This window comes from Mercurialis annua, linkage group LG3, assembly GCF_937616625.2.
Source record: "Mercurialis annua linkage group LG3, ddMerAnnu1.2, whole genome shotgun sequence".
Lineage (NCBI taxonomy): Eukaryota > Viridiplantae > Streptophyta > Magnoliopsida > Malpighiales > Euphorbiaceae > Mercurialis > Mercurialis annua.
Genome location: NC_065572.1, coordinates 75871409 through 75943497, shown reverse-complemented (window position 1 = coordinate 75943497; position 72089 = coordinate 75871409). Strand labels below are relative to the sequence as shown.

General features: G+C 31.9%; 3 protein-coding genes, 3 long non-coding RNA genes and 1 pseudogene across 8 annotated transcripts; 4 read left to right on the top strand and 3 right to left on the bottom strand.

Moving 5' to 3' along the window:
- The first annotated feature begins 886 nt into the window (after positions 1-886).
- LOC126673488 (serine/arginine-rich splicing factor RS40-like) lies at positions 887-4438 on the top strand. 2 transcript variants are annotated; one of them, XM_050367650.2, is made up of 6 exons: positions 887-1015; positions 1436-1546; positions 2915-3027; positions 3116-3357; positions 3535-4164; positions 4241-4438. In XM_050367650.2, exons 2-6 carry the CDS (start codon positions 1441-1443, stop codon positions 4269-4271), a joined length of 1122 nt encoding a protein of 373 aa, XP_050223607.1. In that variant the 5' UTR covers positions 887-1015; positions 1436-1440; the 3' UTR covers positions 4272-4438. The 2 variants fall into 2 exon arrangements, with proteins under 2 accessions (XP_050223607.1, XP_050223608.1); XM_050367651.2 differs by lacking the exon at positions 887-1015 and adding an exon at positions 2378-2712 and having other exon boundaries at positions 1434-1546.
- A 14966-nt stretch (positions 4439-19404) lies between these two features.
- LOC126671114 (protein DETOXIFICATION 49-like) lies at positions 19405-21254 on the top strand. The gene has a single exon (XM_050364824.2). The coding sequence runs from the start codon at positions 19472-19474 to the stop codon at positions 21023-21025; it is 1554 nt and encodes a 517-aa protein (XP_050220781.1). The 5' UTR covers positions 19405-19471; the 3' UTR covers positions 21026-21254.
- A 13695-nt stretch (positions 21255-34949) lies between these two features.
- On the bottom strand, positions 34950-35523 carry LOC126674768 (uncharacterized). Its single transcript, XR_007639620.2, has 2 exons — positions 35292-35523; positions 34950-35195 (listed from the first exon to the last, which is right to left on the bottom strand). It is a non-coding gene; the product is annotated as an uncharacterized LOC126674768 (long non-coding RNA).
- Positions 35524-40766: 5243 nt separating this feature from the next.
- Positions 40767-43795, top strand: LOC126671744 (uncharacterized). Of its 2 annotated transcripts, XR_007639111.2 has the most exons (3): positions 40767-40942; positions 42794-43099; positions 43560-43795. It is a non-coding gene; the product is annotated as an uncharacterized LOC126671744 (long non-coding RNA). The 2 variants fall into 2 exon arrangements; XR_007639110.2 differs by lacking the exon at positions 43560-43795 and having other exon boundaries at positions 42794-43503.
- Positions 43796-56187: 12392 nt separating this feature from the next.
- LOC126671138 (BAG family molecular chaperone regulator 3) lies at positions 56188-58217 on the bottom strand. The gene is made up of 4 exons (XM_050364856.2): positions 57573-58217; positions 57246-57502; positions 57022-57168; positions 56188-56932 (listed from the first exon to the last, which is right to left on the bottom strand). Exons 1-4 carry the CDS (start codon positions 57799-57801, stop codon positions 56534-56536), a joined length of 1032 nt encoding a protein of 343 aa, XP_050220813.1. The 5' UTR covers positions 57802-58217; the 3' UTR covers positions 56188-56533.
- A 4475-nt stretch (positions 58218-62692) lies between these two features.
- Positions 62693-65734, bottom strand: LOC126671140 (uncharacterized). Its single transcript, XR_007638939.2, has 2 exons — positions 65626-65734; positions 62693-65545 (listed from the first exon to the last, which is right to left on the bottom strand). It is a non-coding gene; the product is annotated as an uncharacterized LOC126671140 (long non-coding RNA).
- On the top strand, positions 64481-67531 carry LOC126671139 (dihydrodipicolinate reductase-like protein CRR1, chloroplastic; annotated as a pseudogene).
- The last annotated feature ends 4558 nt before the right edge of the window (positions 67532-72089 follow it).

Sequence of the window (72089 nt, the reverse complement as noted above, 5' to 3'; positions counted from 1 at the left end):
TTGAAATGAAATTTAAAACTTAAAAAAACAGTCTCTCATCATTAATTTTTTGAATATTTTTTATTCATGAACTATCTTTTGGCCTATGGAAATTATAAAATTGATTATAACTCTTTTTATTATATTCATTATAAAAGCGATTAATTCGTGAGGAAACTTGGAAATTTTCTACAATTTTTGTTAATTGAAAATTCTAATTAAATCACTATCTACTCTCTTTTTTGAATACTTTAAGGTGCTGGGACTAATTTGCACCTTTTTTCAAATTTAAATAATTGTTAAATTTAGGATTTTTTTCAATAACTATGCAATATAATTTGCATTTACTATCTCAAAAAATCTACACGGGCAAGTTATTAGGAAATAACATATCCCTTTTGACTTATAATATTTTTCATATTTTTTTTGATTCGTAATATTTATCATTTAAAATAGTAAGAAAATATTTATTGTTATTTTTTCAAATTTATTTTCATAATTTAATGAAATTAAAAACAGTGTCGAACCTATAAATTTTCATAAAGTGTATAAAATTGACAAAATAATTTTTTTTAAAACAAGCAATGCTATGAATTTAAGACAGAAAAATTATCCTATTAAATTTCATATTCATTTTTTTTTCAAAATTACTAAAAATAGTAGTAATTAAAATGAATAATTTTTATTTAGTAAAAATGTATATAAATTAGGACAGATATTTTACTTTTTTTATCTATGTAAAATAAATACGATAAATATTATGAATCGGAGTGAGTAATTTAAATAGTGGTCAAAATATTATTTGACCTCAGTTGTCTGGAGGGCTATAGTTGAAATTAAATAAAGTTAAAGGGCATTTGAGCTAAAACCAAATGTTATTATCCTTATATTTACTGCTTATTAGAGAAGAGAAAGAAGCAGTAGTTGATTTTTATATTTGTTTATTGCAGCCTCAGTAGAAGAGAAAATATCCCAAAAACGTTTATTGTTGAAGACTCAGTTAGGGTTTGGAAGTGTGCGGTCCGCTTCAAGAGAGGTATGCTTATGCTTCAATCTTCTGCTACTTTTTAGGTTTTTGATTGATTTCCCTGTCTTGTTCTTTTTGTTTTTCTTCACATCTGCTTGTTTTTTTGTTTTCTTTGAAATTACTTTTTTTATCTCTTCTCATATTTCTTGACCCAAAATTTACATCTCATCTTCTATTGTATCTATTTTCATGTAATAGATCTGGCTGTGATTTGTCTAGATCTGCTCTTAGGTTGCTGTTTTCATTCTTAATTTTTCCTTGTAATGTTATGCTTTTTCAACAATAATTTGAAAACCATTGTGTTTGTGAAAAATTATATGCAACTCGCCTTGTATCCTGTATAATCTTGAAGATACCGGATTGTGCATCGAATATTATTTGTACTCTCCAGCAGTAATGTGGAATATGATTCAGAGATTATGTTTGTAGGCAGCATGAGGCCCATTTTCTGTGGAAACTTTGAGTATGATGCTAGGCAGTCTGAATTGGAACGCCTTTTCAGACGATATGGAAGAGTTGAAAGAGTAGATATGAAATCTGGTTAGTTTTTTTCTCAAACCTGCTCCTGTTGTTGTTATAGCACTAGATTTGTTTTTTATTCTCTCTACCTGTAGTTGATTGTTGCGTGTTAAAGAGATTCAAGCTTCTTAATATATTTAGGTGAAATGTATTTCTAATTTTATGTAGAGGTCGGTAGTACTATGCTAATAAATTCAAATTAAATTCTACGCATGTCTTGTGAAAGAAATTACTAAGGTTTATGTTGCATTATTTTCTGATATTGGTATAGAAAAATTGATTTTAAATTTTTTTCATTTTATCTACCATTTTATAGACATGTCACTGTATCCCCATGATTCAACATTTGATTTGTTTCTACTGGTAAGAAGAATTGTATCATTAAGCTATTATTCTGTGTTAGATATCATTAAGCTTTACTACATTATTTAATTTGACATGAAAAGGAAGACTGTTTGCGGCCTCCTGGATTTTGAAGGCCTTTTCACTCTAGTATTTTTAGAACCAAGATAGTTGTATTATAAATCATAATTCATAAAATAATCTAATTTGAACATATGATATACTGCTATATGGAAAAAATTATGATAGAATTATGCATATACGTACTTTGGAGTGAGCCCGCACGTCCAGCGACCTAGAAAGTTCCGGTGATCAGACTTGCGCGCTTCAATTTTGGCATCTTCAGCTCGTGGTGATAGTCCATTAGTAGACTACACTCAGATTGTGCGGGTCAGAGACAGCAATCATCACTTGTTGAGTTGTAGCGGGGGTTAAGGATATGTTAAAGAAAAAAGAAAGTGTGTTTTTTGAAGCATAAACCCCCAATACTCAACATTTTCTTTGGCGCAGGATTATCTTGGGAAATCCATTCTCTTCCTGGCTAATGGATGGGTCATCAGTATTCTCTTTTCTGCCTGTGACGAGCTTCCTCTTCTTGATTTTAAGAAGAGTCACTCTGATCCGCAATGACAGAACCTTACAAATTTTCCTGAGACACTATTGCCCTTCATTCCACATGTTTTCCCAGTCCCAGCCTTCAATATCAGACATGTTTTCAGCTAGAAACATTGCGACCTCACAGCAGAGGCAGCAGAATAGATGGCGAAGGCACTCTATTTTCATTGACATACCATGACATCCACTTTTTGATGCTAGTTCCTTGACATCTTAATTCATCATACAAGGTCTGTTGCTACTTTTTCTGGTCACTTGGTTTATAGATTTCACGAAGGTTGCCAAATTTTTTTCAAGGGTTAGGTATATGCCAATGAGTAACGAAATGCTGTTTTGTGTTAAAGAATCCTATCCCAGGAAATTGTTCTTCTTTGCCCCCTTTGCTTATTTGCATGATAATAACACATTTATTCATGTTAATGCTGTATGCAGGATTTGCTTTTATCTACATGGAAGATGAGAGAGATGCTGAAGATGCAATTCGAGGACTCGATAGAATAGAGTTTGGCCGCAAAGGGCGCAGGCTGCGGGTTGAATGGACTAAGGTTGTGTCTTTTATGCAATAGATGGTGCATTTTACATCTCACACTTTTCCAAGTTATTCATCTCACAGTTTTTTTTCTGCTCTTGCAGCAAGAGCGAGGCATTAGAAGGCCTGGTACTGGTAGTTCTAGAAAATCTTCAGGTACTACTAGGCCATCCAAGACCTTGTTTGTTATCAACTTTGATCCGCATCATACAAGGACAAAGGACTTGGAGAGGCACTTTGAACCATATGGAAGGATAGTGAGCGTTAGAATTAGAAGAAATTTTGCATTTGTGCAGTATGAGTCACAGGAGGATGCAACCAAGGCATTAGAAGCTACAAATATGAGGTTAATTTTTCATATCCTGGATTACTTCTCCCTCCTTGTTTATTTCCTGCAATGGTTTTCTTCCTCAGTTGTGGAAGGTGTGAAATATGTTGTGTTCTTTAGTTTTGCTGTTGCAGTTGATCTGATCTTGAAGTTTATAATAATCATACATTTACTGATTTTTTTTTTGGAGTTCAGCAAGTTAGTGGATCGAGTTATTTCAGTGGAGTATGCAGTTCGGGATGATGATGAAAGGAGGAACGGACAGAGTCCTGACAGAGGTCGCGACAGATCACCGGATAGGCGAAGCAATGATAGGAGGAGGTCTCCAAGTCCTTACCGAAGAGAAAGAGGAAGTCCTGATTATGGTCGTGGTGCCAGCCCTGGTCCTTACCGCAGAGAAAGAGCTAGCCCAGACTATGGTCGTCGTCGCAGCCCAAGCCCCTATAGGAGGGATAGGGCTAGCCCTGATTATGGGCGGACCTCGAGTCGCAGTCCATACAGGCGAGAAAGACCTGGCAGTGACCATGGTCGGGGTTCTAGCCGCAGTCCTTATCGTAGGGGAAGAGGTACTCCTGACAACGGGCGTGGAGACAGTGCTAGTCCTTATAAAAAGGATAGAATGAGCCCGGAGAATGGTCATGACCGTAGCCGTAGTCCACATAGAAGAGAAAGGGCTAATCCCGAGAATGGTCGGGGTTCCAGTCGAAGTCCATATGAAAGGGATGGAGCGAGTCCTGAGAATGGTGGTCGGACGTCCCCAAACGAAGAGAAGGAGAGCCCAATTGATGGTGGAGTTGAAAGCCCAATGCAAGAGAGATACCAGAGGTTTTAACTGAACCATTCCTTCAAATTTCTTTTTGACTGTTTTGACATAAACTAATGGTATTTTCTGACAATGCAGTCGTTCACCCCCAGGCCCAGATGATGAATGATGATGATGCGGTGCTTTAGTGATGGCAACTGTTTTTCATTTTGTAATGTAGAATTAAGCATGTAGTGTTTCTGTGCAAAGATATTATGAATTTATTGGTGTTTTTGAATTGAGAATTATTTATATCAAACGTGCGACTGCAGCTCTGTTTGTAGTTGTATTCTGGTATGTTTGTTCTAGTTTTGTTTTGGTTTGACTGGTGCTTCATTTCATGATTTACTGTTGCGTTTCCGACTTCGTAGTCTTCAGAAGTATACGAACCTTTCAATAGCACTTGTAAATTAATGCAATTTGACTATCAACCTTTCACATGTTTGTTCTCTTTTCTCTTCTTATTCTATGTTTCTCTCATCTTTTTGTTTTTCAAAGTTTTGATTGTTTTGAATTATTATTTTGTTTAATCAAAGTAGAATTCCAAGTCCCGACCTTTGGACGGGGACATGAAAAATGAAAATGACCTTTCCCCGGATTTTGTTTGTGTTTTTTTCAATAATAAATTTGATATATTTTCTTTATTGTTGGTGAGTTTTTATCTTATTTGTTGCCTAATGTTAAAGGAAACTTTTAATTTTAATAATTGTAACTGAGTTTTTTTTACTATTGTTAATTGTTTTTATAATTTTTACAATTAATCACTAAAAGTATAATCTTTATAAATTAATTCATTTTACAACACTGGAAGGGAAAAGGACTTGATTTAAAAGTTGAAGTCACTTTAGCTATGCAGCTCTGATTTTTTCAAATATTTTTTTAAAGGGGTTGACTAATTTATTTTGTCATCAGTTAAGATAGATATTTTGATCGAGCTGCAATTAAGAACGGAATTTTAATAGGGACCCCGACCGGGCTAGGGAAACAAAAACGAATAATTGTCCTGAGCATACGAAAGGAGTGCTCTTATCGTATTTAATACACTTTGTGATCTTCAACCAATCATGTTTACTGTTTGGAACTCTGAGCAGGCAGTTAATAAGGCAAAGGAGGGTGCTAGTAATTTATTTATATTAAAAAAAGTCGCATGATGGTTATAGTCATAAAATCTCGCTATTTTTTTATGTTTTTTTGTTATTTAAGCACATTCTACCAACGTGACATCAGAATATCCGATTAGAGGTGGCCATGGGCCGGGTCAGCCCGTGAACCGGCCCGGTCAAACCCGGCCCGGAACCGGTCAAACCCGGGACCGGACTAAAACCGGCCCGGAACCGTACAAAGGGCGGTTCCGTGCCGGTTCCAGATTTGTTGAACCGTGAACCGGCGGTTCCGGGTCGGAACCGGCGGTTTAAGGGTCGAACCCGTTAATAAAAAATATATATTATATATTTAAAACATATATTATATCTTAATTATATAATATATTTAATTTTACAATAAAATATATGTTATATTTGTTTTAGTTAAATTTTTGGTTAATATTTTAATTTTAAAAAAAAAATTCTATATTTTCTTATAATACTATCTCCGTGAGTTATTTTATTGTTAAAATACATTTTTAGTAATTAAATTTTAATTTAATTTTAATTTTTTTTCTAAACCGTCCTAAACCGGAACGGGAACCGGAACCGTCCGGTTCCGAACCGTCATGGAACCGTCTCTTAGGCGGTTCCGGGCCGGTTCCACTTTTTCTTGAACCGTGACCCGGCGGTTCCGAACCGGAACCGTCGGGTTATGAACCGTGGCCACCTCTATATCCGATATTTAAATTTATTTTATTAAAAAGCCTAATTTTTTGGTTTTGTGACGTCAATAGTCTTATTGTATCGGTCATTCAAATCAGTTAAAACGATATTTTTTTATAAAAAATGTCGTATTATGACTTCGAGCTATAGGTTGAAAGCGTTAAAAAATTAGAATGCAAAGTGAAATGTATGCGAAAGGGTGGTTATTTTACGACAATTAATCCATACAAGTATCACTCTAATTTTAATAGACGTAGAATAAAAGAGAAGCGATTTATGGTTGCAAGTGGCAATTCGACAGCGGGGCTTAAGCTGTCGCCACAAAGGGAACACTGAAACAGTGAGTTGGAGTGTTGTGGTTAGGTGAACCGTAGGATGGTACTTACTACTTACATGTCATCATCTCCATCAACACACCTTTTGTTTCCCATTATCCACTATTTTTGCAGGAGTGCTCCTCATTTTCTGGAGATAATATAATACTCCCTCCATTTTAATAATTATATGTATCACTTAATTACTCACAAAATTGGGAATTTCATTTTTGTAGATTTATTATTAAAATTACAAATTATTTCCGGTTCACAGTATATTATATATAGTGATAAAGCTATCGTCATGCACAACTCATCGTCCATCCTGGTGGAAAAATATAGATTTCAGTTTCCAACTTCATCCTCATGTATAAAAGAATCAGCTATTAGAGTTTTTATATTTAAATTCAAAGCTTAATATCTTAAAAAATCCCGACATTCAGTGACGAAGCCAGACGATAAATTCAGATAGGGCACAATTTAATTAAAAACTTAAATTATCAAACCACAAAAAATTTATACCGAAAAATAAAAGTTATAAATTTGTTAGTAAAAAGTACAACCAAAACAGTAAATTATCCTACAAATCATCATTTTTTGAAACTGTTTTAAAATATTTTCTTCATCAATACTTTAAAAAAAAATCCTGTAAAACATACGAGATAATCATCCATAAACGGATTTCCATCTTATTCCGTAAATTATCTTGATGATATTCATACATAAGAAAACTCTTTCAACTGTTGCAGTTGCAACCGGCAATGTTAACGCCAACCGAATAAGTAGATAAATCAAAGGAAATGAACAATTTTTTCCGTTAAAAATGAAATTATATATTATTATGAGCAAATAGAAATCACAAAACAAATTATACCAAAAAATAAAACTGCAATAATTAAATATAATCAGATTTTACTAAAAAAATAAACAAACATCTTTCACAATAAGCAAAAGATGATTAAATAAGAAATTTAAACATAAAAACTAAGATCAAAATAAACTTGGCACAGTAGCACTTTTTGAGAATTTTGTCGATGTGTCGTTTTCTTTTACTATTTCCCTCTCTAATTATATCCCACTTTAACTTCAGTTTTATTCTAATTAATTAAACCTTAACCTATAACAATAAAACTCCAAATCTGGATAAATAAATTGCAAAAGACCCGCTCTAATTTTTCTTTTAATGAAAGTGAGGTAGGGCCCAGGCCCGTGCTGGCCATACCCTACCTCCGTCCCTGCCGATATTATAATCCTTTTTCGATTCTAACATGACTAAAAATTGTCAATTTTACTTGATTTTATATTTTATCGTTTTAATTATATCCTAAAATATTAAATTGACATTTTTTTATTTGAAAAAAATTCAAAAACATGTATGGCATATATTAATTGTATATGTTTAAAATTTGTTTTTATTTAGTTAAATAAATTAAAAATTAAAATTAATTTTAATTTGATTATGTTTTTTAGTTAGATTTAAAAATTAATGGACTTATTTGTACTTTTTAAAGAGAAATGAATTTAATTTTATCTTTAAACATGGTTAATTAAATGCTTTCCTTATTTAAGTAAAAAAATTAAAAAATGAAGTTCAATTGAAACGATAACATATAAAATAAGATAAAATTTATAATTTTTTAACGTTAGGATTGAAAAAGAGTTAAAAGTCTGAAATTTTGAAAATATTAGACCTAAATTCAATGACCGCATATATATCTTTCTATCCACGCCACTTGGACAATATTTATTTTTATTATTCCTAGTGTCGCTTTACTTGTTTAATACGTGGTTCGTAGTGTAACCCGTTAAATTATCAAATAAAATTTAAAATAATAGTTAATTTGAAATTGTTTATCTTATTAAATACTTTAAATGATTGTTTTAATTGTTTAAAAAAATTTAATTGGTACTCAAATTTTATAATTATAGAGTATTTTAAAGGGATTCTTTTATAAAAATACGTAAAAAAATAGAGAAAATAACAAGAAAACCACAAAAAGAGCTTCTATTTTCACACAATACCTTTTCTCTTACATAGTTTACTTCCTTACCATTTTTCTCTAATACTTTTCACCAGCACCATCTTTTTAAATACCCACACCTACAAAACACATATTTCTCTTGTTAATGGATAAGGGCTGCACATGACCACGACAACCTGCCTCCTTCTTATGCGCTAACTGGATAATGTTTATACCATCTTTTTTTTTTCTTGTAATAATGTATATTCCATTTTTTCATTTTCCATACTAAATATGAGGAATCTATCCAATATTTTCATACATAATTACTTCTTTAACCTTATTGTAATTATGCTAATTTCACAATATTATTTTCTTAGTACTGATAATTTATTAAATGTTAAAATTTTCTTATTAAAATTATATTTTAATTTTTTCTTTAATTATTTATTAATTGTAATTTTACTTGAATTATTAGGCTAGTATATATACTTAGCTGACTCATTTTTATATTTTTAATTTTTCACATTAAGTATGAAATATAATAACTTATTTCAAAAAAAAAACATTAATGATGGTTCTTCAAGGTCAAAGTGAGTCGGACCAGTTTGGTACGACTAAACTCTGATGCCTAAGTCAAATGGAAGATAGTTGAAATAGTACACAAAAAATATTAATTTTAGGTTTGAGAAAATATATATTTAAATAAAACATTGTCAAATTACGTTAAAAATTAAAAAATAATCAAATATATATTTGATACAACTCTGATACAAGTTTGATACATATTTGATATACTTCTGATACATGTTTGCTATATTTCTAATACATTTATTATTAGTTTTGTAGTTTATTTTATAAATAGATGATTGTCAAAATTTTATATCATAAATATATTGCGATATACATATTGGATACATCTACGATACATAGTTGATACATCGAATGTATGAATTGATTCAGCTTTATAGATACATAGCTGATACATAAATTATACATGATTGATACATTTCGATACATCTCAGATATATTAGATGATTATTGATTTATTATTTAAAACATAAATAGTTAAAATAACTCGTAGGTATTTTAAAATTTACTTAATAGATACATCGTTAATACATAATTTATACATGATAAATACATTTTTAGATATACTTAACAGATACATATTTGATACATAACTTATATATGGTATATGTATTTTTTCACTATATAATTTTATATACAATAGATATATTTTTTAAATATACTTAAATAGATAAATTGTTGATACATAATTTATAGATGATATACATATTTTAAATAAATTAATAGATATATTTCTAATATATTGTTATATATTATTTATACATATTTGATACATTATCAATACATAATTTATACATAAAAAATATATTATTCATGCATTAACCCGTGTTTGAAATGTATTAAAAATAAATCTGATAATAATTTATAAAACTACATTTTTTAAAATTGTATTATTATGAATTTTTAAAATTTAATATATTTAATTTTTAAATTAATATTTATATAAACTTTTTTCAAATTAAAATAATTTTATTTTAAAAAAAAATAAAAAAAAATAAATGGGGTAGTGTGAGCAGGTGCACTTTTGCACCTGCTCACTTAGAGGAAAGACCTGCTCAAGTGAGCAGGTGCACCAAAGTGCACCTGCTCACGCGTCAGCAGGTCTGACGCGTGTCAGATCTGCTGACGCAAGCAAAAGATGGTATTAATGAAATAATTTAAGAAAAGTGGTAGGGCTGTTGTAAATGATTAAATAATTATATATGATGAAAAGGAAGGATTGTTTTGTGGTATTTTTGTAAATTTCTCAAAAAAATATTCACAAAAATGCCAAGAAAGTTTTTGACAATCCGGTTACTAAATGACACAGTCAAATTTCAAAGAGGCGGGCTCAAGAAGAATTAACAAATAGCAAATCAGAATCAGAAATTATGGCATGAGTTTGAATGACTATAGAACTTTAAAATTATACTTTATTAAATGATTATAATAATCTTATATTAAATTATCAATCAGTTAAAATTACCGCAATTTTGGGGAATAATTAGAAAAGATAGTGAATTATACACAATTTTAGAGAATAATTAGAAAAAATAGTGAATTATACGGACTGCTAATCAATAATAGCAATTCCTTAAAATCAAATTCCTTATACTAAATAGTACCTTATCTTTATTAATTAAGAAAAGACTATAAAACCTCTTGTTAAAATAAATTTGAAAGGGTTTTTCGATAAATTTGCTTGTCCCCCCCTCCCCCCTCCCCCTCCCCCCATCTGTGCTTTTATATATAATATAGATAAATGATTATAATAATTTTATATTAAATTATCAATCAGTTAAAATTACCGCAATTTTGGGAAATAATTAGAAAAGATAGTGAATTATACATAATATTAGGGAATAATTAGAAAAAATAGTGAATTATACGGACTGCTAATCAATAATAGCAATTCCTTATTAAAATCAAATTCCTTATACTAAATAGTACCTTATCTTTATTAATTAAGAAAAGACTATAAAACCTCTTATTAAAATAAATTTGAAAGGGCTTTTCGGTAAATTTGCTTGCCCCCATTCTATCCGTGCTTTTATATATAGTATAAATATAGATTAACATTTCAAAATTTTCTTCAGGCAACAAAGACAAAACCATATGTGAGGTGCAGTATTTTATTAAGAATTAGGCTCAATTCACCAATAAGGGCTGAATAATAATAAATTTTAAATATATGATCTTTTAAACCGTAATCTCACAAATACAAAAAAAAATATTAAAAATACAAGAAAATAGTTAATACAAAAAGACTTTATGAATATGTATCTCACTAAAATAGGTTGTCGTGACTCTTATATATACAGTTCCATTGATGTAAAGAACTTGATTTAATACTTATCCGATTAGACTGTGATACGCTCGTTAAAATCTAGTATTTTATTATCACCATGTTCAATGAGATTTCAAAGAAGTAGATTATATATAATACTACCAAACATCTTGGATCAATAAGAAATTTAAATGTCCGAACAATCATTGAAGATCTTTAAATAATTCAATAAAACCAAAAATAATATAATAACTAATTTATTCAAACATAACATAAACACTGAATTTTTTTATTAAATAAATAATAGAAACCATAAAAATAAGTATTAATACGGACGGAAAAAAGGTGGTTTCCGGTCAACATTGGAAATTGCCTCCTTCCAGCCTCACCGGATCAATGCCGTCACTGATCCAAGCTATCTTCCAAGGCTTGCTGCTACAACAAAAATGGAATCAATCCCTAGCCATTTCCATGACCGTTGCCGCCCTTAGCCTAAATAAATCAGCTGCCACCTCGTCTCCGGACCTCTACCTCTAATTATAACCCAACAAATATTTCGGACAGCTGCATGTAGAGGACATATATAATCCATTATTTGTTTTACATTAAGATCCTTTTTGAAGTTGATTAAACAATGATATTCGTGCTTCTTGTTAATACATAATTATTGGCAGAATAACATACAGCTCCTTATTCCATTCGGCATTCGGACTATGTTTAGTTTATGAAATAGAATAATATAAAATTAAATTATTATTTCATAAACCAAAGAAATATACATGATAATAATTATACTGTGGACCTATTCTATGAATCAAATGTAAGCTCATTAGTAAGATGTTGGTTTTAAGTTATAAACCAAAACTTATGTCATGTCCACAGCGAAAATCTGCTTTGCTAATTTTCTGCTTCTTTACTAGTTTATACTTCATGATATTCACCTTATTATAATCTACTATTTTCTAAAAGTTCCGTGTTACCATTGTTTTTATATTTCAACTGACTATTTTCTAAAACCTACAATTTCCATATATTTTTTTCTTATTAATTAAAAAGCCATTTAATATTAAATTCAAAAGAGAAAATTAGGATAACTACTCTATTTTTGAAAATAATTTGACTTCCTACCTCATTAAGAAAAAGATAGAGAAAATACCTCACCATTTTAATGTTTTTATTTTTTTACTTTAAAACATGTTTATATTATAATTATACCTACTATTTATTAATTTTTTACTCATAAGTATATTTTCATTACCCTAATCATGTTACAGCTGTCATTTTTTTAATATTTCTCTCTCCTTTTCTCTTTCCTCTCTCCTCTCTCCTCCTCCTCTTTTTCTTCTTCTTCTTCTTCATCTTCATCTTCTTATTCTCTAGTTCTTTTTTCTTCTTCTTTATGTTTCTTTCCTTATTTATTTTTTTCTTTATTCCGCCGCCGTTTCTTCATTGCTCCTCCGCCGTTCTTTCATCGCTCCGCCGCCGTTCCTTCGTCGCTCCCCGTGTTTTATATTTAATTTTGGTAATTTTTTAATACGATTTGTTTTAATTTTCAGATCTAATAAATTACTCCTGAATTTTCTCATTTTTAGATCTAAACATTTGCATTAAAAACGATTTTATGCACAAAAATAAATTTTCTGCAAAAAAAAACAGCTTCTGATTATCATATGAGTATCATCACTGCATTATCATGTAAGTATCATAACACTGCAGAGAAAATTAATTTTTTTATTAAAAACAGTCTCTGATTATCATGTTATTATCACTATATTATCATTTCGTTATCATAACAGTGAAGGAAAAAAACAGCCTCTGATTATCATGTTGTTATCGCTATATTATCACATAACAATGCAGTATGATAACTAGATGATAATAAAGTTTGATAAGGTTATGATAATTGGATGATAATGTACGTGAAAATATAATTATAAAAGGATTCATGATACCGGTGATAACCAAATGATAATTAAATAATAAAGTTATGATAATAGTATGATAATATGATATCTATATGGAAGACAATACATAAAAGTTATGATAACAAGATGATAATGTGAAGATAATACTATGGTAAGGTTCTTATTGATAATGAAATGATAATAGTATGATAATATGATACCTGCATGAAAAGAAAATACAGAAAAATTATGATAACGAGATGATAATATTCTGCTACATACGATACTCATAATGGCATGATAATAAAATGACAATGCAATATGGTACATTGATAATTATATGATAAGGTGAAACTATGATAATCATATGATAATGTAATACTGTGATAATCATATGATAATATGATTTTGTCTAATATTATCCGGCATTATCATCACATTATCATATAATAATCTGCTATATACGATACTGATAATGATATGATAATAAGATGTCAATGCAATATCATACACTAATAATTACATGCTAAGTTGAAGCTGTGATAATCATATGATAATGCGATATAGTGATAATCATATGATAAGGTGATAATGTGATTTTGTCTTATATTATCCACCAGTATAATCACATAATAATCTGCTATATATGATAATCAGATGACAATGCAAATGATACACTGATAATTACATGCTAAAATGAAACTGTGATAATTATATGATAAAATGATATAGTGTATCATATGATAATGTGATACTGTGATTTTTTATTTAGTTCATACAATTTTTGAATATACTATTAATATAATAAAATATTTAAATAGTAGTATATATTTTTATAATAGGCATATTTATTAAATGAAAAGAAAATGTTTTATTTATTGGTAATTTATAATAGGCATATTTATTAATTTAAAGTGTGCAGAAATAAAGAGTATCTAATTTATAAATATTTGAAAAAAAATTGGAACAAGTAAATAAAATAAAAGTTTGAAAAAGAAAAAGAAACGTCAGATATGTGAGATATGTGGAGAGAGAGAAAGAGAGAAAGAAAGTGAGAAAGAGATATAGTGTGTCAGAGAAGCCTATTATATAGGTAGAGTAAAATTCTAATAAATTGGACACGGAGAGTAAAAATATTAGAATGGCCAAATCATGGAGTATTTTTGTTGACTTTTCCTTATTGAGGTAGAAATTCAAATTATTTTCTTTTTTTAGGTAAATACATAAATCTCTCAATTTAAAATCTAACGAGAGAAAAGTTTAATGGGCCACAATATTAAAATTGTAGGTCCCTCTCGACAATTAGATATCAATTTTTATCATTGGACTATGTCTGGTATATAAAAGGGTTAATTAGGACACTACTAGAAAACAGCGTTTTAGCGACGGATTTTAGTGACGGATCTAAAATCCGTCGCTATTTTTTTGATTAGCGACGGATTTAGCGACGGATCTAACATCCGTCGCTAAACACCACATTAAATTGGCGGGAATGATCCCGCCAACTTTAGCGACGGATTTTCCGTCGCAAATGTTGGCGGGAGTAGTCCCGCCAATTGTTTTGATAAAATTTAGCGACGGATTTTAAAATCCGTCGCTAATTACTGGCGGGAATACTCCCGCCTTATATTTTCCGCAATTAGCGACGGATTTTAAAATCCGTCGCTAAATTATGCCTTTTGGCGACGGAATTCAGTGACGGATTTTAAATCCGTCGCTAATTTTCAATGTAAAAAAAAATTAAAAGGTATCCAATATTATTTAAGATAGTATTTAATAAAAAATAATTATTAATTTTTTAAATTAAATCTATATTATTTTAATATAACGTTTTTATTTATAAAATAATAATTAAATATTATTTATGAAATAATAATTATATATTATTTATTTATTTAAAGTATATAAATATTTTAATAAAATTATTAATTATAAAAAAATTATCTTAGAATGCGGGTTTAAATTATGGAAACAAATATTTGTTGTTTTTAGTTACATTTAAGTATAATATACATAAATATATAACATGAATATGAGCTGGTTAAGGTGGAGTTGTGCGCGGGAGAACTACAAGGTTAAAGAGTCTTGAGTGGGAGCAATGGAAGGATGGGTGACCTACTGGGAAGTTAGCGAAAATTGACAGGTGGATGCGGGTGGGTGATTTAACTCGGGTGGGTGAGTGACAGAGGGCGCGGATGAGGGATTGATTAAATAAAAAATTTATTTTACGATGTAATTTTTAAATTTTTAATTTTTTTTAAAAATTAGTGACGGATTTAAATCCGTCGCTAAATCCGTCGCTAATTAGCGACGGATTTAAAATTCCGTCGCTAAAACGGAGACCAAAGTCCGTCGCAAATTTTTTTTCCCGTCGTTATCAAACGTTGCGACCAAAAATGTTGCGACGGACTGTTTCCGTCGCAAATCCGTCGCTAAACGTGTTTAGCGACGGATTTTGGTCATTTAGCGACGGAAAAATCCGTCGCTAAATGACTGTTTTCTAGTAGTGGGAGAATACCTATAAAAAAAATATTAGTATTTTTTAACCATAATTTCCCAATTTTCGTTTTGTACTTTAGCGTGTTTCATCTTTATGTTTTTACTCTCCTCTCTTATTTTTATACTCTGCCGCTTTGGATTTATACTTCTTCTTCTTTTTCTTCTTCTTTTCGTTTTCTTCTTATTGTTTCAGTTCATCCAAACAAAACAGCTAATAATTCAATAAATAAATCAAATTTTTCAATTCATATCAATTAAATAGATTGATTTTTTAATTCTAACATCACTTTTTTATGAGTTTCAACTTTAGTTTTCAATCCGTTCGAATTTTTAATTCGTAATGAAATCGCTTCAAATTTCACATTGAATTCAAATCCAACGATCATAATTTATCCAAAAATAAAAAAACTGTAAATTATTAATTTATTTGGTCACATTAAAAATCTATTAAAAACGGTTTCAAAAAAATTCTAAAGCACAGTTTTATTATCATTTAAAAAAAGTTTATACAATGGTTTCAAAACAGTTTACAAGCGTTTCAAACAGTTTCAAAAAACAGCTTCAAACAGTTTACAAAGGTCTCAAACAGTTTACAAGCGTTTCAAACAGTTTCAAACAGTTTACAAAAATTTCAAACAGTTTACAAGTGTTTCAAACAGTTTCATAAAATAAAATTTGCAATTTTGATCTAAATACAGTTTAAAAATATTTAAACAGTTTATAAAGGTTTCAAACAGTTAAAAATATAACATTTTCTAATAGCTTACAAAAATTTCAAAAACAGTTTTAAACAGTTTACAAAGGTTTCAACCAGATTCAAACGGATTTTTAAAACAGTTTCAAACATTGCATAAAAAATTAAATTAGTTATAAAAACAGTTTACAAAGTTTTCAACAGTTTATAAAAATTTCAAACAAACAATTTAAAATAATTTCTTAGAAACAGTTTCAAACAGTTTACAATAGTTTCAAACGTATGAATAAAAAATTAATACATAAAAAAACAGAAAGAGGAAGAAGAAGATCCAGAATAAGAGGATATGACGGTGACGATGGCGTAATATTCCGTTGCTTCAAATTCTCTGAGACGAACACAATTGATTTTTTCATCTTTGATTTCTTATTTGTTTTAGATCTCTGATTGTTTGTATTATAAATCGAATATATTAAATAAATTATAGGAAATTTAAATAGAATTTGCTAAGAAATTTAATGGAAGAAAATGAGAAAAAAAGTTGCAGAAGAAGAGAAGAAGAAAAAGACGAAGATGAAGGAGAAGGAGGAGGAAGAGGAAAGAGAAAAGAAAGAGAGAGAAAAGGAAGAGAGAGAAAAAGAAAAGAAAAATGAGGTGTGCATGTGTGTATAGAAAGAAGTGTAAAAATACAAATAAATTAAATTTAGTTGGGAGTACAACTAAAAACAATAGAAAAATGAGGTAAAAAAATAAACTTTTAAAATTGAAGTATTCATTGCAAATAAATTAGAAAAGGGAGTGTTTTGTACAATTTTCTCTATATAAAATAGGTATGAAATGGATTAATTATTCCATATATAATGACTATTTTTTGTTTTGGTTTTAGTTATTTCATGAAGTTGTTATTCTATTATTTTATGAAACAAATACTCCTCTAAAAAAATAAGAATAATTATTTTATTTTTTATATAGTAACTATTCTATTCCAATCTATTTCATTTCATGAAACTAACATTGCTTTAATGCTTTATGGGTATTTCAACGGAGAAAATAGATGTGTCATACATTTCTAAAAGCTAAAGCATATGATTCAAAATTAATACTTCTTTGTCTATAGCTCGTTTATGGTTCTTCAGGTCTCGTTGGTCGGAGCAGTCGCAAGAAATTTATATCACTACTTTTTTGTTTCGGTAATTGAGGAAAATTACACTTTCTAGCTGGTTTTATTTTTCCAATTTTGTGCATAATATACACAATACCATTCTACTTCTAGCCTCTCATTTTCTTGGTCGTAATTTATGGCTCTTTTTTTCTATATCATCACTCTATGACTCCAGGAGAGATGCCACCGCCAAAAGGCTGTCCCTTCCAGAACAAAAAAGAATGAAACATTATCTAATAGAAACGAAAATGGTTGATTTTAAGCAATTAATTTGGTGAAGTCCACTATAAGTCTACAGTTTTTTTTTTTTTACTATATTCGACACACGAATGTCTACTGAATTTGGAGCACGCTATAAAATTACCACTATTGTATTATAATCTAACAGGGACTGATTTGTGGGGATGTATTTTAGCTAAAATTCCACGTTCAATTGAGTTAATTGCAAGGCAAAGAATTTTCCAAAAACTTTAAATGGGTATTTGGTGAAGTAAATTATACGGTCAAAGAGAAGAACATATTGATTTGAAGTACAATTAGTAGTGGAAGTTTAAGCATGCTTGTAATTCTGCATGAACATTCTATTGGAGAATATCTCACACGTTTTAGGACCAAGAATTTGTCACCGTATGAATAAAAATGATGAGTCAAATGATCTTACATCAGGGGGTTCAAAGGTGGTTAAGTTAAGGGGTTGGAAATAGATGCATTAGAGCGAAAAAGACCAACCCACTCAATAAATCTGCCATCCACTCGGGTTTGTCTACTGTTGGTGGAGTCATATAGGTCCAATTTTTAGTGTAAAATTAAGACTTTGATCAACAAAAGCTGACTTTACTTTCTGTGGGGAGGACCGGTTCACATCCTTTGATTGTGCACCCATTTTATGGACTTAATTATAGACCCTCTCTTCATATTCTTTAGCCCTATACCCTTGCTTCCATTCCTGGCATCAACCATTGCCAAATATTCCCCCAAGTGCCAATGCAAATAATTGGGGGCAATAGGGTCAGATGATGTCTACTATACTACTTCCAACTTAGGCAATATATAGTGCCAAAAAGGACAAAATATTAATATTACGATAATCTAATGATTAAATATCTGTTAGTTTTAGCCAGTTGTTGAATTTATAAAAATATTCGTTGGTACAAATCTATAATTCCATATAAAGCGGATGTAAATTGCGATGACAGACATAAATTTTAAATTATATTCAAAAATATCATAATCTTATAATTAGGTTTTACATTTATGTGCCAATTTACCCAATTTAGTTGTTTTACCTAAATAAAACTTGAAATGGCCCACAACCCAAATCAGAAAATAAAATGAAGGATTGAAGCATGATTAGGAAAGAATGAGTGACATGAAACATTGCATAAACATATAAATAGTCCGATGATTGACCTACAATGTGTGTAGGAGCACATATAATTTGATAAGTGAGTGGATGGATGAAAAGTGGCAACTTAGTCCTAGAGAACCAACACAGCATCTTTGGACGGACTATAATTTTTTTAAAAAGGCCCTAAGTAGCACAATCGGCCAAGCCGTCCAGCCAGAAAAAGGACAACAATTTAGGTCAATAAATTACTGAATCTTCTCCTTCTACTGACTACTAAATGTAAGAAAAATTCCGCTTGATTGATGGGCCCAAGTGGGCTTTTTGGAAGAGACGGGTCCATGTCTAACTGTCTATGAGCACATTTTTTGTCTTTGCTGTTGATGAACATAACAAGAGAGAGATTTTTCCATGAGACCCAACAGAAAACATCCAACACTCCACTTTCATCTTATTCATATGTCTTCGAACGGAGATTCACACCAACTAAAACTTTTTTTAAATTTTTAACATTTTTATACATTTTTGAAGAGGGTGTAAGTAAGAAGTATGAAGTAAAGAGTATAATAATAAAAAAGAAGAAGAGATTCATGTGTGAATATAAAATAGGGTGTGAGTGGAAAATGGTGTTCATATTTGGTAAGTGAGGTGGCATGTAATAGTATTAGCAAACAATGATAAAGATACAAAAAGCAAGAGAGGGAATGCGACTATAAAAGCCCCCTCACCAGCCCCTTTCTAAACCCTCCCTCCCTCTCTCTCTAAAATAAAATATCAAGAAGAAGAATGTGCCACCACCTCAACACTTCTCCTGTCTCCTGCAAATGCAGCTGCCTAATCTCCATCAAAGATGAGCCCAACATCTACACCCCATTCCTCATCCCCAAAAGCCCACCACCCAACCAGCATGAAACCCACCTCTCCCTCGCAATCAGAGAAGCTGTTTCCATTGCCAGAATTGCCCTCCCCATGATACTCACTGGTCTTCTTCTCTACTCCCGCTCCATGATCTCTATGCTCTTTCTTGGCCGTCTCGGCGACCTTGCTTTAGCCGGCGGCTCTCTCGCTATGGGGTTTGCCAATATAACCGGCTATTCTGTTCTCTCTGGTCTGGCCATGGGAATGGAGCCCATCTGCGGCCAAGCTTTTGGGGCCCAAAAACACACCCTTCTCGGCCTCACTCTGCAAAGAACTATCATTCTGCTTCTCTTCATTTCCTTCCCCATCTCTCTCCTTTGGCTCAATATGAAGACGATTCTTCTCTTCTGCGGCCAAGATTTGACAATAGCCACCCAGGCACACTCATTTCTCCTTTATTCTCTTCCTGATCTCTTAGCTCAGTCTTTTCTGCACCCATTAAGAATTTATCTAAGAACGCAATCCATCAACTTACCTCTCACATTCTGTGCTGTTTTCTCTATTCTTATGCATATACCCATCAATTATTTTCTCGTAACACACCTTAATTTAGGAATTAAAGGCGTTGCTTTAAGCGGTGTATGGACTAATTTCAACCTTGTAGCCTCCTTAATAATCTACATACTTATCTCCGGAGTTCACAAGAAAACATGGGGTGGTATTTCAATGGAATGCTTCAAAGAATGGAAATTCCTGTTGAATTTAGCGATTCCAAGCTGTATCTCCGTTTGTCTGGAATGGTGGTGGTACGAAATCATGACTCTGCTCTGTGGGCTGTTACTCAACCCGAGAGCAACGGTGGCGTCAATGGGGATTTTGATACAGACAACTTCACTCATCTACATATTCCCATCTTCTTTAAGCTTCAGTGTGTCGACGAGGGTGGGCAATGAACTGGGTGCTAGCCAGCCCAAGAAAGCAAAACTAGCCGCCATGGTAGGCCTGGGATGCAGCTTCGTAGTGGGCTTTTCAGCTCTAAGTTTTACGGTTTCAGTGAGAAAAATATGGGCTAGCATGTTCACTCAGGACAAAGAAATTATTGCCTTAACATCACTTGTTTTGCCAATAATAGGATTGTGTGAATTAGGAAACTGCCCACAAACAACAGGTTGTGGTGTGTTAAGAGGGACAGCTAGGCCAAAAGTTGGGGCCAATATCAACTTGGGTTGTTTTTACCTTGTTGGTACGCCAGTGGCTATTTGGTTAGCTTTTCTCGCAGGTTTTGATTTTCAAGGCCTCTGGTTAGGACTCATGGCTGCTCAGGGCTCATGTGTTCTCACCATGCTGCTGGTTTTGGGTTCCACAGATTGGGATTTTCAAGCTCGCAGAGCTAAAGAGCTCACTGGAACTCTTGTGGACGATAAGGAACATGCTTTTGATGACGAATATAAGCCGCCACAAGCTGATATTAATAAGGGCTAAAACTTGCTGATTCTGATCATTACCAGTTGGGAGTTTTTCTTTATTTCTTTTTTTTTGTCTCCTCCTTCTAGGCTCTTAATTCTGTTCTAATTGTACAGAAATAGCTGGAAAAAAAGTAGCTGAAATTATAGCCCACAGTTATTAAATTTTGTACTCTTGTTCACTAGTACAATTTTTGTGTAGAAACATAGTTTTTGAATAATGTCTTATTAGCCCACTTTTTTTTTAACTATTAAATCCAATCATAAGCCTCAAACATTGCATTGAAAGGAAGATGATAATTATATTAGAAATTAAAAAATGCGTATAATCTCATATTATATAATCTAATCTGATTAATTAAATAAACAGAGCAATAGACATTTGCCTTACAAGGACAAGAATTTGAATTTTTGAATGGATTAGTTATTTTGCAAATGATACAAAGGGATTGTGTCCAACCACACTGAATGGGAGAAATAAAAAGTGAATCAAACAAGAAATTAAAACTGATGCCTAAATTAATGAATCTGGATGCTGAAAAGAAGGTGTGCATGCATGCACACAGGCTTCTAAGTAACTTTATCAGCACACGCATTAACTTATAAATACAATTGTACGAGCATAAGTTGATTTAACTACGTACAAATTAAATGAATCAATATGCATCCATGGGCATATATATATTATTAATGCGAGAAACGTGAAGTTTGTCTTGAAGCCACAAGCCTCAAGCTAGCTAAATGCCAATTAATAAAAGTTAAAACTAAAAACAATTTAGAGATTTGTTGCATTTGTAACCATATGAGATGTTTTAGGCTTAAAGTCGGTCTAACTTAGTCTTAATTTAACACACATGACGTCTACCATTTACAGGCCGCCGGCTGCTTAGATAATTACTCTGCGTCCAATCAATTTTTACAGAGGAGTACTGTATAAGGAGACAACACTCAGATTTGCATTCTGATACTCTTCTATTTAAAAATGCTATTCTGAAATGGGGAATCTCTTCTTAAACGAGATTAGTACCCCCACTAAATTAAATTAAAATTGCAAGTGAGTCATGCCTAAGACTCATAGCAAGAAACTCTAACTGAAAAATTTATGTGCATTTTTTGAATCAGTATCTTAAAAACCCAAGTAATTAGATAGCCAAAAAGTAGGCATGTATAGGTAGTTGAGGGAATAATTAAGGAGAACCAAAGTGAGGCTTAAGTTATTTGTACAAATTCAGATTTGACTTATATAGTACTGCAAAAATGGACTCTCGGATATTAGTTTTTTGTCACATCAACATCGTGAGAGATGTAAGAAAAGGGGAGCATTAAGAACATGGGGGATTTCATTTTTACCCTATAAATCCAGTAATCAATTCCTTATTGGAGGGTGTCATTTTTTTTTTCTTTTTAGAGGGGAGGGTGTCATTTATTTGACTTCACTTCTCAAAATAGCTCTCTCTGTTTTAGGAGAAATTCTTAAGTATACTCAGTGCATCACGTTATCCGTGGACTAAACCTATCACATAATAACACGTCATTAAAATGATGGCAATCTTGTAATATAACTATTCAAAAGTGTAAATAAGTCATAAACGAATTTACAAGATTGCCATCATTTTAATGACGTGTCATTATATGATAAGCTTAGTACACGGATGACGTGATAGACTGAATCTACCTAAGAATCTCTCCTGTTTTACAGGAAAAAAATTGAAAAAAATAATAAAAGATCTATTTTTTTTTTTTTGAGGAAAAACGCTCAACCTTTATTAAAGATCAAAAAGGATGGCAGAAACAAGAAAAGAGGGAGGACTATCCCACTCCCTACACACAGACATAGAATCGACTGCTTTAGCTAAGCAATGAGCAGCCGCATTCGCTGAGCGTTTTACAAAAGCAACGGATATACTATCCATAGTGCTAATCAAATAAACACAATCACGGACAATGTCAGAGAAGTAAGATAAATCTCCAGAAGGACGATTTAAAGCAAGAACGAGCTCCTGACAGTCAGACTCGACACGAATACAAGTGTAGTTCTTCAATTTGATCCAGCTTAAAGCTTCTCGGAAGCCAATCGCTTCAGCTACCCTTGGTTCCATCTTACCCATCACTCCGGCATGCTTGGCTGCAATACAGTTCCCCTGATAGTCACGGAGTAAAAAGCCATACGCGCTAAAATCCCCTTCGGCTGGAACAGATGCATCCACATTACAGGTGAGAAAGCCAACAGCAGGTTTAAGCCAAGAACTGTTACTCGTTCGGTTGCAAATAGCAGACGGGCTCATCTTGAGAAGTTTTGCCGAAGTCCATTGACTAAAGAAATTATTAGCTTCAACAACAATGTCAGCAGGCGTTTTGACAAGCTTATTCCAAAGTACATCATTTCTGTGCTTCCAAAGGCTCCAGAGAAGAGTAGCCAGACCTGCAACTTTATCAGTAGGCAAGCCAAGCATAAGAAAATTAAACCATTCTCTAAAAGAAGAGGTAGCTGTTATATTCTGGCAATTGAAAAAGAGACCAAGGCAATGTTGGGTGAACGGGCAATCCCTGAAAACGTGCTCCTCTGATTCTCCTACCATTCCACACACCGGACAAGAATTCATGACAGCAGCAAAGCGCTTCAGTAAATTGTTCACCGTAGGCAGGTTACCGGAGAGAGCTCTCCACAAACAGTTTTTCACTTTTGGAGCAGTAGCAATTTTCCAGAAACGCTTCCAATTCACAGTTTCAGTATTAGAGGAAACTAAATGCTGCGATTGAAAGGCTTGGAAGTAAGCGCTTTTAACCGTAAAGACACCTTTCCGATCTCTTTTCCACATCCAAGAATCTGCTGTTGGCCTTTGAGCGAGAGGGATAGACAAGATCAGATTCGTATCCCTCAAGCTGAAAATAGATGAAATAAGGGGAATATTCCAGCTGCGATGAGGAGAAATAAGCTGAGAGACTAAGTGAAGTTGAGTCCCTTCCGGTCTCGCAGTTTTAACAAGAGAGTCATCCTCCGAAGGGAGCCAAGGATCAGTCCAAATATTCGTAGAAGTCCCATTACTAACTTTTCGCATAATGCCTTTCTGAACTATTTCTCTACCAGCTAAAATGCTTCGCCAGACATAAGAGGGGTTGCTACCAAGGCAGGCGTGAAAGAGATTACAATCTGGAAAATAACGAGCTTTTAGAATGGTGGAGGCCAAAGAGTCTGGTTGATGCAATAAACGCCAACTATGTTTAGCCAAAAGGGCTAAGTTGAATTCGTGGAAACTACGAAAGCCAAGGCCCCCCATATTTTTCGGAATGCACATTCTCTCCCACCTCTGCCATATGATGCTAGTGCTAGACGAACCCGAAGAATTCCACCAAAACCTCGAGATAATCTTCTCGATATCTTCACAAAGAGTCTTTGGTAACAAAAACACACTCATAGCATAGGTCGGCAAAGATTGAAGGACCGACTTGATGAGAGTTTCTTTACCTGCCTTGGATAAAAACTTCTCCTTCCAGTCTTGAAGTCTATTTTGAATGCGGTCCTTTATGTAGCCAAAAGTATGAGTTTTACTTCTACCAACAGAGATGGGAAGACCAAGGTAAACACTCATTTCATCAACTTTCTTAACGTGGAGCGAGTTGCAAACAGCCAGACACATATTAGAACTTGTATTTCTGCTGAACGTGATCGACGATTTTTGGAAATTAACTTGTTGCCCGGAAGCGCTCTCATAGCTCACAAGACAGTCTCTGATGCAAATGGCTTCTTCCTCTGTAGCTTTGACGAAGAGATAGCTGTCATCAGCGAAGAATAGATGCGAAACAGTGGGAGCCGAAGGAGCAATCCTGAACCCATGAATCAACCCTTGACTGGCTCTGAACTGAAGTAGTCTTGACAAACCTTCAGCACAAATGATAAAAAGATAAGGGGATAAGGGGTCCCCCTGTCTAAGTCCACGATGAGGAATAATCGGTCCCATCTCTTGACCATCATGCAGAACAGAGTACCTGACAGTCTCAATACACAGCATGATCCAGTTAATCCAAACTACAGAAAAACCAAGAGCCTGAAGCATACTTTTGATAAATCTCCATTCAACCCGCTCGTAGGCCTTGCTCATATCTAGTTTAAGAGCAGCCAACCCTGTTTTTCCTTGCCTTTTACACTTGAGATGATGAAGGAACTCATAAGCCACAATGACATTGTCAGAAATAAGTCTCTCTGACATAAAAGCGCTTTGGGACGATGAAATGATAGAGGGCAGCACCTGTTTAAGCCTGTTCGCAAGCATCTTCGAGACAATTTTAAATAAAACATTGCAAAGGGCAATAGGCCGCATATCAGTTATATACTCAACATTATCTTTCTTAGGGATCATGACAATAAGGGTGTCATTCAACCTATCAGGCATATGGCAACAGTTTAACATATTGAGACAAGATTTAGTGACTTCATGACCTACAATGTGCCAAAATCTTTGGTAGAAGGCCGGATTAAGGCCATCAGGGCCTGGGCTCTTATCCGGATGCATGGAAAAAACTGCAGAGTAAACTTCATCCTTAGTGAAAGCTTTGGTAAGATCATTGTTTTGGCTATCAGTAATCCCAACATCAATCAAAGAGATAATGTCATTCATACTTCCAGGACTAGAAGCATAAATAGAAGTAAAATAATTCTCAATAATCAAGTTCAAACCTGAGTTCCATGAACGCCATGTTCCCATGTCATCTTTCAATTGTTGAACCGAGTTTTTCTTTTTGCGGGCAGAAGCATACGAGTGAAAATATTTTGAGTTGCAGTCTCCTTCTTGGAACCAATACAGCTTTGCTCTCTGGCGCCAGTAATCCTCCTGCTGAGCAAGGATAGAGCCATACTCTTTAGAAGCATAATTAAACTGATCAATGGAGAAGACGTCGTGCTTGCCTCTATATCTGTCAATCATCTCCTTGTGAGCTTTCAATTTCTTTTTGAAGTTCATGCCGATTTTGTGACCCCATTCTTGAAGAGCTGTGCTACAATTCCTTATCCGGTCTGTGATACAGTGGCTCGTAGCTTTGTTCCAAGCGTTGCCTACCACCTCAGAGCAATCATGCTCCCTTAGCCAAGAATTCTCAAAACGAAAACGACGGCAGTGATTAGAATGCTGCCAAAGTTTAAGCTCCAAGAATAACACCGAATGATTAGTTTTGCTTTTAGCTAATAGTTGAAAGATAATGTTTATTTGCTGAAATTTTATTCCTTGTAGTTTTTAATATGTTAAATAATATTGATTTTTTTTATTCTTAAATAATAAATAATACATTTTAATAGAAAAATTATAAAATTATATAACAATGACATTTATTCTTAAATCATTATATAAAAAATTAATGAGTTTATAATTAATTTTAAAATAATTTAATTATAACTACTATAATATAAATAATCGGATCATTTTAAAATAATTTAAACCAAATCAACTATCAGCTATCAACTATTAATAAAAAAATTAAATTGAGCTTTTTTAAAAAATAGATGTTGGAAGTTCAAAAAGTTATACCAACAATTTTTAGAAAAAGATCACCATATATTTAAATGGAATTATTAAAAAGCAAAAAATTAAAACTTCAACAGAAAAGTTAAACCAAATTTGGCTTAATCACACAAAAATAAATTCAAAAACATTAATTTTGCTAATTTTAATAAATATATTTTAATTATTGTACACTAGATATATCTATAAAAATATTTAACTTTTTCATTTTTTGTATTTGTGGTCCAATCTTTTTTGTGGGATTATTTTCTAAATACATGTTTTTAGCAAAGTATTTACACCATTTTGCCCCATCTTTTCCTAATTTCCTACACTACCTATTTCTCTAACTTATTTACCAAAAATACCCACTATATAAATAAGTTTTATCCCATTTTAAGTTAAATTTTTACATAGCCGCTCTTTTTTCTCTCTGTTCTCTCTCAAAGTTCTCTCTTCTTTTCTTCTTCTTTTTCATTTGATTTTCAGTTTGTCTCCTCCGATTATTTTTTCGTTCGTCTTTTCCATTCGTCTTTCCGGTCGCGCTTCCGTTCGTCTACTTCCGATAGATTTCTCGTCGTCTCAAGTCGTTTTTTCGTTCGTCTTTTCCGTTCGCGCTAGTCCGTTCGTCTCTTTCGTTCGCACTATGAATTTCTCGACTCGTTTTTAGATTTTTATAATATTTTAGGTTTTTTGTAATGATTTAAACATTTTGTAAATAAATTATTGTAGATCTATAATTTTTTGTTTATAAAATTATTCTATTATTCATATAATTATTTATTTTGTCTTCTCTTATCCATAGATTTGTTTATTGCTATTGATTTTGTAAAGAACAAATTGATTTATGGTGCATTTGTAGTAATTTTATAATATATTTACGTTTTAGTGTATTTTTGGTGTATTTATAGTGTATTTCTGCCGTTTTTTAGTATATATATGGTGCATTTACAGTGTTTATGATGTACTTGCAGTGTTTATGGTGTATTTGTAGTGTTTCATGGTATAGACCATAAAATACACTACAAAATGCCATAAATACACTATAAATAGACTATATATACACTCTATATACACCAATCTTACACTATAAAAACATCATAAAAACACTAAATATACACTATTAAAAAAAATCCAGGAAAAACATTAATAGAAAAAATAAATTACTAAAAATTAAAAAATAGGGTTGTGCAATCGGTCGGTTTGGTCAACCGAAAATCGAAATTGGAAACTAAAAAAGGTATTTGTGGAATTAAAAGAAAAAAAAAGTATATTTCATAAAATAAAAAAAGTTAGAAAAGAAAAGTTAAAACTTGAAAGATAAAGTTGTAAATAAGTTAGCGAATAATATAATGTTGAAAATTACCACTTTTTTATAGAAATATACTTATCAAAATTAAACTACAATTGATAAAATTAAAAAATTGAATTATACGTCGAGAAGGGAATCAAGTAGTGGATAAGCTGGCTAGGCACAGAGTTGCAATCACTCTAGGTGGGAACCGGCTCCAGGATTTCATGCTTTTATTTTTTATGATTGTAATATGCAAAAATCTTATTATTTTGCTAATTTTTTAGTTTTATTGCTGTAATGAAAATTTTTATGTTATTTTTGGTCTTTAAAAGCATGATGCGAACGCTAAGAGAATGTCATGAAATTAATGAGTTATTACGAAATAAAAAAATAAACCTAATTGAGATTCTCTGGTGCGTTTTTCGATTTCTAATTTCCAACACTTCACTAAAAAAACACTACTATTTAAATATATTTATTAAAATTAGAATTTACTTACATATCAAATTACCACATTTACACCTTTGTTAGATTTAATCACGTATTTTAAAAGTTGTCATATAAAAAACCACATTTAAAAGAATTCAAATCCATTAGCGGTTTAAAATCTAGCAAATAATTTAAACTGACTGGGAAAATAAAGTATAACGAGACAATTTTTTTTAAAGTTTAATTATATATTAAATCACCTCTTTGACACCCTTTTTCAATTTTATCAAGACCTTTCAATTTTTTCATATTTAGCACGATTTCTTCATTTGAGGAATTTGGGGTGTTATGCCATATCACTTTATGGGATTTGTTTCGTAACGTTTGTAAACGTTTGGTTTAAATCGCAAAAAGGTGAAACGCATGGATTTAGTCACATTTTTAAATGGTGATAGATTTGAATTTCTTTGAAAGATAACGGTGTTATATGACAACTTTTAAAAATGTGATTAAATTGAAAAGGAATGTAAATGATGATTTTATAGGTACTTAACTCTCAAAATTAAGTAAAATTGATGTTTTGACAATATTGCGATATAAAAAATAATAATTTTTTTAATCAAAGGTAGAATTATATTAAATTAGGTGTTTGTTGTTAGTGTTAGTATTATTTAAAAATTTATTTTAATTCAATCCATTATCTGTAGAGGAATGGGTCGCACTTACACCCTTCTATCAGATCTATGTACTTGGTGTAAAATTTACACTAGAGTAATTCAAACTATACCAAAAAAAATCATTGTTTATGTGATCTCTTACCAAAAGAAATAAAATTAATACCTTTTTTTTTAATTTAAAAATGTATTTTTCTTTTAATGTATGGCTCTGTTTGTATTGAGGGTAAGGAAGGGAAAGGGAAGAGAAGGGAAAGGAGGTAAACTACTTATCTTTGATTGGGAGATAAAATTTAAAGGAAGGGGAAGGAAAAGGAAAAGGAAGCCTTACACTCCCAGCTCATAAAAACTCTCATTTTTCTTACACTCCAAATTGGGGTGTAAGTGAAGGAAAGGAAATTAACTAATGATATTATTATTATTTTTATCTTAAATGAAAAAAATATTAATTTTATTTTTATTTATTATAATAGTAGAAATTATTCTGTATTACTTTTATTTGATCATTTAGACTTAAAAATATAGTTATATTTTATTTTAAAAATTTATTTTTTATATAAATTAACTACTAATATTATTATTTTAATTTGTTTAATTTTATTTTATAATATATTAAAAAATTAAGATGGTAATGAATATGTAAATCGTTAAAATGATTTTTTTACTACAGCACATATCGTTTAATATTTAATTATTTTTATTAGTAATATTAATTTGTTTAAGTTTAATGATAAAAAATATTATTTTTTTAAAATTTTAATAAAAAAACATATATAACTACATTAAAATTAATTTAAAAATTTTAAAAAATTATGATATCTAATAATTATGTATTTTTTAAATTATAAAACTATTTTAATAATTATAATATTTAATTTTCTTTTATTTTACACTCCTTTAAAATTCTCCTCCCAAACAAAGGGAAGGCAAGAACTTTCCTTTACCTCCCTTTCTAGCTTTACCTTTCCTTACCCTTCCATTACTTACACTTCAACTCACCCCATCCAAACAGAGTGTAAGAGTAAAATATGGATGATTAATTATGAAGGTCACTGGATTTTTTTTATTTTAGTTATGAGACTTTGATTTTATTTTATCTTTTGGTAATTGGACTTTATTTTTTTTTTTTCATTTTAGTTTTGTCTAGTAAAAATGCTTAGATAACAGTCGTAATGTATTTATCATTTTCTGAAAATTTGTCATGTATGCACAATTTGGTTTAAAAACTCCTTTCCAAAATAAAATTATGTATGTATAATAAGTTTTCAAAGTAAAAGTAGCAAAATTCAGATGCCATATGTCAAAATCCGGCTGTGACCTAATCATTTTATGTGGGAAAAACTCATTAAAAAAATTGAAGTTCTATAAACAAAAAATAACTAAAATTTAGTTACTAAAATAAAGAATGAAAGATCAGTAATTTTCAAAATTAATTATCCAGTAGAAGTTTTTCAAAATTAAACTCGTTGATGAATTGATGTAGCCACCAATTGCCGGTTGAATCGATTCATCGTAATTTATAGGATAATAGTTGAATAACTGATCAATTCAACCCCTTAATTTAACACAAAAGACTAAAAATGTTATTTTTAATGAAACAAGGAACATGATATTTTTTTTCCCGATCTAGTTACTCCACCACTGCGAACCCTAATTAAATTATACCTCGTCAAAACCCTTTAAGACTTCAACTCTTGTTTGTTTGTGCATTTGTAGTTTAAATTAGCTACAATGTACAAATTGTGGATTTCGTTTTCATGTTTTTATTTAAATTGATGTTTTTGATCTTGTGTGCCAAATTGAGGGGTGAATTGATCTTTTATCCATTATTGATTAACGGCATGACCTCGAAATTGAACTTGTGTTTGAGGAGACAATTTTAAAAAGAAAATTAAGTTGGGGACAAATAAGAATCGATGAATTTGTTCGGTCAAATAAAACTTTAGCTGCTCACATGCTAATTGCAACTTTCAGCCCCTGCATTTGGTGCGTTGACTTATCTTTGCAAATTCTTTACATTATTTATAGTGAATGTTAGTGCTTGTTTCCATATGACAAATAGCATAATATAATGGAGTATAATATAATATTGTATTCATGAATGGTTTTTTTATTAGGAAAAGAATTATTTTATTATTCATCAAAAAAAAAGAATTATTTTATTTAATGCTTCAGTAAAACGCAAGGCATTGAATCAAATACTAATTTAATTTGATATACTTGTTGTCCAAATAAATTACTTTCATTATTGTTTTATATCATGGCCAGCCAAGAACTATGCTTATTTTAAATAAAGTGTTGACTTACATTAAAGTCCAATTATATTTGTTTTTGCTTTAAAATAAACCAAACGAATAAAATAATCTCATTGTCCTTTCAATACAAAAAAGATTAACACTTTTAAATTTGTACATGAATTAAGAAATAAGAATAATACTACATATATTTTTTATAATATTTTAAACTAATCATAAACTAAGTCTAATTAGTAAATTTTATTGGCCAGAATCAAAAGATATATTGAAACAATTAATATTAGTCCATAATTATAAATATTCATAAAGATAAATTATTTTTAAATTTTTCAGAATAACTCAAAAATTAAAAATAAATATATTCATAGTACGGAAGAAATATATGCTAATTATAAATATTTAATTTGGGATGCCCTTTCATAAAATGAAGTAAACCATATGAGATACTTAATTTGTTAAGGTCTAATAGAACAAAAAGATCAAGAAAATTCTACTTTCTGAAATCTATTCAAACTTTTCAAAAATTATAAATATATTCTACTTAATTTGACCAGTTCGCTGAAAATCTATACAAATTTCTAAAATTAATTTAGTCGTGTATACGTGGTAATACCAAGATGACATAAAATATAAAACTATAAAAACTATGTGGCAATCTGACAGCTTCTTTTTAAAACAAATTAAAAATTACACATTCAATTATTACATAAGTTCCTAAAAAAATCGTCACACAAATACAATTAAATTAACTTTAAAAATTTAAATTAATTTTCAGTAAATTGATCAAATTTAAATAAATCTACAACATTTGAAAATGTTGGATAAATATAAATCCAAAAAGTTTGACTTATTTTCGACATTAATTTAGTCATTTGTTTAAGCTAGTACTAGACTTATCCAGTGAAATCTAACTCAAGTGGTTAGATTCTCCAAATGCATTTCTGAGCTCTCAACTACGAATTTTAGTACAGCCAAATTAAAGCTGATTTAACATAACATATATCTAACAACTAATTAAGACTAAATTTATCTCTAGCGAAAAAGAAGAAGGTGATTTGTTAGTTTTAGTTAGACTTAACATTAAAAGACACTCAAATGTTTCAGTTTTTTTGTTTATGACTCAAATTTTCAAAATCGTAAATTTTAACATTAAAATTAAAAATTAAAAATTTAAATCATAAACCAAAAGAAAAAAGGTGAATAGTTTTAAATGATTAACCCTTTTAATAACCCATACGATATGCATGATTCCCTAGCCATTGTCTTATATATTGAATAATAATCTACTTTTTTTGACATATCAGATAATTTTTTTAGCAATTATAAATGTAAAAATTCAGAAATTACATAATATTATTTTTAATAATATAATATTAAATTTTGTATTCGTATTACAAAATAAAAATAAAAATTTACATATATGCCTTAGTATTATAATAACTCAATTGTTAAATTTTTAATAGTATATTCATAAGTTTTTTTATAAAAAATTCACAAATTTTCTATAAAAATTGGACAGACAAATTTTGCATAAATAAAGGATAAGCAGCAAACTACTAAGCTCAAATCCTCTCATATGCATTCTCCCTTCTCAATTATTAAAAAGAAAAGACAAATGATATTTTCACTAAAAATAAATAGTCAACATAGTAAAATATTTTTAAAAATGAATAAACAGATATAATCTCTAAAGAATTTCACATTTATTCTAACATTTTAAATATTGAAATTAACTACATGATTGCACCTAAACTTTGTATAATCCATCAAATTAATGCCTAAATTTTTATTTTTATTTCAATTACCTTAAGAACTTTCATTCCAGGAAATAATAATTATCAATTTCAATTACTCCCTCCGTTTCAATATAATTGTCTATTTTTTCATTATCACAGTTAAAAAATGATTAAACTACAAAATTTTACAATTTTGTTCTCGCTTTTCTTACTATACGCCTATTTAATATATTTACTAATTTTTATTTATTTATATATTTATTAAATAACAAGAAATACTAGTTCATTAATGGGGTTTTTAATAAGTATGTTATAGGGAAAAGATTTTAAAGTTTGTTATTTATTAGAAATTAACAAAAAAAATTGGAACAAAAAATATAGAAAAAATTGGCAACTCTATTGAGATGGATAGCATATATTATGCTTTGTATGGCAGTTATTTTTAGCATGCTAGATACAACAATTGCCAAATCAAAAATAAAATTATATTTAATTATGTGTAAGTTGACATAGGATATAGTTATATCACATCATCTATTATGCCACTTGCTTCATCGGCAATTTGTGGATTTGGTAGATAATATAATATGGTAAACCAGGCTGCAACATCAAGAAAATATGATGAAAAATTATAATTAAAAACACCATAACATAACATGTAAATAAAAATGAAGTTATTAAAGTAATAAAAATAAAAATCTCAAAATTAATTTATTAAATTAGATAAAATTTAAAAACTAGCCGGTAATGAATCAGTATAAACTGTAATATATTCATCATATTAAAGCTGGCATAACTATAATGTAAATATCAAATTTTGCCTAATAAAAGTAATTTAAAATGGGAAAAGAAGCATCTCTTGAGAAATAAGAATGGGCAAGCCTCGAAATTTAGAATAAAAAGATTCTGAATGGAAAGGGCATGAATCTTCTAGGATCCCCAAAGGTTCATTGCCTTAAGTAATATTCTTTAATTTCGATAAGATTCAGTTGTGATTCAAATAAAGATTTAAGATTCTGTAATGAGCCAAAGTAATTGAGACGTATCAAAGTAAGGACTTAAAAAATAAAACGAAAAATAAGAGAGTGAAGGGCATTGAATGATTAATAAATCAAGAGTTCGTTCCGTCGAACTAAGAAAAGGACAGAAAGATCTGGTAGCTGATAGTGTTTAGTGACGCTGGCTCTACAAGTACTGTAGTATTTCCATAATTAATGCACACTATTTAATATAGTTTGATGTTTTGTAGTGTGTAAAAGGTAAATACAATAATTCAGAAAATGGCTCTATGATGCCTCCAAAGTGAACAACAAACAAATCCCTAGTCTCAGATCTCAAAGGAACCAAGAGTAAGATTCAAATCAAAAATTAAAACTAATAATATTGCCTTATGGACTTAATTAGGAGATGTTATTTTAGAAATAACACTATAAATTCTATTTTTCTTTTACTAACTCCTAATAGATATTGTCAGGTTTTGATATCCCTAGATTAGTATTTTCGTACTGATTTTAATAATCAAATTTAAAATTATAATAGTGCATGTGCTATGGTGCTACAGTGATATGCTAATAGTACTAAAAGGGAATAATACAGGTTTAAGGTGATAACTAAGCTGACAACAAGTACATTTTCCAGCTCATTTTGTGTGCTCTTCATCTCTAATTTTGTTCCTGCACTACTTGTACTTTAATTTGTTACTGCTTAACTGGCGATTTTATGTTGTCTGCCAAATTAATTAACCAAATGCCATATTTTAAACCCGTGATCATACTTTAAGTTGTCTCAATTTAGTTAGAAGAGTGCGATTTTAATGACACTAGAAAAGTGACATTCGACCAAGTTATATTAATATGATAATATAGTTTTGATTATTTATGCCAAATTATTCTTTATATTCTATATATATATATATACACATATCATCGGCCAAGAATCATGTGGATTTTTTTTATAAAGACCAAAGATCATTTTTATTGAAATGAAATTATAGTTTTAGTCATTAAAATTAAATAAGTAAAAATACAGTGACTAAAATGAAAAACAAAAAGAATACAGGGATCTTAAGAATTAATTACCCATTAAATTCTGATACTGCTTAATTAGCATATATATTATGTTGTCTGCAAAATTATTTATTAAATATCGTATTCATTGGTGGCCCACATTATTTTATTCCAATATCTTCAGAGTATATTAAAAGTACTAATGAAGTTTGAAACAAAAAACTTATCTAATGATATTAGACTTCATAAGCAATGAGACGATGATGATTCCAATAGAAGGTGGGAAATTGGCATCAATCGCTGCTGCAACAATACGTCATCAACAATAATTAGTATCAAAATTAATATATCATCAAGTTTGATTAAGTAATATAGTTTATATATTGATTGAATATTTACCTCTAATGTGGAGTATATATTTATAGAAATTAGGAATTTCAATGCAGACAATGTAGAAATTATGAGTAATTAATTGAAGTATTTCTTTTCTGGAGCCAAAATCAGCAGTGAATAGAGAAAAATATTTGGTAGAGAAACAAATGAAGAGAGCTGAGGTTTATATATGTACAGATATTCATCGGAGAAGTGGGCATTTGGACGCCTTACAGCAAACGGAACAGGCAAGGGCTAACCATTTAGGGTACTGACTTTAATTCAAATGAAAAGCCGGAAACAGATGCAAGTTGTTCCACAATTAAACCAATTTAATTAATCAATCAAACATTACTTTAACACCATGCAAGTTGTTGAAATCAAAACTAATACTATCTTAATTAACTAATAAAACAACTTCCTCGGTTCAAATAATCAATACATGAAGTGTGTCTAAGTTTTTAGTTCTCTTTCCACTTAAATTTTGAAATCTCGGACGTGCCACGGGTTATATAAATCTCAATTGTTTTATATTCCCTTCGGTTCATAATATTTGTCACATTTGACTTTAACATAAATAATACTTACATTCATAGTGTACATAAAAGGATAAAATACATACATAATTTAAATTTAAATTTGTTTATTTTGATTGCTTTAGTAATTTATATACATTTGCACTTCATTCAAGTTTCTAACTTAAAGAATCTCACATGTGCATTTGAATGAGAAAAATGTCTAATTTTATCAGAAGATAAGTTGTCTTCAGATAAAATTGTCAAAAAATTAAATCATCAATAAATTTAAGCAGTTAAATGAATTGCTATTATTATAGTATGCTTAATACATTCGCATATGCGAATGTCTATTGAAGTTGGAGATATTCTCACGCGAATATTCATTGCATCTATATTTATTTTTTACATTTAATAAATCGAATGACAGTTATCCAATGATTGGATTTTATTTTATTTTTCATCGTAAAATATGATGCTATATTAAATAATAAATTAATTCACCCAAAAACTAAAGTTATTACTATTATTATGCTTTATGTTTAAAAAACAATATTGTATAATAAAGTTTAAATTTTATTAAAATTTTAAATAAAAACATTGAATTGATTTATAAAACTAATAAAAAATGATTATTTAATCTATATTTATAAATTTAAGGATCCAATTGATCCTTTTTATTTGTTTTTTACTAATTCTATTAAGATGAATAGTTTGTTTTGGAACTTTTTTAGAGGTTAAAATATATTATATAAAAAATTATCATAGAATTTAACTTTTCCATTATATGAAAGACATGAGTTGTTTTAGTAGTTTTTCCTAGTTAATATTCTCTTCTACCATAATTAAGTATATTTCTTCGAAACCCCAAGGCGTAGATGAGCTGGTAAGGCGCTCTTCTAGCTTAAATGAGGTCGCGAGTTCGAACCGTACTCATGTATGCAGCCGTTTAAAATTTGGGGCCAGAGTTTGCCTCCTGCAAGGGATCTACACGGCTCGAGAGGGGATTAGTTTGAATGTAAAAGATTTAAAGGTGCCGTCTTATAGTTGAAAATCCCATGGAAAAAGAAAAATATATTTCTTCGACATCGGTGTATCAAAAAAATTACTATATTAATTAGTTTTAGTAGTTTATTGAATAATTCATTCATTCATCATTTAAATGCACGTTTATTAGACAATGATTCATGATGGATACCGAATCCTATTGTAAGTATAATGGAGCCGAGTTGCAGGAGATCCACTCTCAGACGATACCGGACTCCCCCTGAAGATCGGAAGATATGAAGGAGATGCCGAATCTCTTAAGATTCGGTGACACGTTAATAAAGACCGAATCCCACATGATCCGCTGAAGGCGCGTCAGGTCCGGGATTCGGATAATCGACTAATTATGGAAGTGTTGTCCTATTCGGACACAAACACTACATATGGAAGGATAAGCTCTACTTTAGGAAGATAAGACTATTTAGGAAGACGTTCCTAAATAGGACTCTTATCAGATTAAGGTAGATCTCGACAAATCAGGAGAATCTCTACGATATTGCCGAATCCCTATAAAGTAGGATTCACTTGCCTAATACAACTCTACTAGGTATATTCGACTACTATAAAAGGAGCACGAGGTATGCCTAGAATCACAATTACATTCATATACTCAAAACGCTGCTCAAAGCTCTAGACTGACTTTAGCATCGGAGAGTTAATCGGACAACCACCGTCCGGTTAGCTTCTACCCTATTTTGCAGGTTCACTCACCGGTTCAGAAGGCAGACTCCATCAATTGGCGCCGTCTGTGGGAAAAGCTTAACTAAACTTCAAAAGAAGGAGCTTTTCTGAACTCAAATACAAATCTCATTGAAGAAGATGACTTCTGAAAGAGTAAACCTGAAAGACAAACAGCCAATGGACCCAAAAAACACTCCGGAGATAATCAACGTGACGGAAGACGGGCTTCACAACTCCGGGGAAAAAAGCAACACCGGAGGACCCTCCTTCTCAACACCTCAGTACCAAATTAATCCGATAAGGGGAAGCAACCCAATTGCTTTCAACCTAAGCACTAAAGAACAAGCACCAAATGCAGCGGCACAAGATCCACACAGCGAAATGCTGAAAAAGATACTAGAATCTGTACAGGCAAATCTTGACAGATTGGCTAGCGAAGCCAAAAGAACAAACGACAGGCACGAAGAAACTATGAAAATGCTAAGGGAAAACTTCAGCCCTACAGCTCCCAGAAGAAGGGAAAGAACAGAAAATGCAAACCCAGGCCGACGAGAGACGAGGGCAGAAAACAACAAAAGCAAGGAACCCCGGACCAGAGGGAACGAAGAAAGGAACGAAGCAAGAAACCAGCGAGAAAATAAAACCAGCGACGAGGAAAGTCCGGACAGAGAAAAATCTAACGAGGAATCGCCGGAGGCACCCAGAAATTAGCACAACCAGGAGGACGCCCGAAGCGGTCTGAATACGAAAAGAGACGAACGAAGGGAGAAGGAAAAAGAAGACGCCCCGCCAAGGAGTAAGCGACAAGAAAGAGATGCAGAGAAAGAGCAAAATAAGAAAAAACACCAAGAAGGAGAGGGCGAATCGTCAGAGACACCCCAAAAAAGCAAAGCCACATATGTGGTGGAAGAAGATTTAGAAGAGAAGATCGCCAAAGCGCTCAAAAAACTAAAATCTGAAGAATTGGATATAGACGACCTCAGGTTGAAAGGATCACCCCTCTCGCCCGAGATCATGGAGGAAACCATCCCGCACAGCATGAAGCTGCCGACCTTGCCAATTTTTAATGGGGAAGGAGACCCCCGAGACCATACCTCTAGGTTCACAGCGACCATGGGGCTACTCAGCGTATCAGACGCCATCCTCTGCAGGGTTTTCCCTACCACACTCACGGGCACAGCCCAGAGATGGTATAACAAATTAAAACCAGGCTCGATCAAAAGCTTCGCTTCGCTTTCAACAGAGTTCCTCAACAGATATCTCACAAACATCCCAGCTAAAACCACTACCAGTATCCTAAGAGCCTGTATCCAAGAAGAAGGAGAAACCCTGCGAAGCTACATCGAACGATTCAACAAGCAAGCTATGAAGATAGACAACCTGAACGTCGACATGGCGACAGAAGCATTGCGAGACGGGACGCGATTCGGAAAGCTGGTGGACAAGCTGCTAGTCAATAAACCCACAACTTTCTCGAACTTAATGGGCATAGCTCAGAAATACTTCGAGTTAGACGAAGGGCGAAGGGCGATTCGCGGAAAGGAAGCAAAAGGAAAAGAATCAAAAGAGAGATCCAGAGAAAAAACCAAGTCCAAACCTGATGACAGGAGAGGAAGACCCGAAGAGAGTAGACGATTCGCCCCCCAGACAAGATATGAATCGAGATATGATCCCAGAGATGACGAGAATAACTTCACTCCGCTAAACACCAGCCGAACTAATGTCCTCATGTGGATCAAAGAAAACGTCAAAAACGTGGTATGGCCACCAAAAATGAAAGCAGAAATAAGAGACACCAGAAAGTACTGCAAATTTCACGACGATTACGGACATGAAACGGATAGCTGCAGAGACTTGAAGGTCGAGATCGAAAGAATGATCGACACAGGCGAGCTGAGGAAATTTGTGGCTCGAAAGGAAAAGAGCAGTGACAAGGGAGAAAACAAGTCACGAAGAATCAAATAATCAAACGAAGAACGAAAAGGAAATAACAACAAGAAATGAGAGTAAATTCGAAAAGTAAGTAAGAGGGAAAAGAAGAAATGCAAAGAGATTAAATACAAAACGCTTTTGAATCATTAACCGTTGAATCATTAAATGCCGACACGTGGCAACACAGAATCTTACTAAAGAAGAAACGTCACCCACAAACATATGAAACGACTCGCCCGGAATACAAAACGACTCGCCCGTATAAGAGAACTCAGCTCCAAAAGAGCTAAAATCCACTAAGGCATAAATGCCAAACTACTTCAGCTCACTTGCGGGGGGGCTAATGATGGATACCGAATCCTATTGTAAGTATAATGGAGCCGAGTTGCAGGAGCTCCACTCTCAGACGATACCGGACTCCCCCTGAAGATCGGAAGATATGAAGGAGATGCTGAATCTCTTAAGATTCGGTGACACGTTAATAAAGACCGAATCCCACATGATCCGCTGAAGGCGCGTCAGGTCCGGGATTCGGATAATCGACTAATTATGGAAGTGTTGTCCTATTCGGACACAAACACTACATATGGAAGGATAAGCTCTACTTTAGGAAGATAAGACTATTTAGGAAGACGTTCCTAAATAGGACTCTTATCAGATTAAGATAGATCTCGACAAATCAGGAGAATCTCTACGATATTGCCGAATCCCTATAAAGTAGGATTCACTTGCCTAATATAACTCTACTAGGTATATTCGACTACTATAAAAGGAGCACGAGGTATGCCTAGAATCACAATTACATTCATATACTCAAAACGCTGCTCAAAGCTCTAGACTGACTTTAGCATCGGAGAGTTAATCGGACAACCACCGTCCGGTTAGCTTCTACCCTGTTTTGCAGGTTCACTCTGTAATACCCCGTACTTTTGAAGATATTAAGGACAGTGCCACGAGGCATAATGATAAGAATTTAGTATTAAGAATGTCGAAATTAAGTTCAAGAAATAAAAATTAGACCAAAGCGGTCTAATAAAATTATTGCAATATAATAATTTAATTATTATGCGATAAATTAAAAATTTAGCGGAACTTAATTTTTGGAATAAAAAAAATAAAATAAATAAATAATTTGATTTGAGTAAATAAATAATGCGGAGTCCATTATTTATTGATAAATAAATTATCGTCACACTTTCGTAAATTTACTTATAAATTAGTCGCGAGCATTAATTAAGAATTTGAGTTAAAGTGTAATTTAACCAAATTGAACCTAAAATGAATTTTAGCCAAAACTTATTAGAGAAGTATTGTAGTGATTCATGAATAAAGGATAAGGAATAAGAAAAGAAAAGAATAGAGGTTACAGAACCAAAAATTATCATCGCCATCTTCCTTTTCTTCTCTTGCGCGCGATGGACGACGGCATCGATAACTCCGCGATCCGACCTCCGTTTTCGATGATTCAAATTGATATGGATAGCTAACTCAATAAGGATTAAGGTAACCTCATAATTTCGGTATTTTCTTGTGGTTTTGATGGTGTTATGTTGAGTTAAAATCTGAATTAGTTGCTGCCCTGTTTTTGTTAACTCTAGGATGAGTTTTTAGGCTATGTTTTGAGTTGTTTGTGATCGATTAATGAAGTTTAAGGTTCGGTTATGGAAGGGGTGTGAGTTAGGCACGTCGGGGTATGTTTAAAGGGTCTTAGCAGCAGCGTTTGGCTGCTATAATGGCAGCGTGTTGCTGCCGCCAAAGTGCAGCAACACCACAGCAACCCGCAGCATTTTGGCTGCCCATGGGGACTGTTTGGGCAGTCCCCGACATGAATAGGACGTCATATTTTGAATATACATCGAGTCTAAAGCATGACGTGTTGATTGAGAGTTAAAATCATGGTTTAAAGTGGTTTAACACTAAAGTTATATAATGCAGAAATTTGAAGTTAAAAACAGTTTATGGTGCTATGTTTGGACTAAGATACGATGATCGTTGAGTGATGATTTTCAAGAAATCTTGAGTAGTATATCATAAGGGATATACGGAGAGTGATACGTGATAGTAGGATTAGAAATTGAATGGTTAAATATGGCTGGGTCGATTGAAATAGGTGAGGTGTTGAAAACATAAAAATCTGGAAATTTATGAATCAAGCTACGAAGGCTACTTCGCCTATACAAACGGATCTCGAACCTCAGTAATCCTAACCCGAGAGTGAGTGGGATATGTAGATAGCATTACATATGTGAGTTTTATAAAAAATAATAGTACGGTTGTTAAGATAAATTAAAAGTTATCGAGGTTCAAAGTTGAGTGAAAAATCTGAAAGTGATTTCCAAATTTATGCCTAATGAGAGGCTGCCTTTGAGGCAAGATTTGAAGATGATAGACATGTCGGATTAAGTTCGAGTCTTAATGAAAAACATAGGCGATGTTATAGAGAATAAGAATATCAATTTTGTTTTGGGTTTCGACGATGATACGAGCTCTGTTTCTGACCCTGAAACAGTAGCAAAATGTGGGGCTGTTATGAAGCCAAAAATAATAATTAAAGACCCAACTTTAGAAAATTATTGTGAACAAACCGTAAGTCAAAACTAGTCGAAGTCTTCACGGAAGTTGTAGATATGATTGTGAATTATAAGAATGTCAAATTTGTTTTGAAGCGGAACAGTTTTCCGGGTGATGTTTCGAGGCCCAAACAACAGCCCTTAGAGGACTGTTTTAGCTGTTTTGAGAATCAGCTTTAGGCAACCAACTTCCGACTTAGTTTCCGACACTTTCGAGATCTATTCTCAAACTAAGGTCTAAACGAATATTGTAGGCAACGTTTCAAACTGTGGGAATGTCCTTTTTATTTAAAATTTGGATAACTCTAAGTAATGAATTTAATAGCTCAAAGTTGGTCAAAAAACATGAAATAAATAAGACGTTTTAAGAAGCTAACTTTGAGCAATATTTTGGAGACCTTAGAGATGTCGAATGAAGACCGGGTCTAAATGAAAATTATAAGTGGGATTGCGGACTATAGAAATGTAAAATTTATTTGGTAAATGGACGATTTCAAATAAACGTTTTTGATAGCCGAAGTGGGCTAGAAAAGCCATTTTTTTAACAAGTTAAAGTTAACTTAAAATGTTAAGTTATTTGAAGTGAATTGTTTTTGTTAATTAAATATGATTTTGAATAATATCAAAGATAATAAAAAAAAGGATGTCTTAAGATTATATCAAAAATAATTCGATACGAGAACGACGAGTTACGTTTATATATTAAACGTTAAACTCTAATCAATGTAATTAATTATAAAATAGAAATTTTATTAAATGTTCTAACGATAGAATTATACGTTAGATACGACGGAATATCGAGATACAAGCTTGGCGAATCAAGGGAGCTTGACAAGAATCGACGTTATCTTATTTATGTTGGATTGGATAGCGGTCACTGTGAGTTTGCGGTTTACTTTTGTGTATTGTTTATTTGAACTATCTGCTTTATCTTTATTATATTATAAGTTTTGCCTATCGCGTTATCCTTATGGTTATATATTTATTAATTTGATTGGGATGCTTTGATGTGATGAACTTTGTTCTAACGATCCGAAGAAACGTGCTACCTATTGGGCGTCAATAGGACTGCGTGATCACCAGTACTGAGGTTAGACAATCTTGTGTCCTAGAGTTTCGTATGAACTATTAAATCATATGGCGACGGTGGCTTAGTTCCCGGCCAAAACTTAAAGGGAAGCTGTGGCGACGGTGGCATTGTTCCCGGCCCAGAGACCCAACGCAGATCTGTGGCGACGGTGGCTTTGTTGCCGGTCCAGATGCTGCTATAATTTCGCAGATTTGTGGCGACGGTGGCTTTGTTCCCGGTCCAGATACTGCTATAATTAAACTCATTAGGTTCTGTAGTTGGTATTTTAAGAATCTTTGGATTAGGGTTTCAGTCGGATCGTATAATTGTATGATGTTTGATGTTTGAGCTATAAATTGATCATTTAAGTATTTACTAGTATGTTAGATGTTTATATGATTTTAATTATAATACCATCTGTAAAAGTGAACTCACTCAGTATTTCTCAAAATACTGACCCCCTCACTCTGATGTTTTTCAGGTAATCAGAGTCGGATCAGACAAACCATCTTTGTTGTGCCAGAAGTCGATTGACTTTCACAAGTATGAGTTCTTAGAGCTGCAGTAGTCAGTAGTTGTCAGTGTTAGGTATACGCTTTAACTTTAAATGATATTTTATATTGTAAACTCTGATATGATACTTTAATATCTATAAGTGTATTATTTAAAAGAGTTCTTCCGAAAATGTTTTAATATATATTATATATTATACTTTTATTTGCGAAAAATTATTAGTGGTTTTAGGCTTGCTACGGGTTTCGGAGCTACCACTCCCATTCCCTAGCGCTGGTCTCGGCTCAATAAATTGGGTCGTGACACACTCACCGGTTCAGAAGGCAGACTCCATCAATTCATAATAACTCCTAGAGCATATAAAAAAACCATATTTATTGTTGAAATTACCAAAATATATTATTAATTGTTGCTATTAAATGGTCAACCTATTCTTTTTAAACCCAAAGTTTTGCGTCATTTGTTAATTACAACCAATTTTTTTAATTTTTATAAATATCAATTTGAAAGGTTTTCTTATAATTATATCTAAAATTTTCAATTGCATTTTTAAAATCCAAACTCCTGCATCATTTATCATTTACAATCAAACTTTCATTAAAATTCTTTTTAAAAATTAGATAAAAAAATAAAAAAAAAATTGTAATTGATAAAGTATGTAAAGATTCGAATTTTAAAATAAAATACAAAGTTTTGAATATATTTAAAAAAAAAACTTTCAAGTTTAAATTAATAGTAAAAATTAAAAAAATTAGTTGCAATGGATGAAAGATACAGAGAATTAAATTTTAAAAATATTTTTATTTTATTGAAACTAAAATTAATTTAATTTAATGGATTAAGAGATTGGATAGGATGGGATGAGATAGGGTCAAATTGAGCAAGTTTTGTTGGTGATAAGGAAGCACACTTAATGTTGCAAGTTGAGATGCTAAAATAGAGAAAAGAGAGGTTGGCTGACGTACGCCAATATTTTGATATCTAATCAAATGCCCACTTCCATCACCGATCATACCACCCTTCTCGGGAGACAAGACGGCTCATCTCACATTTGGCCAATTCAATACCAACCATCCTAATTAATTTGCCTCAGACACTTTATTAAACCGTAACTACTAGAAAAATTACCGACGGAATTTTTTTAATTTAACAACGAATTGTAGTCTCTTATCAACAGAAAATTTAATTTATCGACGGATTTTAGCCTTTAGCGATGGAAAAATCCGTTGCTAAAATACAGTTTTCTAATATACAAAAATTCTACACTATTTTTGTAATCCTATTGGAATCTAAAGTATGCGAGTTTGATGATTTCTAAATCTATTTTGTTTGAAAACAGGACAGTAATTCATTAGTTTTGGTAAAGAATTTATTGCCTTTAAGTTAAATTCATTCGTTTAAACTTCCAAAATTGTATTTTAAAATTTTAAATTAATATGTTTAATATTATTATTATTTTCACATAGGATTACATTTCATTATTTTTTTATGTATATATAAGCCTTAAATTTTAGAGAATTTTTTTTAATTGATTAAATTTAAATAAAAATATTTTATTTTTTATCCTCAAATTTGTTATTCTTTGTATATAAACGATTATTAGATGCCTAATTTTCAGTATAATGTGTATCAATAGATTTTAATTTGACATTAATTTTATTAATCAACAACTTTATAAATTTTATTTTAATTTTTGCTGCTTCATATTATCAAAAACAAAAATACATATTTGGTATCGCCTTAGATTAAAGTTTAAGTGTACATATAATACAATCGTAATATTATAATATTTTTAAATAAAATGTAGGAATATTGATAATATTTAGTTTTTATCATAAAAATGATATTATAGATATATACGCATTATTTTTGTTACGTTTTGAAATATTTCATACATTGTAATTCTAAGATTTAAAAAAGAATTACAGGAGGAAGCGAAAAGGGAATGAGAATTGAGAGTTATATATATTCCATTATGATATTCATTATACAAAAAATGTCCCAATTAATAGCGTCCATGGATATGTGGAAAAACTACAATTGCAGATTGACATTATCGGCGAATTCGGTAGGCTCACACTAAAATAGTCCAAGTTGTTTAAACTAATTGATCAATCAAGCATATACTAAATATATTTTACACACCTAATAGTAATGCATACAAAGATCTGAATACATAAGAATACATTAAAATAGGTAATTACAATAATGGATGTAGAAGGTAGACACATAATTATAAAAGTGATATATATCCATAGTTTTGCATAAGAAAAAGAAATAATTTATAGGTTGGAAATGATGTATAGGAGATGACACAATTTGGGTCTATTTGTTTATGTAATGGATTTCAATGAACCTTTGCGCACTGCCAAAAGGCAAAAAGCCGAAAGGCTAATCCTCCGCCTCAACTTTCTTTGGTGACGCATAGCTAGCTACGAGTCTTATCAGAATTGTTCCATTCGATCACGTTTGAAATTATTTAATACACTTTTACTGTATCTTTTTAGGGGAACGTGATCTCTAAGCATGCATATGCATGCATATTCATCTGCCCCTTAATTAGATCTCCATTTGCATTCAATAAAGTGGAAAAGATATGTGTGAATGTAGTCGTTGATTTGACGATAAGTTTAAATCAGGATTCATGCTCACCGGAAGCGCATGCTTTGGAGTTTGAAAGTTGAAAAGCAAACAAAGTCTGAAGGCTGATCCACCAACCCACATTGCATCTGCATACGCTTCACCCGCTGACGTTTCTCTACTTTTGCTGGTTTTTCCATTCGACCGAAAGTTTTGCCATTTTAAAGCTCTAGCTACCACATATCTTTCATTGGTTCAAGTTTAATAAAGCATCCATGCAAGCATTTCAAAAGTTATTCAAACCACCTCCCCCACCTCTTCCTAATCGCTTTATGCAAATGTTGCATCATGGGAGACTCCAACCTAACTTCACGAAAAATAATTATTTAAACACAACAATTCAAAAAACCTAACTTCTTTTTAAAAAAAATTATCAATGTATTTAAAACTTTTCAATTTTACAAGTCTATTTAAATTTCATAATTTTATTGCAAATTTTCCTTTTTTATTCAATCAATTTAATTGTTGAATTCTTTTTAAATAGATTCAATTCATCATGTCATCTGTAAACTCAACCAATCATATTATACCACGTCATTAAAATGATGACAGTAATATAATATTGCCATAAACAGTTGCACACATTTATTACAACTAGTGTCCCTTTACGTGTTTCACGCGTGGCTCGTAGTGTGACTCGTCAAATGATCAAATAAAATTTGAAATAATAGTTAATTTTGAAATAATTTATTTCATTAAATATTTTAGATGGTTGTTTTAATTGTTTAAATTTTTTCAATTAGTACCCAAATTTTATAATTATAGAAAATATAAAATTAAAATTAAAATAGTAGCTCATCGAAATTGTTTACCTTATTTAGAATTCTATATGATTAAAATAGTAATCATTAAATAGTCAAAGTAGTCTATTTTAATTAGTACTTTATACAATTATCTCACCATAGTAATTTATTTTAATTAGTATTCTAGTTTATCTTCACATAGTAGTTTATTTTAATTAGTACTCTAATTTTAATGATTATCTTAATAGTTTTTAATTAATAATTAAGTTTTATTTGAAATAGATTAAAATATTCTTGATTGAATTCGTCAAAAATAGAGTCAATATATTTTTCATAGTCTTATAATTTATTATTAAAAGTTTAACATTCAAAAGTATCTATATTTTCTCAATTTTTTTTTGTTTATAGCATTACATTTTAAACTTCTTAATTTTAGTCTATTTTTATTTTTAATGTCAATTGTAGCCATTATCACAATTGAAATAAAAAAAAATCAGATATATCTTTTATATTTGTTTCATATCGTTCTAATTTGTATTTTTATCATTAAAAAGTTAAATATAAAGTAATATGAATGATGTATTTGAAATTTTTGTCATTCCAATTTAATTGAAACTAAAAATTGATAAATTAGTTTAAACTGAAAATTTCAAAAGCTGAGGCCATAAATAAGAAAAGTCAAAAAAATGTAGTATTTTTAGATAAATTAAGCCATTATTGAATAAATATAACTGTATAATTATGAAGCTTTTACAAGTCGGGCCCCAAAGAGATCTGATACCTGCAAAATTCAGATTTTATTTTTTACAAACCACGTTAATGCTTAAGTGAATTAATTTTTGTGTAAAAATAAGTGAATAAATGGAAAATTTTAGTATTATCGTAATTAGAAATACATTATCTTGTACTATCATAAGCATCTGATAGTGTAGTGCACTCTTAGCTAGTGGCTAGGAAAGTGAATCTATGGTAACAAGATCCATAAATCTTCTAAATTAATAATTGAGTGAAAGTTGAAATAAATAATGGTATATGAACTTCTTATTCCTTATCTTATCAAATAAAAAATTCAAAATGGATGATTAAGAATCCATGTTCATGATGACGATCACATCAGATTTGATTGGTATTGGTATTGGTATTGGTAGTAAAGGAAAAACAATTAAAATCTCGACCTTAAAATCTTGTATGAGATAAAGTGATGGTAAGAAAGTGAGAAGGTCATTTTCAGGAAAAGTAAATGAAGCACTTGGCCATCAAACATCAAATGGAACGCCCAAAATGCCAACAACACAGGCTACGGAACCCTGTTTTGGGAACATCTACTATCTACATGTATTGCGTACGTGGGGAATTTACTCATGTATACAATCATATAAAATTTGAGATCAGAATTTGCTTACCATATACGACATGAGTGAAAATTAGTCTGAATATGAAAAATTTAAAAGTGTCGTTTTATGGTGAGACTCGTTCAAAAAACCTCATAGACCCCGTACTAAAAAAAATTCATAATTTTATACCCAATGTTTTAACTCGTTTACTCCCATCTGAGATTAAATAAAATTATTAAAATGTGATATACAAATTAAAATAAAAGTAGTTGAAAATCAGTGAACCGTGATGTATAAATTGAAACTGAATGCTACGATAAGTTAATATATTATATATTTAAAGTTGAGAGTTTGATCTTATTCGATTTAATGATAAATTAAGAGGCAAAACTGACTTTTGAGTAATACTAATATACTACAGTTTAGGAGTTATCCGAGATGTAGGCAGAGTCGTCCCACATATTTGAGACAACTTTATAGCAGCCTTGGCATTCGGTTCCGTGTCAAAACTTTGCATTTTATGCACTCTTTCAGTCATATTAATATATGCAATCCAACTTGGTTTTTCTTTTTCAATTTATTAAGATAGATTGTATATTACTACTTGTCTAACATTCTTTTAAGGCTAAAACACTTAAAAGCCCTTCATTTTTAAACTTTTTTTAATTACACCTCGATGTAGGAAAATCATCTCAAAACCCCCCTACCTTTAAATTCTTTTTCAATTGTACCCCAAAATAGTAAATTGACCTCTTTTCACATGGAAAAAAATTTAAAATAATCTTTTACTTTTAATCTATATTCTAATTAAACGCTAATATTATTAATGATGTAAAAAAAGCATTCTTCCTAAATTTATATCCAATAACTTTTTAAAATTAAAACCATAAAAATTTTCAATTTGAGGTACAACTGGAAAAAAAATCTAAAGTAGGGAGGATTTTTCAACGTCAAGGTGTAATTGGAATGGAATTTAAAGGTGAGAGGGTTTTGAGAGAAATTTTCAACGTCAGAGTGCAATTGAAAAAAAGTTTAAAAATGGAGGACTTTTGAGTGATTAGGCCTTCTTTTAAAGTAGTACAGTTTTAAATCAATTCAAACTGATGGTACCTTATCAGACATCTCACATTAATAAAATATAATACATTTTCCATTTTTTAGTTATAAATAATAATTTAATTCCAACTACTTATTAATAAGCTAATTTTATTATTTTAAATAAAATCTTGAAGAAGGGCCTTGTATATTACTTGTCAATAGTTTTTTAAAATCAGATTTTTGTATACTTAAGTACGGATGTACATATAAGTACGTCTTTTTCAATTTCAAAGTGCATGTGGGTTTATAAGGCGCTTTTCTGATTTAAATATCGATGAGATTGTGGGAGCGAATTATAGTCGTTTAAAATTTAGGATTAGAGTTTTACCTTCCGTAAAAAACTTATCATATTCGAATGAGAATTAATATGGATGTGACAAACTTAAAGATATCGTGTTATAGTTGAAAATCATCTATAACACATCATAAACTAACTAAAAAGCTTTTCAGACCATTAGGTGTCGGGTTATGTGATTGGGTTTTGTGAATGGGTGTATCGTTAAGAACAATAAACCCATGAAGAATCAGAATTGCACAATGCAACCTAAATTTAACAATGAAAATTGTGGAATAAACAACGAAAAGAAGTAGAAATAGCTCATTCTTATAACTCTGCTGAAAGTGTAAACCCACCCACACCCACTTACCAGATTTAACGTGCAACTTTAAAGCTGTATTTGTTGTTTGTGGATTAGAATGTCAACTAGCACTTTCATTCCAAATCGGATGCTAAAGAAGTACTATATATGATAGGGTTTGATGTTGTCCACCCCTTTCCCACATTTTGCATCTAACCTTTTTCTTTGTAGCTTTGAAGTTTTAATGTAAGGTTGTAAGCTCATGTCTGTTAATGGGCTTTCATAAAAATGGTCATATTAGCAATGTTTCGTCATAGGCCAAAGTTTTTTTTTTGAAAAACTTAATTATATAAAGCACATCAGTTGTCCAAAATAATCCCACCATTACGCTGTTAAGTTTGCTTTTATATAATTACGTTTTCTTTTTCATTTTTAAGTTTTTATTATTTCACAAAGGCCCCCTTATCTCTTTAATCTTTTTTTCCACTACAATCATTTTCAAAAGCAAACCCTATAAATCTGTTTTTCTCTTCTTCGCCTGTTTCTTCATCATACTGATTGCGCGAGGGTTTGTCCGTCGGCGTAAAAATCTATGCATCAACCATCGAGGAACAGCGGCGGTGTGAATCATCATCGCCATCGACCAAAATCAGTTGCTATTCTCTTCTATTTTCCAATCAGTTGTTGTTCTCCAATGGAGCCAAAGTTGGCGCACTGTTGCTATGGAGACGGAGATGGCGCTGTGTTATTGAACTGAGTGAGTTCGACGGAGGAAGGAGGCGAAAGAGGAAGAGCTTCACCAGACGGTCCAAGATCCATTTGGAGAAGTAGACACTAGATTTACCATCGTGTTGATTTGTTGAAAATTGAAGAGAAGTTTCGGATTCCGGCGTCTGAAATTGATTTAGCTAAGATGATGACGATGACGATGTTGGGAGCTGAGATTGAGAGAGATGTTGAACGGCGGATACTAATTCAACTCTTATGTAAATTTGTTTGGTTTATTTGATAGGTATAGATTGGTGTTGGTTAACCAATGATTAACTTTGGGTAAACAGTTGGTTGTCCTCCAATGATGCTCTTGATTTACTAATGTAATTTCTTTTCACTTATATATTTGTAATTGTTTGTTTCTTAACCAGTGGTTTACTTATAGTACCAATAATTTTATTTTTAGTACACTGTTAGTAAACGATAGGATAACCGTTGGTAAATTTATAATAAAGTTTATTTTGATTTTACTGTTAATCAATCGTTAGTAGACCATTGTCAAACTTGAATTATATATTTTAAACAAACTGCATTTTAAAAAAATTATATTAAGAATACCGTTAGTGAACCGTGAGTAAACCGCTGATAAACTTATAGTTAATTATTTTTTAGTACATCGTTAATATTTTTTTAGTAAACTTATACTATGCATTTAAAATATAAATTATTTTTTAATATATCGTTAGTAACCCTTTAGTATACCGCTGGTTGACCAAAATCGTATTTTTGAGATTAAAAAAAATATTTTTAAAAATAACAAAAGTTATTTTTGCAAAACAAAATTTACAAATTCTAACAAATTTTGACGTTGTATCTTTTTAGAATATTTTAGCTTTTTATAAGTATTTATCTAAAGAGGGCTTTTGAAAATTCATAAAAGATATGTTTTTTAAAAATACCCGTAAAAATATAAAATACTTTGAAAGTACGAGTTGATCAAATTTATTATAAAAATACGATTTGACTTGTAAAAATTAAAAAATACGATTTTTATTTGCAAAAATACGGTTTTAAAAAAATTAATTTAACGTCTACTATCGGTTATTAAAAGATAAGTGGTAAGCGGCTTGTTGTCGCTGAAACAAGGTCTCGGGTTCAAGCCTTATGAATGCAGAAAATCCCTGCTGGCACACCTACCCACCATGGCAGGTGCGCAACGCGGGTCGTATCCGGATTATTCAGGGCGAGGCCTTGGAAATCGGATGAGTCCCAAAAAAAAAAAGATAAGTTTACTATTGATTTACTATCAACTTACTTAAAAAACTACAATTAATTTATTTTTTAAATTATAAAATTAAAATAAATTACTGCTTAGTTTACTATCAGTATTATAAAACATATACGAAATTAGCTCCAATTTATTTAATTTTAATTTAATTAAAAATAAATTTATATTAAATCATTGTATATCTTGCGAGTAACACATCTTTTCTTGATATATGAAGCTTCAATGCCTTTATCACAATCTATATAGTTCGCCAAGAAAACGTAGAGCACCAACCAAGCTAACGCTATATGCAAAATTAGTGATAAAAACGAATCGCGCTTATTTTGGAATTTGTATCAATAACACATCAAAACTATCATTATAAAAACTTACCGGTGAAAGATAACCACATAGATAAAACAATATGCACAATCAATGATTACTTGGGAATGCTAGTAAAAATATTTTAGATGAAAAATTACATAAAGCCAAATCTTTTTTAGTCTTACCTAACTGCTGTAAGTTATCAATTAAAGTATTTTATCGGTCAATTAACGAATTATGAGGCAACACGTTTGAACAAAATCAAATTTTGATTCAAACCAAACATTTTCATCAATCATAAAATGAATAAAAGTCAACATCATATGATAATTGTAAATAAGAGATAATACAATAGTAATAATATTAATTTATATACTTTTTAGTAAAATTATATATTAATAATATTAATTTATATACTTTTTAGGAAATTTTCACTTTGATAATGTACAATACTAGGAGTTGGTTAGAACATTAACTCCAATCTTATTTTGTTGAGATGCATTTTATTTATAAAAAAAGTTAATGTGCTAATCTATTACAAAGATTTTGTGTTCTTTAGATATTTTTGTAGACATTCTTTTATTTTTGGCAAAAATATTTAAAAAAACCCCACCTTTAATTTTATTTTCAATTGCACCACCACGTAGGAGAATTTTCAATTACACTCTATTTAGAGTTTTCAGTTTTCATCTGTACCCCAATTGACTAAAATGACCTCTTTTTATTTAGAATAAAGTTTAATTAATCTTTCATATACTAATTTATTTGTTTTTTTCAAATGGAAAAAATAATGATACAATCCCTCTATTTAGTTGGTTTTAATAATTTTATCATTCAATTAATTAAATTATCAATTTTTTTTATTTTAGGGTACAGATGAAAACTGAAAACCCTAAATAGGGTGCAACTGAGAATTCTCCTAGGTGGTGGTGGAATTGAAAAAAAATTCAAAGGTGGGGGAGTTTTCAGTATTTTTGCCTTTATTTTTCTCAGACCAAACTGGGTGCTATACTGGGCCTCTGAATATAATGGTTTGCTCAGTAATGTATTCAGAAACAGTGAAATCTCTCTATTATGTCGAAATATAAGTCCATCAAAATATAAGTCCATCAAAATATAAGTCCATAGAAGAAAGTGTTTGATCCATTGAACATATGGGCCGTAAGTCGTAGTGTGACCTCAACCTTGACCCACTCTTCATGGACCATACATCCTCTCTCATTTCTGAACTTTCCTCAAGTGTTGTTATAGACCAAAACTTTTGTTTTTCATGTTCACTTGGTATAATCATTAACTCATTTTCTTTATAAATTAAAGGGTCTAAGTATTCAAATATTTATAATATTTTGTATTTACTCTTCTTACTAAATTAGCTGCCTACATTGTCAAGTACTTTTATATCAATTTTAAATAACCTCAAGTTTTTTAAACATTAGATTGGTATTGATAAGCTATTTAAAATGTGTTTATAAAAAAGCTATTAGAATGTTGAAGTACATCATATATATACAAAATAGTAAAAACTCACTTAAACCTAACAATCGATCGACAAAAAAAAAACAACAAAAAAAATTTAAATATGCAAATTTTAAAAGAAGTGAAGAAAATTCTCTGACTCTATTTACACCTTTACAGCTTCCATTTCAACTTGTCTAGTTGCAAATATATTTCATCGGTTTGAGCAATGTTATCAAATCAGACCGGCCTGGCCGGTTCGACCGGGTTAACCGAAAACCGGTCTTCTGTCCGGTCCGGTTTGATACAAAAGTCAACTTTTTAAAAAATTGGTCAAAACCGGATTGAACCGGAAAAGTTTGGTTTTTGACCAAAATTTGACTAACCCGATTTTTGAAAAAAGCAGGTTAAAAGTATCTTTTTTATCCAAAAATTATTTTTGTGGTTTTTTTTACACATGTCTACATCTTATAGTGTTTATTTTTCTCTCACTTACACATTTACTTTTTATATACTCCCTCCGTCCCAATAGAGTTGTCCACTGTCAAAGAATAACTAACTTTACACTTAATTTTTCTATATTACCCCTATTTAAAGGCCACTAATAAAAGTAAATTATATGTGGACCCTACATTAAATAGGGGTATGACAAGAAAAGTAAGGAAAATTTTACAAAAACTATAAACAATGATTGCTTTTCTTAAACTATGTGATAAAGACAAAGTGGACAACTCTATTGGGACGGAGGGAGTATATTATTTTCTCTTTCATACAGTTTTTCTCTCTCTTCCACACTTTTTTATCTCTCATAATAATTTACATTTTCTTTTTTTCTCTCTCATAATAATCTACAACACTTTTTTTTTCTAAAACAAATTAATTATTCTACATATATTTAAAAATTTAATTATTATAATATACACAATAAAATTTACTACAATTAATTTTTATCATATAAAATAATTATTTTATATACACTTAAACATTAATTATTTATAATTCTATTTTAATTGTTATATAAAAATTTAAAAATATGGCATTATTTAAATATGTTTTTATATTTTTTTATAATGTTATATATTTTATACTTAAAAAATTTATATTTATTAAAATGAAAAAATACGATCCAACCCGGTTGAACCATGAACTCCCGACGAAGCCGGTTCCCGTTCCGGTCCGGTTTTAAAAATATTGGATTTGAGCAAAATCTCGATTCATCAAGAACTTGACAAAAAATAATGCCTACAATAGAAGGACTAATCGGTTATTTCTTTTATCCAGTTTATAGCCATTTTGAGTTTGAGTTTCTGGTAGCCGTTTGAAGTTTGACCAAACGATAAAGAATCATGATCAAACCAAAGATTAATAGAACGATCTTAAAAAATTATAAACACACAAAAACCACACATAAATTTCCAAAACTAGACCAATTTATTCGAAAATAAAGCAAACAAAAAAATAAATGAAGTAAGAGACGATGATTTTTGGCTAAAAACCAAAAATAATTGTATTTTGTGCTTGAAATAAATAAAAAAAGAATCTCTCTAAATAAGTTTCACCTTTCAAAAATAAGGCATAACCCTATGTGGGCTTATAGTGATTTTTGGAACAAACAATTTTCTTTTTGTTCTTATTTTATTTGGAGTAGTAAAGCGAAAGACTCTTTACTCATTTCATGTCAATTATATTGAAATGAATTATCAACTTCGTCTTCCACTTATGAAATTAAAACTAAAAGTTGCACACAGAATCTTGTTGGTGGGAGACGTAGATTAGATGATATGAAAAAACGAAATGCGGTTAATGAAGTAAATAAAGGTAACCCTTTTGATGGTGCTATGTTTGTTTTACTAAAATAATGTCATCTGCCAACTTTACACTTTGACTTTTGTTCCACTATTCAATATAATTGCTTTCCTTTTTCAGACTTTTATTCTCAAGATTTAGTTAATTAAGTTAATGTTTCTACTTTCTACCCTAGTCATCGTTTATAGGTTGAAAATGTGATGATGTGTCAAGCCCTGATAATGTGCACAATCATCATAACTGTCTTTTTTTGGAAGTTGAAGGATCCAATGGCACCTGGATTACAAAACAACATCACCATACTTGCTCTTTACTCCTCCACAATAGGCAGATCAAAAGCACAAGCCTTACTAAATTTGGAATAAATGACTGTAGTGCAAGAAATAAAGTATAGACCAAGACACATAAACTAATCCATGCTTATCATTACATGTTAACTTTTATACAACACTCGTCTCTATATAATTGGATTGGACAAGTCAGTTTACTTAAATGCTAAAAATCCCCCTCATTACAACCTTTCTTTTCGGCAGTTTGTAGCCTGTGTGGGAAGCAAGGCACAAGCTCAATAATAGACCATCAACCACCACAACATATTCCATTCACAAAGGCATAAGTATATTTTTAGATACTACTGAAATTGAATGCCCAAATTATAAATCTTCTCCATTAATTTGAAGTGGAATCTACAATTTTCATATTTGCATGTCTCTATCATTATCAAAAACCAGAACATACAAATGGCAAATGAATATTTTTTTAGGAGGAGGAGAACAATTCAACAACTATGATTACAATAATGGACTATAGAAGCAGCAGCCTACCCCATTTATTTGTTGAACTCAATGGGAGATTAAAGGCAGGGGTCCAAACAAATTTAAATACATCAAAGAATGGAGACCCTATTTATAACAAACCAACTGCAGACAAATCAAAAGCACATCAACACACATTTAAAACAGAACAGCTACTACTTGTCGTAAATCTCAGCCAAAGAAATCCCAAGGAAATTTTGGTTGATGAACTGAATTATTATTACTATTATTTGGGGCTGAATTGGATGCAGATGATGACGACAGTAATGGCGGCGTAGAATCAAATGTTTCCCATTGCGTGGTAAAGACAACCTCTTCTGATGTGGAACGTCTCGACGACTGTTGCTGCTGAATGGAGGAATGACCAATATCAGAGCGCCTGGGCGGCTCTTCCTCGTCTATCGGTATTAGATTATGGCCATTGGAAGGCCTTGGCTGGTGTTCCTGAATTGGGGCTAGTCTTTGTCCATTTGAATGCGTTGGTTTGTGATTTCCATTGCTGCCATTAGGCGTCGAGTTCTTTGATTTTAACATATCTAAAGTCTCTACGTACTTTTGAACTCTTCTCACCTTTCATGAAGAGAGAGAATCAGAAGATTAATCAAATTGAACAATTTTGCAATTGATTGATGATTTTGATTGGGGATCGAAAAGGTTACCTGCATTTTCCTTTGTAGTTTAACATCTCCATCACCCATAATTCCGTCCAATTTGAGCAATTGGTTCATCAATAACTCGATCAAATTAAGAAGAGTTTTCTCCGGAATGTTTCCACCTTTACTAATTATAGACTCAAGAGCCGAAACCTATAACCAAAATTGAACAAAAGCATGAATATAATAAAGAGAGGGCAAGGCAGAGAAGAGCATGGAATGAAATAAACCTGGCCGGCGAGCCTGTCAACTTCAAGACTGATTTCTGAGATGGACTTAGAAGCCTTCTCCATCTTGGCATTCCTCCTCATTTCAAGAAAACGTTTTTCCTGGCTAATTGGGTCTTCCACCACCACAATTTTGGACTTATCTTTGACTCCGCAAATATCAAGAAATGCTTTTGAATCCCTCTCTTTATCTTTGAACATCAGCTTTTGGTCTTCGTGATGCAGCCCCGTCGGCCCTGCCAGCAGCTTCTTCAACTCCCCTGAAACCAACATAAACACAATTCAACTAAAACAAGTTTTCATCTTTTTCTTTCATACGAAGAAACTTACCAAATGTAGCTTGAGAGCTAATGCTGAGTTCGTGATAGGTTGACCCGTATTTAACCCTAAGTCTTATTGTCGGTGGAGGAATGGAGCTCCGATCCGACCCTGGGTTTCGCTTCTGTACTAACATTCCTCCTGGTCTAAGCTCCCACTCTGACCCAGATTCACCGCCACGAACTCCTCCGCCGCCATTCATATGCGAGAGGCCGGTGGGTTTAGTCTTCATTCTCATCATCTTGTATTGTGTCGGTTGATGGCACTATTTCTAAGACAAAAAGCTACAGATCTCTAGGAAGCGTGAGTGTTGAGGATCTGTGTTCCCATTTAAGACTGTTTTTTTTAGAAACCAGCATTACACCCCTCAACCTCAACCAAGCCACGCGTAACTTCTTCCCATTTCTAATCAATCTTCAAGAAATCAACAATCTCCCACTCCAAATGAACAAACTAAATCCCCAGATCTTTTCCCAATTCTCTTTTTCTTTCAACAATCACACCCTAAGATTTACAAAAATTCCCTAAAACTCACCGGTTTTTCCAAAAAATCAATGCAGAGAGTCAAAATCTAAAGAAATTAGGAACTCAAAATGGAATAATTCTGTGTGTGTTCTGGAGATTTCGGGGAAGAAGAGAGAACAATTAAAATAAAACGAGTGGACAGCTAACTGAGCTGCTGTTTGCGACTTCAAACTTATATATACAAATATTTTATACACAATTATTTATGAATTATTGATCATTAGTTTACATATTTAAATAACACACAATTATAAAAATTAGTGAGACAGGCCACCAAAGCCGCCGAAGCTACTGAGGTTAAAATTAATTAACAAATTCCTCCGTTTTACCAAATAATGCGGTAATATTACGACACGTCCAGATCTACGTGAACTCATCAAATACTTGTTTGGTGTTCATTCCACGTGTGAGGAACGAGGGTATTTTGGACCATCAATAGCAACTCAATCATTATCTTTGTTAATTGTAGGTGGAGGCAAACGGACGCGTGGAAGTCAATTGTTGCGAAGCTGTGACTATTATAAGGAAGCGAGCTCCACTTGATCATTATTGCCATAATTTTAGAAGGTATAATAATAAAATAAATTTGATTTTTATGGATTATAAAAATTTAAATTGATTTTACTATTAGACCATCCTAAAACAGGTAAAATTTGGTTCACATCCTATGCAGAAAAAATATAGTTATTTAATGATTTTATTAGTAATATTCATGCTCAAAATTATAGACTAAAAAGTAATGATATAAAATTGGCTTAATGGTGTAAAAAAAATCACGAAGTTTAGCGTGTTTTGCAAATTTAACATAAACTTTTAATTTTGGAAAATTAATTCATAAACTTTTAATTGTTTGCAATTTTAGCACCGATCAATTTTTCGTGAAAAAAATGCTGATGTGGACGCCGGAACAGTGGTTACTAAAATTGATCGGAACTAAAATTGCACATCAGCATTTTTCTCTTTTTTTTGAAGAAAATTGATCGGAACTAAAATTGCAAAAAATTAAAAGTTTGAGTATTAATTTGCCAAAATTGAAAGTTTATGTTGAATTTGCAAAACACGTTAAAGTTTGTGATTTTTTACGCAATTAAGCCTATAAAATTTAATAAGTATGGTAAATAAATTATTCTCGTCATGTTTCTAAAAAATTCGTTATATTTTATTTTAGAATTAATTACTCTTCCTAAATTATGATTATATTTTTTTGAAAAAAAAGTGATGTCCAATAATTCGGTCATTTAATTTGAAAATTTGTGCTTTATTGAAAAATATATGAAAACGTTTTGACATTAAAAACATTTTTTCAGAGATTGTTGGCAGACAATGTAATAGAGAGGCATAAATAAGCCATAAAATGTATACAATTGATGCAACTCTCTTTTGCATTTTAGTGTCCATGTAGTTAATTTACTAATGAACACAAAATCTATGTTTGGGCAAATTATATAATACAAATTATTGTAAATTTAGAGACCAGGTTCTTAGCGGTCCACATGGGTGGGTTTTGAAGTAAAGAGAATGGAGAAATATTTGGACAGAAGCAAGCCTGTAAATGTAATGCATACGTATTTACGTTTACAATACCGCTGAGCAATTCATTCTTCTTAATAGTACTCCTATTATTAAGTACAAATTAATCAGGAAAACTGTGTTTAATGCACTAGCAGGACCATGTCAAATGCCGGCCAATCCATGGTTTGAAATTGATACAAACTGTTGAAATACATTAAAAGAAAGGTTATTGAAGGACAGCAGACAATTGTAAAAAATACGTGGCGGTCATCGGTTGCATCATGGTCTATGTCAAACATCTGATTCTAAGCAGAGGAGAACTGCAGTTGAATGCAGGCGTGGCCAAATCTAAGCCGCAAACCAAGTCTTTTGCACGAGTGAAATGTGAGATGCCTGATAAGATTTTTAATCCAAGTTGAAAGAGCCGCTGATTCTTGTATTTTGTTTCTTTTTCTTCTTAATACATCATCTACTGGGCACTAAACTAAAATTACAGATTATGTTATTTCAAATATTAATTTAGTTGAGACTTGAGAAGATAAATGAATGAAAATTTTGATTCCAATTAGGAACAGGATGTGCCGACCATTGGGTATTATTTAATATTCTATTGCTTGCCGGTGCTTTTATGCAAATTCTGGGCAACATTTAGTCAAATTATCCAACACGTGATCACCTATTGGGGCCTTTTTCACCTCTTATAATATTAATTAATCAAATTTACCTGCTCTATTCGGTTTTATTTTTATAAAGGTTCAGTCACATTTTGTTTAAATTAAGAGTATTTAAGGGTTTTTTTTACATTTCAGTTTCATTCTGTTTTCCATTTCTTGATCTTCACCCAAAACAATAACTAAAATATTTAAGGAAAAACATTAAGCTAATAATTTAAATTTATCAACTCAAACACGCCATCTAACTATAGTATATGTAACCCATAGAAAGTGTCGGTCGACCAAATTAGCTTAATAAAGAACTGATGGGATGATGTTATAATGGTAGTTAGCTTAGCTACATCAGAAAATAAGTATTAATAAAGTCTAAAATTTTGATTATATAATTTCATATGTTTACGGGAATGGAATAATTTGTTAAATTGATGCATCGGATTAAATATGGAATCGCACCATTCCGGTGCATAGTATCTTTGATACACAGGTAAGGTAATGTACTTAGGTTAGCTTGCAAGTCAAATAAAAAATAAAAAAAGGAGTTGCTAATTTGAGAATGGCATGCCACTAACAAATTGACATTTTTGGATGGGTGATGCATGTTGATGCTTGGCCTAATATCCCATTTTTGTTTTTGTTTTTGTTTTTGTTTTTGTTTTTGTTTTGTTTAACAGAGATGGGAAAACTTGTGATTAACACTCGCTGCAAACTATAGTCCCATTTTTAGAAATTTAGGAGAATTTAGTGTACCTTTTTATTATAAATATATCCTACCCTGAGAAGATCACTCCACAAGCAACAATTGTTGCCTTTGCAAGAAACATGAGATCAGGCCAACTATGGTTACTGTTCTACTAATTTAAAAAGTGGACTACTATTTACCGCCCCAAATTACTATCCACCGCCCAACTTTTTACCAAAATACCCCTAAGCCATTTTCAGTTTTTTTTTTAAATATTCAATTCTCTCAATTCAATTAAAAACCCAACGAATATCCGAGTGAATTTACAATAAAAATGTCAAAATCGACTAAAAATAAAAGACGGAACTTCCGGTAAATAATCGGTTTTTATTTATTTAATTTGTTAATTTTTTTTAATTTTTTAAAGGCCATCGCCCGGAGATGGCGATGGACCTGTGCACCATCGCCTGGCGATGGCGATGGTGCACTGGGACAATCGTCCCTCGGGGACGATTGTCCCACTGGACCATCGTCCCAGGAAGACGATGGTCCCAGTGGACCATCGCCAGAATATGACGATGGTCCACTGGGACCATCGTCCCTCATGGACAATGATCCACTGGGACAATCGTCCCTCGGGGACGATTGTCCCTGTGCACCATCGCCATCGCCAGGCGATGGTGCACAGGGCCATCGCCATCGCCGGGCGATGGCCCTTAATAAAAATAAAAAAAAATTTCTTTTTTATTAAAACAGTTAAAAACGAAAAAAATTAATTACCGGAGGTTCCCGTCTTTTATTTCCCGTTGATTGCGACATAAATCGGCTCCGGTTATCGTCGAGATTTTAGGTTGAGTTTGAGAGAATTTTGAATTGAGAGGATTTTTGTTTTTTTTGTTTTTGAATTGAAATTATGTTAGGGGCATTTCAGTCAAAACTTGGGCGGTGGGTAGTAATTTGGGGCGGTGAATAGTAAACCCCTTTAAAAACTCAGATTCTAATGAATACCACTTTAATTAGAAAAATAATTCTCTAGCTCTTTCATGTATACAATACAAAAATAAATAGTGGTGTTTTTGGTATTTTCACCTTGTTAGAATTATGAAATATTTCAAGTTCATATCTCCACACGGACACGTTTATAGCGGCGTAACTAAAGGTGCAATGACGCTGCACATCATCAGCCTTCCAATTTTGGTTAAAATAATTAAGGTTTGTAATTTTTAGAGGTGAAAACGTTGTTTTATTCCCTTTATTTGTTAAAATTTTAATTTTAAAATGACATAAATTTTAGCTAAGATTCCAACGAATTTCACCTATTTATTCATAATAACCCTCAAATATTCCGTTCTTTTCACTTCAAAACTGAATTAAAATCCTAAATAAAAAAATTTAAAATTCTAATTATATTTAGAACTTACAAACTTTAGAAGAGCCAAATAATTCTTTTAATCTTTTTTGGCCAAATAAAATATCGTCTGACATGAAAAAAATAGCAAAACAATGCACCATTTGACCTAAAAACTAAAAAAGAAATTGTGGAACAAGCAAGAAAATTCGCCTGAATGAAATTTCCGATTCCATCATTATTATTTGAATGAGAGGTTATCATCAATAAGAAAAATATAAGAAAATAAGCTATTTTCAATTCATGGCACAGATAATTTATGGTGGAAGCAAAGTAATTAATAAGGTTTAGATTGGCATCACTATCGTATCATCAATATCGGCAAGCCAAGGCCTCCGAAACCACTCATGTTTGTTGACCCAATTAATATTTCTCCATCAACACATCACTTTGATTTCTACTGTCAAACGACTTGTATCAGAGGGTATTAAGAGTATAATTACTTACTTCCTTCATTAGCTACCCTTAATTACACTCAGAAAATGAACTTTCAGCTACCACCTAATATAATGAAAAATCAACATTTGAGATGTTACCCATCATCTACAACCATAATTCAAAACTAAAAAGAAAAACAGCTAGCGACTCAAAAAGCGAACAGGGCAAGAAAAAATAGCATCAAAAAAATAGAAAAAACCGGACACTCTAGTTCTGCCCCTGCCTACAAATTGTCATATGATGAAGATATGTAATTAATTAATTAATTTACAAGGGAGATTAATATAAATGTAGAAAGCAAGAGAATTGTTAATGTGGAGTGATATTGATGTGTTTGGTGCGACAAAAAGTGTGTTGCTAGCTATATGGAAAGCTATAGTGCCAACTAATGGGTTGGAAGAAACTATGAAAATGATGCTCCATAATCCGTACAATCTACAAAAACCAGCAGCACATGGCCACTCGTTTCAACAATCCACATTCTATTATTCTCCCAAACAAACACCAAATTATTGTATTCCAACTCAATAATGTTATTGTTTTGGTTATTTATGTAAATCAAATCTCATAACTTGATGTCACGGGTGAAATTCAACAGTAAATAAATGTATATTTGAGGAGCAAAAGAATATTAAAATGAGTAAGAACGCAATTAAAAGTAGGCCAAATCATACTGTAATTTGTTAAAAGAAAAGATAATGTTGGAAATGAGAATATGGATGAGAGGTGGGAGTGAAGCCTATTTGTATGTATACTGTAGTCTGTACATACACTTTAAAAGTCTCTAACTCTTTGTTTTGTGGTCTAAAAACAGTCTCCATTTTCCTAATTCCCTACATTCCATTACTTATTATTATACCTAAACTTCTTTCTGCTTCTGTTAATACCAATGTTTAGAATGTGTATGGACTCAATTTAATAAACACATTTAATTCACTCCCTACATTTTCATTTTATTTATATTGGATATTTTCCACTTTGGACCAACAATATCAATCCCTTACAGGAGATGATGTTAAGAAATATGAAATTATAGAAACTCATTCCAAAAATAATCAAAATCTTCGGCTACAGGACATGATGTTAAGAAAAAATTAAACTATAGAAACTCAATTTCCATAAATAAAAATGCAGGGATGTAATAATGTCAAAAAATTTAAAGTAGGAGATGGGATCGGAATAGTAGTTTTCTTAGTAAGCATGACTTTTTAGAATTGATTTTGGCAAATACGTGGGCAATAAATCCCACCGATTATCAGACTAATTGTGGTATAGCAATTGGATGGAGTGTCATAAAATTCAATAATGGAGCCTAACTATTTGAGATAATCATATCATAAGCAGATTTTGTATATTGATCAAGATTAAAACTGTCTCAATTGAACATGACATTCATTAATTTGTTTTGCATCTTCTATATATTTTATTTCAACATGATTAAGTCAAAAATCAATAGTAATAGATTCTTAAACAATTTAATAGATCAAATAATTGGATGGATGGAGCCCATTAAAAGAAGATGTAGATATGTGCATTTTAATTGTTTCACTGGGTGTGGCTGGCATGCAAAGTCACTGTCGTAGAATTAGCCTAAAGAACCTTATCAGCAAAAGAAAAAGTGAAACTTATGGAATTAGCTTATTCTTTGGAGACACACCACTAATCCTTTTAGGATAACAGAATAATGGCATTGGCAGCCCTAGGTTGCCATTATCAATTCACAGTTTACAAGAGCTGTAATAATGTGAAAACTAAGCCTTTTATCTCTTGTTTGATCCAGCCTGCTCAAACCAATATTAAAGTTTATAACTCATTTCTTGCTCTTAAACTTCAAAAAGAGGAAAAAGAACTACTATAATCTTTACTGTTTTACACGTAGTTATAAATGAGCACCAAAGGAAATAGGGAAGGCAGCAGTAATTGCAGTCACTAAAGTTGCAGGCACAATGGATAACCGTTTCATCGATCGGACAAGATATTGGAACGGTCAGTGTCTGATGATACTAGTCCTTTTGTATGACTCATTTGCCAATTAATTCCAATTTCCATTTCTATTTTCTAAATTAGCTTTGTTACATGTAAGAGCCACTGGAACTATTCTGAATGACATTACTATGGTATTAGGTTCCATATCTCAGGTAATATCACGTGTCCTGAAATTACAGTTTTACGCCAATTTTAGTCATCCATGAAGAAAAAATGATCATAATGTGTTGATGTTATTTCATTATGATATTTTGCAGTCAAAAGAAACTGGAGTTGTTATTGATTTCACTGAACCTTCTGCGGTATATGGCAATGTGAAACAGGTTCGATCTTTCTACGGATTTCATTAACAAAGAAAAACATCCTGCTTTAGATTAAGCCTAGAGACACAAAGCAGTCCATAATTTCGTATACGATTAGTTAGCAGCTACTAACTAGAGCTTTTTGTCGACATTCCTACTTCGTTAGGCAACAACATTTGGCATGAAAAGCATAGTCTACGTACCTGGAATTGAAGTAAACACAATTGCCGCATTATCTGCACTATATGACAAGGCTAGCATGGTGAGCACAGGGTGAGATAATATTACAGTTAAATGACGGTGAACACTTCCATTCATGTTTCAGCATCGACCTTTCTGCTTCCCTATCCGACCCATCTAACTTTAGCTACACAAACAATAGGGCTGTCTGGTTGCACCGACTCTATCCGTTGGTTCAATACTCTTGCAACAGGCTCCCGTTTCAGCTTCCTTCCACCACACTAATGTAGAAATTGTGGAATCAAGGGCACATGGATCAGTAAGTTGAATTAAATTTACTCTAAATGTAAAAAATGCAAACCTTGTTTAGATGAAGCATTCAAAATTCTGTACTTAAAATGTCATTCATCAGCAGGACCTTCTATCAGAAGATGCAAACCAAATTGCAAAGAATCTTTCCAACCTCGGTCAGATCTACAATAAAGCAGATATGTCGGACGGATGTCCTGGTAATCTGGCACTTCTCAGAATTAAATCAAACCAGAGTTATTTTGATGTCAACATTAATATCTCATAACACTATTCATTTGCTTATATTACAAGGCTAGGGGCCAAGTTGTAGGAGAAGACGGTATTAGGGTTCATAGCTTGGTCTTACCAGGGCTTCCTTCCAGCACAACAGTTTACTTCTCTGGTCCAGGAGAGGTGCATTTTCTGATTCTTTTCCGAAAATTGCATGATAATCCAATTATTTTCCACTCTCATCCACAGGTATACTCTATCAAACATGATATCACAGATGTAGAATGCCTCATGCCTGGCCTCCTCTTGGCTATTAGAAAGGTCATCCGTCTTAAGGTAAACAATCGTCTGATATTTCATTTCTTCCATGATTCCGCCCGCTTCAACTTTCACAGCCAATTGTAAGAAAAATCATTCTTTTTATTTTTGTTACTTCTGCAGAATCTGGTGTATGGCTTGGAATAACTTTTCTAAGATGTCATATGCCTCGAATCTCAGCATGGAACTTATCCCATAGTTACCAGATTCGCTCCCCCCCCCCCGGGGGGTACCGCGTATTAGTTCGTACGTACCAGTTCGCGGTACTCCGGCGCTCTGATTCGCCTTGGGACGCGTATTGATTCGCCGGAGAAATGGTCCGATTCGCCGGCCATTGTTGAGGTTGAAGTTAGAGGTTTTTAGGGTTTTTAATTGCAGAAGAAGAATAATAGAAGAAGATGAAGGTGTTTTCCGTTTGACTTTTGGGCTTTTGGTATATTAAATTAGCCCATTAGGTTTAATGAATGGGCTTTCTAAAAAGCTAAATAAAATAGAGTAAATTAGATAAAATACGGTAATTAAGCAAAATAATTAAATCATTACGCTGTTAAGTTTGGTTTTAGCTATCTACGTTTTGTTCTTTTGTTTTTTTATTTTTACACTTTTACTTTTGCACAAATATTACTCCTTCAACTTCTTACTTCAGTCAATCCTAATTTCTTCATCATCTCAATTTTATTATTCTCTTTTTCATCTACAGCCGCCAGATTTTTCTTTCTCAATTCCGCAGCGAGTCCACTTCTACTACTGGAGCCCAACCAACTGAAACGAGAACAGCAACACCTTTAAGAAGAGAACGATGATGTCGTCGTTTTTCGCCGGTATGGGTCTTGGCCGTTCCGTTCTTTTTGGCCGGTTGTCTTTCTCGTTCTAACCCAGAAACTACTCGTCGTTTACCCTATCGCCGGCTGTCCAGCCTGTTCTTGCATAGAAGAGGGAGAACGCTTTAATTTGTGTATCCATATGAAGGGTTTGAGTTTAGATATGCAAGTTTCAGATTTAAATGTGCAAGTTTGGTTTATGATTTGTGTAAATTCTTCAAGTCGTCGAAACGCCGCCGTTCTTCCCGCCACCTTCATTCACCATCAACAGCAGCACCACTGCACTATTTGGTGTTTGAAAAAATGCTTATATGTATCTGTAATATTTTTTAGGTGTTGGATAACTAATGGTTAACATTGGGTAAACCGTTAGGTAACCTGTTAGTAAACACAATTGCTGAATTTTATGTTTCTGGTTCGATTTTTTTGTGTTGCGCAGTATGTTACACTCTAAGTGTTTGAAAAAATGCTTGTGAGAATTAAGTGATATTTTTGGGTGTTGGGTAACCAACGGTTAACATTAGGTAAACCGTTTGGTAACTTGTAATAAATGTTATTTTGAATATATTATTAATAAAATCGTTATTTAACTGTTGTTGATTTTTATTTTTGTTGCTATTTAACGAATGGTGTACTAAAGGTACGCCAATGACCTCTGTTTTTAATACAGTGTTGGTTAACAAATGATTAACTAATAGTTAATCAATAATTTTAGATTTTAAAAAAGACGATCTAGGTTTTATTTATCGGTTGCTCTTGCGGTGATGAAGACGGAGGGGTTTGTAGTAGAATTTTCAACTAATTTAATAAAAATTGAGGTTTGAATTTGTAATAGTTTTGTTTGTTGGTTAACCAATGGTGTTAGTATACCGCTGGGTAACCAAAATCGTATTTCTGAGATTTAAAAAATATTTTTGAGAATAACAAAAGTCATTTTGCAAAAAAAAGTACAGATTGTATTTTTCAAAAAAAAAAATTGAGATAGTATTTTTAAGAATATTTTATCTTTTTTTGACATTTATCTAAAAAGTCCAATAAAATAGTGATGACTTTTTCTATAATGTACATATACCGTTTTTTTCTTTCTCAAATTAGAATTTCTTGTTTTATGAGGAATTGGAAACTGGACTCTATTCTCAGCAAATATTTAACATACTTAATAATTTAAAAACTTTTCCTATTCTAGTATTTCCCTATAAACTGAATCAATACTTTAATTTTAATAACAAACAAATCAAATTAGTAACCTTTTATTTTCTTCTTCTCTATATTTTTTTGAGTTGTTATTTACTTTTAATAGTTAATATATAATTAAGGCTATATAAAAATAAATTAGAATATATTATTGACCATCGAACCCATAATATTTTTTGGAGTACCGCGTCCCCAAAAAGCGAACCAAAGAGTCCTACTCCCGGAGTATCGGATTCCCCGACTACAAGCGAATTAAGTACTCGTTCCCGTACCACGAATCGCGCGAACCGCGAATCTGGTAACTATGACTTATCCTCCAGTAAACTCACATATCAAATGAAGAAATCATGTCATATCTTGCATCAAGGGTATGACAAAGGAAATTTAAGCGACAAAATTAGACAAGGAAAAGAAGAATTGTGTTAACTTAGAAATAAGAAGACATAAAAAATTATAGTTTTCAGCAGCTAGCTTTGTTAAGCTCAGCACAATTCTGAATGTGCATCAGGATCAGTTCTTAATGATTTTGTGGAAGCATAAACTTCCTCCAAGATTGCAGTTTTTTACATGGCTTCTGCATAGGGATAGAATAGCTTCAAGAGACTTTCTTGTTCAACGTCGAATTCTGGAAAATGAAGAGCGTTTTTGTGGCAGGTGTATGGAAGTAGAAACGAGCTCACACATTGTCATTTCTTGCCCAGTAGCATGGAATTTCTGGTCTGAATTTCTTCGTTTAATTGGTATTTCAGCATGGACGATTCCGGGTGATATAGAGAGCTTTTATTTTCAATGGATGGACATGGCTAATCCGAGCTATAGAAACCTTCGGGCAACGATATGGTTTTTTAGCATATGAGAGATTTAGAAAGCAAGAAACAAGGTCGTTTTCCGGAACGAAATCACAAGCAACAAGGATTTGATTTTTATTTGTATTAATAAAGGAGTGATTCATTATAGATATCACAATCCTCATTTTATTTTTGGTGGTAATGATGTATTTCGATGCTTAGATTTCTTTTCGAGGTTCTAAAAATCGCTATCTTTTTTGCCTATCACACCTTGTGGTAGTGCTAATATAATCACCATTTATCAAAAAAATAAAAAATTCCAGTTCACCAAATATTGTAATTCAATGAACTTTTGACATTTCAAAGTTTTTGAGTAGCAGTTAAATATACACATTAGGTAAGCTGCTTTGAGATGCTATGTAAATATATCCATCTAGCAGCAGTCCAGAATCGAAATATGTAATTGTCAGAGCACAATTTATTTTCTTTGTATCTTTTCCTGATTCATGAGTAAACCATCTAAGTTGACCGAGAGATCTTTGACCTTAGTGTTGCATATAGACAGAGAGACGCAATATCCTTGGAAAGCATTTGCCATTTGGGATTTAACTGGACTAACACATGTTCCATGCAGTAATGGTGGTACATTTTTCCTTCATCTATATGAAGAGTCAATTGATATTTCTAAACCTTCAATTTTAAGAAGCGTATGTTTAAAATTACTTTTCATTAGTAAGATGCTAAAGTACCAGATTCTGCTTGTGTCCGCATTCTCAAATACCAATTCGCAAAACATGAGTTCTGGTTTGCAGCAATTTATTTGCAATCTCAGTTTTCCTCCCTCATCAATCACTTTACTTAGACAACTATGAACTTAATTGGAAATGAAAATAGTCACCAGAGTTTAGAGAAGGTTCTCAAAGTAAAGATAATTACTTGTTTTTTCTTGTGGGCTGTGTGGCATTTACCAAATGGAAAACTCTATTTTAGTTCAGCACCCAAGGATTTCTGAGAGATGCTTTTAAATTTTTGAGAAATATCTGATACAAGATCTACTACAGGAACATTTTGAAGTATACACCCTCTCATAGGAAGTAGCACTTGAGGAAACATAAGGAAATCCAAAGGAAGTCACTTATCCAGAAAGACTTTCAAGAAAATTGAAAAAACAAAAATAAGATGTAAGTTAATATATTCAAAAATAGCTACAAAAACTCAATAAACAAATTGCCATATTTAAGTGCCCCCTGCAAAATCAAGCATTAGAACTGATTGTTGAATTAAAACATCAAACAGATGAGAAATGTGTTCTCACCTCCAAATTTGGCTGCAACTGTCCTTGTCCCTATATGCATATTCAATAAGAGGAAAGCTTCTGTCTTTTCCATCTCCTTGGCATTTTCGTAATGCACAGGCTCAACCAGAAGAGAATGTGACCCCTTTGGTAGCATCCTCTGGAGTAACATAACAATGAAACCGTTATATTTTCCACAGTACAAACAACTTCTATGAGTAAGAAAATCATATTTATAGCTAGGATAGAGACATGGTGAAAAGTTAAAGCAAAATGGAATGCAGTTTTAGCAAATGAACATACCACAGCAATGGTGTTTGTATTTCTCAATAAAACATAGCTTTCCTCCTTTTGTGAATCAGATAAAGTGTCTGACAGGACAAAAATTAGGTCACTTTCTTGAGGAAGAGCTGCCTGATCCACTGGAATCAGATAAAGCCTATACCAAATGTGAAGCATATAGTTAGTGTTAAACCAATAACGTAGTTAGATCAATCTTATCATATCTTTGTAATATCTTAACTGCCATATCAGTAGAATTCAAAAAAACTTTCACAAATCACTCTGTGTTTACATGGTATCAGAGCTATAGAAGCTAATAAAAAAAAAAGCTCTCTCTAAACCGATCCATGGCCATGTCTGCTCTAGATAACCAAATCGTCACTTTTAATGCTCCTTCACATCTTCCCACCAAACTCACTCAATCAAATTTTTCTGTTTGGAGAACACAACTCCATTCTGCTCTTATTGGATACAACCTTCTCGGTTATATTAATGGTGGCTGTCCGAAACCTGCAGCAACAATTGTAGATCCTGAAAACAACACCATCACTGTTCAAAACCCAGAATTTACTCTCTGGTATAGACAAGACCAACTCATTCTTAATGCCATTTTGGGCAGCTGTGCAGCTGAAATTCAGTCACATATATCCTCTGTTTCTTCCTCTAAGGAAGCATGGGATCGTTTGTCTGTTCTCTATGCGAACAAATCTCGCACCCGCATCATGTCTCTCAAGGAAAAACTCCACAATAACCCACGCGGCACTCGTTCCATCACAGAATACATGCAGGAAGTCAGAGCCACTGCTGACGCCCTTGCCATTGCTGACAAACCAGTTGATGAAGAAGACTTGATCATACATGCTCTAACAGGTGTTGGAACAGATTTTGCCCCAATTGCAGCAGCCGCTCGCCTACGAGAAACTCCAATCAGCTTTGATGAGTTATTTGACAAATTGGAGGCCTTTGAACGAGACAACAAAATTGCAGCCGCAGCAGAGCACTCCCTGACAATAGCAACAGCCAATAATGCAACAAGACAACAAAATCAAAGTCGCGCTTGGAATAATCGCTCTCATCAAAATTCAAACCGTTATGGAGGAACGAACCACCACAACCGTTCAAATTGGAACTCCGCTCGATCAGCCACAAACCGCTCTTCTTACTCATCACCCTCATTTTGCAATTTTTGTGAGATATCTGGGCATCCAACAAATGAGTGTCGAAAACTTGCCCGGTTTCTTAAGAACAACAATTTGCATATCGGTAATAGTAAGACTGATAACTCTCAACCTACAGCCAACATGACATCTCTTCATAAACCCACCACTCAAAATTGGTTGTTTGACACTGGCGCATCGCATCATGTTACGGGAGATATCAATAACTTGCAGCAATTTACAGACTATGGTGGGCCTGATGAAATTAATATCAGTGATGGTACAGGTTTGCGTATAACACATATTGGCAGTACTAAACTTACTCATAATAATTCTTCATTTGCTTTGGATAATATTCTGTGTGCACCTTCTATCAAGAATAACTTAATCTCTGTTTCCAAGTTTTGTCAATCAAATAATGTCTCACTTGAATTTTTCCCTTTCCATTT

Coding starts and splice junctions, on each gene's coding strand:
- LOC126673488 (XM_050367650.2), top strand. CDS start 1,441: ATGAGGCCCATTTTCTGTGGAAACTTTGAGTATGATGCTAGGCAGTCT. Junction 1,547..2,914: donor AAGAGTAGATATGAAATCTG/GTTAGTTTTTTT, acceptor TGCTGTATGCAG/GATTTGCTTTTATCTACATG. Junction 3,028..3,115: donor TGCGGGTTGAATGGACTAAG/GTTGTGTCTTTT, acceptor CTGCTCTTGCAG/CAAGAGCGAGGCATTAGAAG.
- LOC126671114 (XM_050364824.2), top strand. CDS start 19,472: ATGTGCCACCACCTCAACACTTCTCCTGTCTCCTGCAAATGCAGCTGC.
- LOC126671138 (XM_050364856.2), bottom strand. CDS start 57,801: ATGATGAGAATGAAGACTAAACCCACCGGCCTCTCGCATATGAATGGC. Junction 57,503..57,572: donor TAGCTCTCAAGCTACATTTG/GTAAGTTTCTTC, acceptor TGTTGGTTTCAG/GGGAGTTGAAGAAGCTGCTG. Junction 56,933..57,021: donor AACTACAAAGGAAAATGCAG/GTAACCTTTTCG, acceptor TCTTCATGAAAG/GTGAGAAGAGTTCAAAAGTA.